This window comes from Eubalaena glacialis, chromosome 14, assembly GCF_028564815.1.
Source record: "Eubalaena glacialis isolate mEubGla1 chromosome 14, mEubGla1.1.hap2.+ XY, whole genome shotgun sequence".
Lineage (NCBI taxonomy): Eukaryota > Metazoa > Chordata > Mammalia > Artiodactyla > Balaenidae > Eubalaena > Eubalaena glacialis.
The window spans coordinates 64448799-64512800 of record NC_083729.1 but is presented as its reverse complement, the minus strand read 5'-3'; the positions used below and the strand labels follow the sequence as shown (position 1 = coordinate 64512800).

Below are 64002 nucleotides of genomic sequence, written 5' to 3'. Positions count from 1 at the left end.
AAAGCAATCCCGTGTGCCCTCCTCACCTGCTGCCCCCCACCCCCCACAAGCTCCTAACCCCTGGGCTGAGTCACCTGGGGGCCCAGGACAGCGTAAGCCTCCTCTGGAACCTCACTGTCTCCTTCCTTTCTCCTTTCCTTCCTGGATTCCCTCTACCAGTCCCTGAACATTGGGAATACAGCCCAAGGTAGCTGCTTCAGTGTGGAGGCACACCTAATAAGACTCGCAAGCTTGTAGGCTTGTCCACAGTCCTGAGGTTCCTGTTCTTCTTCTTATGTCCTCTTCCTGAGTAGCTGCTTCATTTCCCAAGCTAGCCGCTACCAGCTCTATGGCAATTACTCTCACCTCCACATTCCCACAGTCCCAATGCCTCATGCCTGATCCAGACTAAAATTACGGATTGCCTATTGGACATCCCCACCCAGATGACCCTCCAAAACAGAATACTTGTCCCCTACCCTCGATGCTGCTGTGCCTCCTGGGTTCCCTACTTCAGGGTCCTTCCCCTCGGTCCTTCAAGCTAGAAACCTGAGTTGTCTAGACCCCTCGCTCTCCCTCGTGCCCACACCCACCTGGACACCTTTCTGGTGCCTTTCCCCTCAGAAATGCTTTGCATCCTCCCTGCCATCCCTGCTGGCCCTGCTCTGCTTCTGGCTCTGGTCTGTCCAGCACAGCTTCCTGACTGGTCTTCCTGACTCCACCCCATCTTCAAACCCAGCAGTTCCCAAAGTATGGTCCCCAGGCCAACTGGAAGGCAGCGACTGTATGATCTGGAACGTGTTAGAAATGCAGATCCTCAGGTTTCACCCAGATGGATTGAATCAGAAACCCTGGGGGTAGGACTCAGCCATCTGTGTTTTACAAACCTCTCCCCTCCCACCCAGGTGTCCAGGATACCTACCCTTCACCAGAAGAATTGTGCATTGAATACCTGCTTACGCTGTCCTGGGCCCCCAGGGGACTCAGCCCAGGGGTTAGGAGCTTGTGTGAGGGGAAACAGGTGAGGAGGGCACATGGGATTGCTTTCCCAGGTATGGATGGCATTTCCCTTCGGCTTTTAGCTGTCCTGGGCTTGCACCAGACCAGGCGCAATTGCACCCACTTTGGAGACACTGCGTGGAGTTCTCAGTGGGCTTGGATGTCAGGACACAATGGCTTGGTGTAGGTCTGTCTTGCCCATTAACTAAGGACTGAGTCAGGCAAAGGTATGGGTAAGGAGAGGCCGCTGCTTAGAGAACCCAGAGGAAAGAAGTAGGGAAGGCTTTTCATGGAGGCTTGTGATTGCCCCTGTAGAGAAGGGACACTGTAGCCATCGTGAGGTATACTTACTAATATTTTGACCACTGGCCTGAGTGCTTAGTACCAAGTCTAAATTCCAGGCCCCCTGGGAAGCTTCCCTGAGTCTTTCTGGTCCCTAAAAAAGCCCTCACTGTGGATGGTGGGGGGCATGCAGGGCAGCAGATGAGGTGGGAAATGTCCAGCAGGGACACAGCGCTGTCAGTCCCGACTGGGCGGGGCAGCTAAGAGCCAGTGCCCAGGTCGTGTGCTACCCGCTAGTCCCCCTCCTTGGGAGACTCCATTCTCTTCTAATCATTCTGCACTGTGGCCAGGGTGAATGTGCATACCTTGGTTGGCACAATCAGCTTATAAACAATAAAGAGCCTATAATCAAAGGGAACTGGTTGTGGTTCAGGGTCCAAACAGTCCAGAGATCACAGAGGAAGGCTATCTGAATAAACTGAAGCCCTTAGGAAATGCTTAGGGAGGTGGAGTCTGCCTTGACTTTGATAGAGAGAAAGAGGTGGAGGAGGCCGGAGACTAAACCAGGTGCCAGAGGTACTCAGTTTTTTATAGTATGAGGAATCCCACCCTTAAACAGTTATTTCTTTGTTATTTTTCCTGGTTTCAAAAATAATGCAAAAAATTCAAAGAATACAAAATTGTGTATTGTTTCCAACAATTTCATACAGACCTGAGTCAGAGATGGCTCAGATATGCTTTCAGTATGATGTGTATTCTTTCAGATTTTTCCCAGATTTTTTGAAGTAATTTTTATATTATTTTATAAAAACAGGATTATAACATATGTTTTTACAACTGTTCTGAAACTTCCCATGTTCTCTTAATAATACTCTTGGATGGCTGTCCAAATAAGTTCGTATAATTTTTTAAACCCTAACATAATTTTCCATAGTAGGGATATACCATAAAATTTTTAACCAATATTCTATTGATGGGCTCTTGAGTCATTTCCAATTTTTCACTTATGCAAACATTGCTGCAGTTAATAAAACTTTGTATATTGTGCCTTTCTGTGTGTGTGTGAGTATATCTACATGGTAACTTTCCTAAAGTGGACTTGTCTGATCAAGCCCGAACATTTGAAATATTGATGGAAATGGCCAAATTGTCCTCCAAAAAGGTTGTACTAGTTTATACTCTTGCCAATAGTGTATGAGACCACTTCCTTCTTCACACTCTTTCAGACCCTGAGGGTCAATGGTTTTTTTTGGTCCATTACATTTGTTTATTACCTTTGGAAACATGCTAATTTTCATGTGACTCACCACATAAGAATTGGTTTAGTTTTTTCCTCCCGATTATAAAAGAAATGCATTCAATGGTTTTGTTTTTTTTTTAAAAGGAAAATGTGGAAACAGGTGTTTGCATCTTAAGATGTTTGTTTCGGTGGACAGTTGGTGAACTGAGCATCTTTGCTTCTCTGGCTCTCTTTGTGCCCAAAAGAACCATGTGGCAATTAGCCATCTTTTAAACATTTCCTAATCCAAAAGGGGAAACTTAGCATCTTCTTGTTTTAAAATTAAAAATTTAAATTATTTGGTAACTCATGAGAATGAATATGTTTGGCACTTATTAAACGTTTTTGGGGTGGGGTCCTTCTCTGAGAATGGCTGGCTCATGTCTTTATCTATTTTTCTATTGGATGGTTTGCCTTTATCTTCTTGAGTTTTAAGAGTTCTTGGTATATTTCATTAGTGATACCATTAACCTTTTGTTTATCATAAGGGTTGCAATTATTTTCCCACCAGTTTAACATTTATTTGACTTTTGGTTTTGTCTGGTAGCATTTGCCTTATTGGAGTTTAATCAAATATTTTCCCTTTTTGGTGTCTGTGTTTCATAACATCCTTAGTTCTTTTATTTTCTATTTTATTTTTAATTGTGGTAAAATACACATAACATAAAATTTACCATCTTAACACTTTTAAGTGTTCATTTCAGTATTAATAAGTATATTCACTTTGTTGTGCAAACAATCTTCAGAATGATTTCATCTTGCAAAACTGAAACTCTGTACCCATTAAACTACAACTCCCTATTCCTCTTTACAGCCACCATTCTGCCTTCTGTCTGGATTTGACAATCCTGGGTACCTCATATAAGTGGAATCATACAGTATATGTCTTTTTGTGACTGGCTTATTTCACTTAGCATAATGTCCTCAAGGTTCATCCATGGTGTAGTAGCATGTGTCAGAATGTCCTTTCTTTTTAAGGCTGAGTAATATTCCATTGTATGTATGTACCACATTTTGTTTATCCAGTCATCCGTTGAAAGACAGTTGGGTTTTTTCCACTTCTTGGCTACTGTGAATAATGCTGCCATAAATATGCATGTACGAACACCTCTTCAAGACCCTGCTTTCAATTCTTTTGGGTATATACTCAGAAGTGAAATTGCTGGACCACATGGTAATTCTATTTTTAACTTTTTCAGGAACTGCCACACTGTTTTCCACAGCGGCTGCACCATTTTATATTCCCACCAACTGCTCACAAGTGTTCCAATTTCTCCACTTCCTTCACCAACACTTTTTGATAGTGGCCGTCCTAATGGATGTGAAGTGGCATATCACTGTGTGTGTGTTTTTTAAACTAAACAGACTTTATTTTTTAGAGTAGTTTAGGTTTACAGAAAAATTGAGCAGAATGTACAGAGAGTTCCGTATATCCCCTACACCTACTCATGCATAGCCTTCCCCGCTAGCACACTCCCAACTAGAGTGGCACATGTGTTAAAACTGATGAACCTATTGATACAATGACATATCATTAACCCCCAAAGTCCATAGTTTACATTAGAGTTCACTTTTGGTGTTGTACGTTCTCTAAGTTTAGACAAATATATAATGTCGTGTATCCATCATTATAGTATCATACAGGACAGAATCACTGTCCTAAAAATCCTCTGTGCTCCACTTATTCATCCCTCGCCACCCTCCAATCCCTGGCAATCACTGATCTTTTTATTGCCCCCGTAGTTTTGCCTTTTCCAGAATGTCATATAGTTTACATTGTATAGTATGTAACCTTTTAAGACTGGCTTCTTTCACTTAGTCACATGTATTTAAGGTTCCTTCATGTCTTTTTATGGTTTGATAGCTGATTTCTTCTTTTTAAAATTAATTAATTAATTAATTTTTGGCTGCATTGGGTCTTCGTTGCTGTGCACGGGCTTTTCTCTAGTTGCGTCGAGCGGGGTCTACTCTTTGCTGCGGTGTGCAGGCTTCTCATTGCGGTGGCTTCTCTTGTTGTGAAGCACAGGCTCTAGGCACGTGGGCTTCAGCAGTTGTGGCACATGGACTCAGTAGTTGTGGCTTGCGGGCTCTAGAGTGCAGGCTTAGTAGTTGTGGCACACGGGCTTAGTTGCTCCAGGGCATGTGGGATCTTCCCGGACCAGGGCTCGAACCTGTGTCCCCTGCACTGGCAGGCGGATTCTTAACCACTGTGCCACCAGGGAAGCCCCTGCTTTCTTTTTAGTAGTGAATAATATTCCTGTGTCTGGATGTACCACAGTTTATTTATCCATTCACCTACTGAAGGACATCTTGATGCTTCCAAGTTTTGTTAATTATGAATAAAGCTGCTCTAAACATCCTCGAGGAGGTTTTTGTGTGGACATAACATTTTCAACTCATTGGAGTAGATCCCAGGAGTGTGATTGCTGGATCATATGGTGAGAGTATATTTAGTTTCGTAAGAAACTTCAAACTGCCTTCCAAAGTGGCTGTACCATTTTGCATTCTCACCAGCAATGAATGAGAGTTCCTATTGCTCCACATCATTGTGGTTTTGATTTACATTTGAGCACTTACTTTTAATGTCAAAAAATTTCTCCCATTTCACAGTTGTTGATGTTTCAATTTCTCTGAGGGAAGGAAACAGCAAATATCATTTATCCAGACACTCTTTAAAATAAAATTTTGTCATTTTATGTTTTGTCAAAATAGAAATTCATTGATGTCTTCTGATTTAAAAGGAATTCAAAACATTTCAAGAAAAAAAAAAGAAAACGTATGAAATGGAAGATAAAAATCCCCACCATCCAGACAACCATTATGAACAGATATTTTGCAATACAAATACACATTTATAGTACTGTACACACTGCTTTATATGCTACATAATTTATTTCACTTTTTATTATCTTTCATTTGCCACTAGAATATCAGCTCTAGAAAGGCAACAATTTCTTTTCTTTTTTGCTCATTGCTGTATCCCCCATGACTACAGGAGGGCCTGACACATGTGGGCCCTCAAGAAACATCTGTTAAATGAAGAAATAAATAAATCCCACTTTTAATCACTTAACAAAATGTCTTGGAATTTCTTTTTTTCTGTGTCCATAGACATAGATTTTCATCATTATCTATTTTATTGGCTGCATATATTTCAATGTATTTATCAAACTAGTCCTTTACTGATTGACTGTAATAAGTAGTTTCCACTTTGTCACTATTATAAACAATACTGTGATGAATATGCTTTTACTTATGTGTGTGTACCTATGGGATTATCTCCTTAGATCATTCCAAAAGGAGAAATTTCTTGGTTAAGTAGAATACACATTTAAAAAATATACATATATTTATTTATTTGGTTGCGCCGGGTCTTAGTTGCAGCATGCAGGCTCTTTTAGTTGTGGCATGTGGGATTTAGTTCCCTGACCAAAGATTGAACCCGGGCCCCCTGCATTGGGAGTGGAGTCTTAACCACTGGACCACCAGGGAAGTCCCTAGAATACATATTTTAATTAGAAATCATTTTGCTAAGCCAGACCTCCAGAAAGTCATTGCAATTTATTGTCCCACTAAGGTATGAGAGTGCTCATTTTCCTGGAACCTAACTGGAGAGCATCAAACCTTTTTTTTTTTTTTTAAATGCTTTACCCAGTTTAAATTATGTCAGAGATTGCATCTTCTGCTTGTTTACAACTAAGAGCTTCTATGAGCCAAACCACCAAGGGGAGCCAAACAGCTTTTACTCCTATTCTTAGAGCATACTCTTTACTGTAATTATTACCCAATGTATTTCTTTTTTTAAAATTAATTAATTAATTAATTTATTTATTTATTTATTTTTGGCTGTGTTGGGTCTTCATCACTGAGCGCGGGCTTTCTCTAGTTGTGGCGAGCGGGGGCTACTCTTTGTTGTGGTGTGCGGGTTTCTCATTGCGGTGGCTTCTCTTGTTGCAGAGCACGGGCTCTAGGCGTGCAGGCTTCAGTAGTTGTGGCACACGGGCTCAGTAGTTGTGGCACATAGGCTTAGTAGTTGTGGCTCGCGGGCTCTAGAGCGCAAGCTCAGTAGCTGTGGCGCACAGGCTTAGTTGCTCCATGGCATGTGGGATCTTCCCGGACCAGGGCTCGAACCCATGTCCCCTGCAGGCGGAATCTTAACCACCGCACCATGAGGGAAGTCCAGCCAATGTACTCCTTTAAGTTTAATTTTTTTAAAACCCCATTTTTACTTTTGTTTTTACATATAAACATTCATTTTTAAATACTGAACCTCAAATCCAAGCATTTTTTAGCACCCTAATTACATACTCCTACCATATCTAGTCCACATCCTGGAAGTATTATTTTCTGTTAACTATTCACTTTGTACAGTTAGAAAGAGGAAGGACAAGTAAAGAGATGGTCTAGAAAGGCCAGTCAATCCAGTTGCTATTTTCCCTGGTCTTTAAATTTATAGTAGAGGCTTAGAGAAGTCCTAGAGTACAGTAAACACTCAGAATTTCCCAACTGATTTGCCCATAGAACATTTTGCAGAATAGAGTTCTACAGATGATCCGCTTGAAAACACAATTAGTTGTAGAGTCCTGGTCTGGGTTTGAATTACAGCTCTGCCCCCTACTACTAACTTTAGGCAAGTTAACATCTCTAAGCTTTAATTTTCTCATCCATAAATAATATTTCTTCATATGCCTATTGGGAGGAATAAATGAAATCATGTGTGTAAAGCTTCTGGCATGTAGTAAGTGTTCTGTAGCAAGTAAATGGAAGCTGCACTCTTACCATATCAGGGCTCTCACCTAATCAGGTCATTTTATCAGTCTCTACAATTGATTTCATCAAGAACTATGTCCTACACCCTGAGAAAACCATAACTCAAAAAGAATCATGTACCACAATGTTCATTGCAGCTCTATTTACAATAGCCAGGACATGGGAGCAACCTAAGTGTCCATTGACAGATGAATAGATAAAGAAGATGTGGCACATATATACAATGGAATATTACTCAGCCATAAAAAGAAACGAAATTGAGTTATTTCCAGTGAGGTGGATGGACCTAGAGTCTGTCATACAGAGTGAAGTAAGTCAGAAAGAGAAAAACAAATACCGTATGCTAACACATATATATGGAATCTAAAGTAAATAAATAAATAAAAAGGTTCTGAAGAACCTAGAGGCAGGACAGGAATAAAGACGCAGACGTAGAAAATGGACTTGAGGACAGGGGGAGGGGGAAGGGTAAGCTGAGACGAAGTGAGAGAGTGGCATGGACTTATATATACTACCAAATGTAAAATAGATAGCTGGTGGGAAGCAGCCGAATAGCACAGGGAGAGCAGCTTGGTACTTTGTGACCACCTAGAGGGGTGGGAGGGAGACGCAGGAGGGAGGAGATATGGTGATATATGTATATGTATAGCTGATTCACTTTGTTATGAAGCAGAAACTAACACACCATTGTAAAGCAATTATACTCCAATAAAGATGTTTAAAAAAAAAAAAAAGAGTTATGTCCCACTCACTGTCTAGATCACCTAGGTTAGATTTGGATTATTCCTAAAACTGATACCATACATTTCTTGGTTTGTATCATTTCTGCAGATGGCTGATCTAATTAATGTTATGATTCTTAACTGCACTTTGGGAGTTAGCTTGCAGTTATCCTTTTGTGACTATCAATACCTTCCATACCTTTCATTAAACTGAGGGACAAATTATACTAATGCCCTCACATTTTGTTTCACCATTTTATTTTAATCATTGGTTTCTAGAATTAGTATTAAGGCCTCTTTGGGGACCAGAATTTGGTTTGCCACTTATACTTGATATCATTCTTCTCCAAACATGTTATTGAATTTTTGTCACCACCCATTAGAGGATTTTACTGATTGTCGGGATGATTTTGTACTGACTGACATTCCCTCAATTTTTATTCCAAACTCTGCCATTTTTTTAGTGGTGCCAATATGGTGACTTCTGGGTTCTGAGAGCTCATTCTTACATCTACTCAGTTGTAGCCATAGGATCTCATAGATAGGGTGGTTTACAGGCTGCCCACCTTGGGCCTCTTGTAGGTGCTGTGAGGATCAAAATCCAGAATTCTGTCTACTCACACTGAATTGACTGGTTTGCTGATCACATTAGCAGTTGGGTGATTGATGTTCTGTTCCATGTATTACTTGGCAATAAGTATAAACTACTGTTGATATTGTTGATAAACCCAAATTCTCTTTAAAACGAAAGTAATATTGTTCCCTATCTAAACCAGAGGTTGACAAACTGCAGCCCTCAGGCTGGCCACCTGTTTTTGCAAATAACATCTTCTTGGAATTCTGCCATTCCCATGTTTATGCACTGTCTCTGGCTGTTTTGTGCTACAACAGCAGAGTTGATTGGCTGTGACAGAGACCAAGTGGCCTGCAAGCCTTGAATATTTACTATCTGGCCCTTTAAGAAACAGTTTGCCAACCAACCCTTGATCCAGACTATCAGAAGTTGCCAGATAATCATTGTTTCACAGCAAGGGGAGTTGGATGTGTTTAAGGGGTAGTTTAATCAGACTATGCCTGAAACCTCCTTCACCACTCTAGAATTATACCTGAATTCATTAGAATTCTTGAGTCCTGTTAGATCTTGGTTTGGAGCTCTCTCTTTTTTTTTTTTTAAATTTATTTATTTATTTTTAGCTGTGTTGGGTCTTCGTTTCTGTGCGAGGGCTTTCTCTAGTTGTGGTGAGCGGGAGCCACTCTTCATCGTGGTGCGCGGGCCTCTCACTATCGCGGCCTCTCTTGTTGCGGAGCACAGGCTCCAGACCCGCAGGCTCAGTAGTTGTGGCTCACGGGCCCAGTTGCTCCGTGGCATGTGGGATCGTCCCAGACCAGGGCTCGAACCCGTGTCCCCTGCATTGGCAGGCAGACTCTCAACCACTGCGCCACCAGGGAAGCCCTGGAGCTCTCTTTTTAAAAATCTTTTTATGGCCTTTGTTTTAAAGTCTGTTTTGTCTGATATGAGTATTGTGACCTCTGCTTCCTTGTCATTTCCACTTGCATGAAATATCTTTTTCCATCCCCTCACTTTCAATCTATGTGTGTCCTTTGCCCTAAAGTGGGTTTCTTGTAGGCAGCATATTGTAGGCTCTTGTTTTTTAATCCAGTCTGCCACTCTGTGTCTTTTGATTGGAGTATTTAGTCCATTGACATTTAAGGTAATTATTGATAGATATGTATTTATTGTCATTTTAAACCTTGTTTTCCAGTTGATTTTTTATATCTTCTTTGCTCCTTTCGTTATCTTTTTGTTTTTCCCTTTGGTTTGGTTTGATTTGGTTTCGGTTTGATGATTTTCTTTTGTATTATGCTTGTGTTCTCTTCTTTTTGTTTTTTGTGAATCTATTGTGTGTTTTTGATTTGTGATTACCCTATTTTTCAAGTATGTTAACCCACTACTATATCTACTTGCTTTAGACTGATAGTCATATAGGCTCAAACATATTCTAAAAAAAAAATCATCTACATTTTCTCACTCTCATCCCTTACATTTTATGATTTTGATGTCCTCTTTTACATTTTCATGTTTATCCTTTTGCTATTCATTTTGGTTATCGCTTTCACAAAAATTTATTTTATTTTATTTTTTTAATCTGTATACTGGCTTATTTAAGTGATTTACTTTCCAATTGTGATTTTCTCTATCCTATAGATTCTTGCTTCTTTTTTATTTTTTTTAATAGATCTTTATTGGAGTATAATTGCTTCACAATACTGTGTTAGTTTCTGTTGCACAACAAAGCGAATCAGCCATGTGCATACACATGTCCCCATATCCCCTCCCCCTTGAGCCTCCCTCCCATCCTCCCTATCCCACCCCTCTAGAAGACTTTTCATTATTTCTTTTATGATAGGTTTAGTATTGCTGTATTCTTTTAGTTTTTGTTTGTCTTAGAAATTCTTTATCTCTCCTTCTATTCTAAATGATAATCTTGCTGGGTAGAGTATCCTAGGTTGTAGATTTTTCCCTTTCAGGACTTTGAATATATCTTGCCACTCCCTTCTGGTCTGCCACATTTCTGTAGATAAATCAGCTGATAGCCTTATGGGGGTTCCCCTGTAATTAACTCTTTGTTTTTCTCTTGCAGCCTTTAGAATCCTCTCTTTAACTTTGGCCATTTTAATTATAATATATCTTGGTGTAGGTCTGTTTAGGTTCATCTTGTTTGGGACCCTCTGTGCTTCCTGTACCTGAATATCTGTTTCCTTCTTTAGGTTTGGGAAGTTTTCAGCCATAATTTCTTCAAATACATTTTTGATCCCTTTTCTCTTTGTTCTCCTTTTGGGATCCCTATTATGCATAGATTGTCACACTTTGTATTATCCCATAGGTCTCTTAGACTGTTTTCATTTTTTTCTTTTGTCTTTGTTTGTGTTCTGATTGGTTGATTTCCATAGTTCTATCTTCCAGATCACTTATTCATTCTTCTGCATTATTCAATCTGCTATTTATTGCCTTTAGCTCAGGTTTTGTCTTGGCAAATGAGTTTTCTACTTTTTTTGGCTCCTCTTTACAGTTTCTAGTTCCTTTTTTTACAGCAATCTGCATTTCTGTCAATAGCTTTTCTTAATTCCTTCAGTATTTTTATTATCTCCTTTTTGAACTCATGTCTATTAGACTGAAGAGGTCTGTTTCATTTTTTATTCTTTCAGGGGAATTCTCTTGATTTTTTAATTGGGAGCGGTTCCTCTGCTTCTTCATTTTGCTTATATTTCTCTTATTCTATGAGTTTAGGAGAAACAATTATCTCCTGCGGTCTTGGAGGGCTATTTTTATGTGGGAGCATCCCTGTGTAGCCTGCATGGGTTTAATATTTTTGGTGAGAGGGCTGTTTTTAGTATGGATGGCTGCTGCCTCTTTCTTCAGTGTGGAGCATCAAACCTTTTAATCTTCACAATCTAATAGGTGAAAAATAGTGCTGTACTGGGTTTAAATTTGCATTTATTTGGTTATTAGTGAGTTATACATATTTTCTTGTTTATTGTCAATTTGTATTTCTTCTTTCGTAAATTGCCTGTTAGAGTTTTTTTGCATTTTTATTAGCGTGCCTAATCCTTTCTTATTGATTTATAATAATTCTTTATATACTTAAGATATTAATTAACATTTTGTATGCTGTGAATGTTGCAAATAGTTATTCCTAGTTTGTCATTTCTTTTAAAATTATTTTCATGGTATCTTTTTAAAAAAGGAAGTTTTACTTAAAGTTTTTTTAAATTGAAGGATAACATACATTTAGAAAAGCACACAAATTTTAAGTGCTCAATAAGTCTTTATACCCGTATAATCATTACCCACATCAGGTTTCCGTGTAACCTCTCCCAGTTGATAATCCTCCCAAGGTAAACACTACTCTGATAAAGCTTTAACTTTTGATGTAATAATATCTGTTTATCCTTCATCTTATGTATCTTGGGGCCATGTCTAAAAAAAAAATTTCTCTACTCATAATTATATAACTATTCACCTACATTTTATTCTGGCACTTTCATTATTTCATTATTATATTGAAATCTTTATTTAATCCAGCTGAAATCTATTCTAATGTAAACAAGAGATATGGATCAAACTCCCCTGTCTTCTCTCTTCCTTCAAGGCTATTACCAGCATTATTTGTTAACTAGGCAACATCATTTATAAACTAGTCAACACCATCTCAATGATTTAAAATTTTCTCTCTTTCTATATTCTACTGTCTTCCTTTATTTGCCCATTTCTGTACCAGTATCTCAGCATTTTAAATATAGCTCTAGGTTTTAACATCTGCTGAAGTAAATATTGCACTGTTATTCTCTTTCAAATATTTCTGTTATTATTGCTCATTTATTCTCCAGAAAAACTTTAAAATCATTTTGTGAAATTCTCTCACCACATCCCCTGAAAGAGTTGAGATCCTAATTGGTTATATTGAATTTAATATTAATTAATTAATTAGCGTATTTATGTATTTTTGGCTGCACAGCATGTGGGATCTTAATTCCCCGACAAGGGATTGGATTGAACCCATGCCCCCTGCTGTGGAAGCGTGACGCCTAAAGCCCTAACCAATGGACTGCCAGAGAATTCCCTACATATTAATTTAGAAAACATCTATACCTTTACATAATTGTATGTCTTTCCATTTATTCAAAACTTTCTTTATGTCCCTTAATAACATCTCAAGGTTTTCCTCATATAGACCTTGCACAGTTCTGTTTTTCAAACTAGGTTTTTACGTTTTTTGATGCTACTATATTAACATTTTTGTTATATTTTCTATCTGATTACTGACATATAGGAAACATGCATTTTATTATATACATATATATTATTATACACATATATCTAGTCATCTTGCTAAACTATCTCATTAGTTTGACGGGTTTTTTTTTTGAGTAGATAGCATATCATCTGAAACTCATATTTATTTAAACCAATATTTCTACATTTTATTTAGTTTCTTATTTTTATTACACTATTTAGAACTTTCAGAACAATGTTTAATGTTTTGCTCTTACAACTGGCATCCTTGTCTTTAATGAGAATGCCTCTAGTTCAGTGTTCTTAACCATCCCTACAACCCTCACAAGTTCTAATTCATTAAATCTGAGGTGGCACCCAGGCAACTGTGTTCGGTTAATTACACAGATAATACTGAAGCATGTTCCCAATATGTCATTGAGGATCATGATCTAGCATTTCCTCATTAAATATAATTCAATATAATATGCATTATTTTACATATTATGGAAGTATTGTTCCACCAAACGTTTATTAAGAGTTATTAATTGGGAGTTGGATTTAGTAAAATGTCTTCTCAGCATCTCAGTGATCCTCCCTCTAGGATAAAACCTGAAAACACCTGTTTGAAGGCACCAGCGAACTACCAAAATAGGACATAAGAGGCCAGGTTTCTGGAGAGAGAAAACTCATTCTGGTGAACTTGATATTCTATGCCATTTTCCTCTTGAGACATCTTTCAGTGTTTAAGCAGCATAGGGCAGAGACCAAGAAGTTGAGCAAGAAGCAGTAACTGAGAGAATGGGAAGCTTATCAGTACTTTTGGCAGACTTATGAGGCTAGGGAGAAAAACACTGGAGTTCAGAGCCCGCTGTGGAGGAGGGGCACTGTCAAACACTCCAGGCTTTCCACTGGGACCTGTGATGGTTAACTTTATGTATTAACTAGGCTAGGCCACAGTACCCAGATAATTGGTCAAATATTAATTGAGGTATTTCCGTGAAGGTATTTTTTTAGATGAGATATTAACATTTAAATCAGTAGACTTTGAGTAATGCAGATTATCCTCCACAATGTGGGTGGGTCTCATCCAATCAGTAGATGACCTTAATAGAAGAAGACTGATCTTCCTGGAAGAAGAAATTCTGCCAGCAGACCACCTTTGGACTCAAACTGCAATTCTTCCCTGGATCTTCAGTCGCTCTCTCTCTCTCTCTCTCTCTCTCTCTTTGGTTCTATTTCTTTGGACAACCCTAACTAATCCTAGTCCCATAAAAAACTATGCTCTAGAGAATAAGGGCAAGCCAGAAATAGACCAGGCCTTACAAAGACTGAACCCAGCTTAAAATAAGTTCAATTACAGATTGGAATAAGGTGATTTCTAACTACCTGTGAAAATTTAGAGTAAATTCTCTCTAGAGGAAAATAATACTATTAAGAGCCTGTACAAATATTTGTCCACAGTATCTGGCATTCAGTTGAAAAATTATCAGGAATACCAGGAAGTAGGACTGAAACAGAAAAAGCAAACAACAGAAACAGATCACAGATGATCTATATTTTGGAAAAATAGGAAAAATACAAAAAAGAGAAATTTGGAATATGGTGAAAAGGTTTAACATGTGTAATTGCAGTCCTAGAAGGAGAAGAGAGAAAGAATGAGACAAAAAGAATATTTGAAAAATAATGGACAAGAAATTTCCAACACAGGTGAAATACATTAAGCCACAGATTCAAGAAGTACTGTGTATCCCAAGTAGGATAAATACAAAGAAAATAATTCCTAGACACATCATAGTGGAACCATGGTATGCCAGGGTGGGGGGAGGGAGGCGGGGAGGGGCGGGGTGTGGAATATTAAGATAAAGAGAACAATTTAAAAGCAATTGGGTGGGGACTTCCCTGGTGGCGCAGTGGTTAAGAATCCGCCTGCCAATGCAGGGGACACAGGTTCGAGCCCTGGTTGGGGAAGATCCCACATGCCAGGGAGCAACTAAGCCTGTGAGCCACAACTACTGAAGCCTGGGTGCCTAGAGCCCGAGCTCCGCAACGAGAAGCCACTGCAATTAGAAGGTCGCGCACTGCAATGAAGAGTAACCCCGCTTTGCTGCCACCAGAGAAAGCCCACATGCAGCAACAAAGACCCAACGCAGCCAAAAATAAATAAATACAATAAAAATAAAAAAATTTTGACTGCATATTTGATGATATTAAATCAACAATAATCAACACTGCTTATAAGAGATACGCCTTAAATGCAAGGATTCAGTAAAACTGAAAGAAGCACTAATCAAAAGAAAGTTGTACTAACATCAAAGGTTTTAAGGCAAGGAACAGTCCTAAAGATAAAGAAATGTTTTATAATAAAAAAGAGTCCACCAGAGGATATAGCAATTCCACATTTATATGCACCTAACACACACACACACACACACACACACACACACACACACAGAGCAAGGGCAAAAACTGACCAAACAAAAAAGAGAAAGACACAAATTTGCAATCACGTTGATAGATTTTTAACACTGAGAAAATTCTCAGTAACTGATAGGACAAGGAGGCAAAAAAATCAGGAAGGATTTAGAGGATCTGAACAACAGGATTAACTCCTATCTGTGTACAGAATGTTGAGTGAACATTTTTGTTTCCCTGAATCATCGCTATGGTCCCAACTGCAAACAACAAGCTACAGGAGACGGCCAAAAAAAGGAGCCTAATGCCTCCCCCAAGGCTTACTGAGAGGCTCAACCACCCTACTTTCTGGGAGCAGCGTCCCTGCCCCCCACTCGGAGTCCCAGACACCTATGTGAGAAAGCTAGAGAGAGAAGGAGACTGAGTCTTCCCAGTTGGAGCCCTCAGCCTTGGAAGGAGAGCAGTGCTATGGTGAGAGGGAATTTTCTCCTTTCTCTGTGGGGAGGGGAGGGCTGCTAATAAGTAACCCCTGCCGAGTGAGTGGGGATTCCAAGAGGACCTTTGGAAGATCCAGGTGCAATAGTTCTCATTCTCCTTTTGGGTGTCTGACAGTGCAGAGGCTGTATTGATCTGCCCTGAGCCCACCTGAGGGGGTTTGGAGGAAGGCAATGAGACAGGGCAGACAGTGGGGAAGTCTGTGGAGCAGACTGGACACCCCCATTTGGGATGTCCTCACAGGTCCAATGGGCACAGGGAAGGTGGTTGGGCTTCAGCCTTCTTGCCAATATCTAAGCCAAGAGAAAGTCTGTGGGTGCACCCATGGAGGGTGTATCCCTAGAGTGGGGCTAAGGGAGGGTAAAAGCGTTTGAACTAGACCAGATTTCCCATATCAAGGAAGTGTGCAGTTTAGGTGGGGCACTGTTTGCACAGAATATACCAAAAACCCCACGTGTGATCGCTATGAGATAGCCAGCACTTGGACAGTCAGTGCTAAATGGAGAAGTGACAGCCAAAGGAAGAACTCTGAAACCTATCAGCCAGCTAAGTAAAAAGACACATGCCCTTTTCCTGCCTGCCCTCAGGGATGACCCCAACTCTGGAGGAGCTAGAAATGGACCACACACCCCTCTCCACTTTCTAGGAGTCCTGAGCCTTGGGTGTCATGGATCCCCGTTCCTTCCCTTACTTATTATCAGGCAGTTCCCTCCCCCATTCCTGCCTGCATCCTTCCTGGCAAGCCTTTGTGGTGTGGTGCCCCAGGTGGCTATTTTCAGCCTGGGAGACAGGAGAAGCTAGAGGGGAAGGATGGGGGAAGGGGGACTGGAGGGCTTTAAAAGTAGGGTTGGTAGCCTCCCTGCTGGATGGTTCTTTTTTTTTTTTATAAATTATATTTTTATGTATTATTTTTGGCTGTGTTGGGTCTTCGTTGCTGTGCGCAGGCTTTCTCTAGTTGCAGTGAGCAGGGGCTACTCTTCTTCGCTGGGGTGCGCGGGCTTCTCATTGCGGTGGCTTCTCTTGTTGCAGAGCTCGGGCTCTAGGCGTGCAGGCTTCAGTAGTTGTGGCGCACAGGCTTAGTTGCTCCGCGGTTATGTGGGATTTTCCCAGACCAGGGCTCGAACCCGTGTCCCCTGCATTGGCAGGCAGATTCTTAACCACTGCACCACCAGGGAAGCCCTGCTGGATGGTTATTTAAAAGTAAAGCTTTATCTGACACTTCAGGCCTACCCACACAGAAGGGTGGCTTTTAAATGAAAGACATTCCCCCCCCTCCCCTTCATTTTGTGATTAAGGGCTCTGGTTTCCCTGGGAAAGGCCTCAGCGTATAGGGACTCAGCTGAGCCTGGACTGTTAGGATCCTCTGTCCATCTCTCTAGAAAGGCAAGGATGTTCCTCTGAAAGACGAGAGCCCGCAAAGGGTTATTTGGAGCAAACTACTGGCTTTGGGCCTTATTATTATTATTATTACTATTATTGATAGCTGCTACTTATTGAGTTGGGTCTATGTGCTACAAACTGTATGCATTCCCTTATCTAAACGTGGTATTTTCCACATTTTAGAGAGTTGAGGACTTTGAAGCTGGGGAGGGTAAGGCACTTATTGAAGTGACATAGTCAGCAAGTGAGGGAGCCAGGAATCCACCCCAGGTCAGTTTAGCTTTGGAGCCGGCTCTTAACCTCAGCGTTACATCCTCCCCTAGTGCTGAGGGAAAAAATATATTTGCAATTTGGTATTAGCTGAGAACTAGTAGTGTTCTGAAAGTGAGGTTCTCCCATAACAACATAATGCAAATAATTTAGAATCAGCCTTAATTTTCAAAATGTTCTTGGGTAGCCAAAATAACCTTTAACAAGTCAAATGAAAAAGTTGTGAAAAACCAAAATAGTAAGAGACCACTCAGGACTTCACAAAAGTTAAGGTTTAGGATACATTTTTTCACTGTCTTAAAAATATTTTACTTTGAAGGGGAGGAGAAAAATAGGTGAGGGAAAGTAGAGGTACAAACTTTCAGTTACAAAATAAATGAGTCAAGGTATGAAATGTACAATGTGGGAAATGTAGTCAATAATTATTTAATATCCTTGTATGGTGCCAGATGACAACTAGACTTATCATGGTGATCATTTTGAAATGTATAGAAATATCGAATCACTATGTTGTATACCAGGAACTAACACAGTGTTGTAGGTCGCTTATTCTTCAAAAGTAAACAAATGAACAAACTCATAGAAAAAGAGATTAGATTTGAGGTTACCAGAGGGTGGGGAGGGGGAGAATCGAATGAAAGCGATCAAAAGGTACAGACTTCCAGTTATAAGATAAATAAGTACTGCAGAAGTAATGTACAACATAATAAAGATAATTAACACTGTTCTATGTTATAAATGAAAGCTGTTAAGAGTAACACTTCTCCAAAGTAACTCCTAAGAATTCTCATGACAAGGAAAAGAATTTTTTTCTATTTCTTCAGTCTAACACTCTCCCAAGTGAGTTATTTCATCTGCCTATATGAGATGATGGATGTTCACTAAACCTACTGTGGTCATCTTTTCACGTACATAAGTCAAACCATTATGTTATACACCTTAAACTTATATTGTGCCATACGTCAATTATATCTCAATAAAGCGAAAACATATATTTTACTTCAATAATATCTTGTGGTGAGAATGGAATCTGGCAACAAGGGCAGACTCCAGAAGAGTTTTTTGAGTGGTTACCCTGGAAAGCGAGTTCGTGTGGGACGAAACGCTGAATAACACCTAGGAAGTTCATGGGCCAGAATGGGGGGAGTTTCCTGAGGGCTGATCCAGGCTGAGTTCTGACACCAGTACTTTTCCACTCATTAAAAACAAAAACAAAAACTGATAGTATCTTTGGACGAGTTAGTTGCATAGCCCCTTGCTATAAAAAAAGAAATGGAGATACCCTTTTTTATTCTGATGATACGGCTTTATATTTTTTTTGGAAAAGGAATGGTCTGTATACACAACAGTCTTTATTAGTAAACTATGGACAGAAAAGGGCTACAGATCAAAATTATTACCTAGGTATAGTCCCATGTTATTTCCAAGTTCATAAATGAGGAGACAACCATACTGTTCAAAATTTGATTCCCCAAATTTGCTGTACAAAATCCCTTTGTGGTTACTGCAAGTCCCTTTTCTGCTGTAAAGTGGGAATCAATGTACTAAGTGGGCCATGGGCTCTCTCACTCCACCTTGGTGAGCTGTGTTAAAAAAAGAGTTTGAAAGTCAACAGCCTCGGATCTTACTTAGCCGCCAATAAAGAATGGCAGCTAAACTCCACGTACTTGCCAAAGATTACAATTCCAAGTTCACTGTCACTAAATATTTATTAAAATGTCACCAAAGAGAAACTTGGAGTTGTTTAAAATCCATGCAGTCCACCTGAGCTCTCAGATATGACAAAATACATCCCTAGGTTAAACCAGATTTACAGACAGCTAGGTATCTGAGCTGAACTATACTGCCTGCCCCCACTCCCTGCATTCCAGTAGAATTACTTTTACTACATATTGTGCTTTAGTGAGATGCCATCTTTTATATGGAAAAACATAACCCTCTATGTGCTGTTTGGCTTTATTATACAAATGTTTATGTTATTTATGACATCACATATCATGTGGCCTATCCATGGTGGGAATGTAAGTGATCATGGTTTACTTTTTTGCTCTATTACTGAATCTGCTTTGTTATATCCTTGTATTCTATATTCCTTTGCCTGTACATTCAATTTATTTTCTCTTTGTAGTATTTTACATATCCTGGAAAACGTTTCTACTAGGTATCCAGAGTCTAGCATACAGTTAATATTTGTTGAGAGAATTAAAAGTGGAATACAAAAAAATTACAGCGTATAAATTAAATTACCTAAGTAGAGTATAAATAAATTAAGATGAAAACATTCATTTCTGCTTAACTTGGGTTCCCTCAGTACTCACGCACAGAGTTGGTGTTCATTCTGTGTACACTCATCAATATGAAGAAATTGCTCTTGTGCTAATTCATGGGAGTATAGTTTCTTTATCTTACTCCATTATTTTCTCCCTGAAGACAGAGAGTATAACATTTACTTCCTGTGTATTTTAAAGAGTGCTCTCTGCACAGTAGGTGTTCAATAAATGCAAATTAAATAAAGGACCCATGGTCTGGATGTGTGACCCACCTTTTGGGAAGTGAAAGGGTTACTACCCCATAGTCCAGCTGCTGTTACCTAAAGCCAATAGCACTTGGTGTTTTCATTTGCGTTTTATTAGCTTGCTCACTTTGGGTCATTGTGCCCACAGTGGGATGGTGCCCTAGCTTTTTCTTCTAGGCACTTATTGTAGGCATCTGTTGCTTTTGCCTGCCCAACATCCATTCCTCCCTTAATGCCATCAAGATTTTTCTTTGGAGAATGAATGTTCCCCCACTCCTAGTGCATATAGTTCAGATGGGGTATAAATATACAACACAGGCCTGGCCAATCAGAGCATTCCATCCCCTTGGCCACAGTGATTGGTCCAAGGATGAAGTCATGACCAAAGTCATGACCCAACGACTCAGTGCCAGGACTTGTTGGAACTGTTGGACATAGAAATTCTCTTTTTCCTGCTGGATTTACCAAGACAATAGGATATAAACCTATAGCTGTCAAAACTACCATATTGGAAAAATGTAATTAAATGAACAAATATTGAGTATGTAAGAGCTAAGAGAAGAACACAAAATGAGCCTTGATGACAATGGGCACTGGATTCAGCTGTGCCTGAACACCAGTTTGAATTGAGTTTTCTGTAGGCACAATGAAAAGAATTCAAACCAACACAGGATTCGGTTCTCATTATATGGTCTCTTCCTAGGCCACGTTGAAGCTCCTAGGGCCATTATCAGAGGCCTTGTGCTTGCAGAACAACATTGGGACTGGGAAGTAAAATATTTGTGTGAACTTATCCTGAGTCTACTATGGTTCAATTAAAAATAATTTAAAACTCCTAAGCCAACGGAAGGGTATAGAAGACTAAGCTGGGTGAAAGAAGTTCTAGGCACAGATGTTTAAGCATGGCAGGCAGGGGTGTTAAGAGCTGTTCAAGGTGGCAAAGGGGTCAATGCTATAGATGGCATGAACCATATCTTAATGGAATTGTGCTTTGGTATGATGCTGTTGGCTTTTTTTAAGGCAAAGGGAGATGAAGAGAGGAGACAGAGGGGTAGGGAAGCTAACTACAGGGAATGACTGAGGAATAGCTAAGAATAGTCTTACTTCCTTTAGTTTAGGTGAGGTTTCCATTTCTTTCACCCATCAATAACCCATTCCTATTTGTCCAGCACAAGTAACATCTTATATTCTCACTCAGGCCCAGGAAAAAAAACCCAGAAATAACCCTTGGGCCACTGTGGGAGTTCTTTTTTGGAGGAGGGCGAGGTGGGGTAAAGTAATCCTTCCTTAGGAACTGAGCACAGAGGAGATCTGCCAGTAAGCCCAGATGGATGCACAGGAGTTCTTCAGGACAAAGCCCGGAGGTTGTCTTCTTTAGGTCAATTCTTTCTTAGCTTTCCATCCTCCAGGTTTTGTCCAAAGATCTCTGCTGCTAGCCCTTGCAGCAAGGTTTATTTTGAATGGGTTCCAGTGGTGAGGTCACCCTCATGGAAGGTTTCCATATATGACATGCCTCTGCTGCTGTGCCCAAGAGCATTCCTAAGGCCCTTTCACTGATGCCGTCCAAGAATAAGGTCTTGGCTTGATTCCCACATTGAAGGGGCAGTGGAGCTTTGGTTTCTGAAAATAGTAGGCATTGTCCTTTCTGTCCAATATAAAAACGATTCATGTTCTCTGTAGAATATTTGGAAAACTCAAAAAAGTATAGAGGGAAAAAAAGAGAGCAATCATGCCATAATTCTATCACCTACAGAAAACTACTATTAATATTTCGGTGTATTTCTTTCCCATAGTTTTAATGAATGCATATATCTATACATATTTTAGGAAGGCAGTATTGCACCGTGGTTGAGTGTGGGTTGGGAAGTCTGACACCACTCATTTGCAGTTCTGTGGCCTTCGGCAACTCCAAAAAAAATCTCCCACAGTGGCCCACGGGTTATTTCTGTTCTTTTTCCTAGGCCTGAGTGAGAATATAGGATGTTACTTGTGTTGGACAAATAGTAATGGGTTATTACTGGGTGAAAGAAGTGAAAACATCACCTAGACTAAAGAAAGTAAGACTATTCTTAGATATTTCTCATTCATTCCCTGTAGTTAGCTTCTCTACCCCTCTGTCTCCTCTCTTCACCTCACTTTGCCTTGAAAAAAGCCACTGGCATCATACCAACACCAAATTCCATCAAGATACGGTCCATGCTATCTACAGCACTGTCTTACCTCCTTGAACAATAAAGTTTGTTAATTCTTAACCTATTCTTCCACCAGTATGCTATCATTTTAACTTATAAGTTTATAATAAGAATTACCTGGTAATAAAATTTCCCCCAACACTCTTCATCTTTCAATTTTGAAAAATGGTTATTTCACTTATTCCAGATTAATTTTATTTTTTTTAATTTTTAAAATCATTTATTTATTTTAATTTTATTTATTTATTTTGGTTGCCCTAGATCTTAGTTGCAGCAGCTGGGCTCCTTAGTTGCGGCTCACAGACTCCTTAGTTGTGGCTTGTTGGCTCCTTAGTTGTGGCATGCAAACTCTTAGTTGCGGCATGCACATGGGATCTAGTTCCCTGACCAGGGATCAATCCCACGTCCCCTGCATTGGAAGGTGGATTCTTAACCACTGCGCCACCAGGAAAGTCCCAGTTCCAGATTAATTTTAGAATAATCTTTTCAAGTTAAAAAATAAAATTTTTGTAGACTTGCATTTAAATTTATGGTTTAATTAAAGAAGAATTAACATCTTTAAAGCATTAAATCTTCCCTTCATGGAATATAGAATATCTGTCTTTCCATTTATTTTCTTCATGTCCCTCTGTACAGCTTAGTTTTCTTTATGTAAGTCCTGAACATTTCCTTTTAATTTTGTTCCAAGTTATTTCATAGTTTTGGTTGCTAGGGTGAATGAGAATTTTTTTTTCCCAATCACAACTGGCTATTGGCTGTACTAGAAAGCTACAAAGAAGTTTTATTGATATATATATATATATATCTTTTAGTGGACAACTTTGCTGCTCTTATTAGGTCTAACCATTTTTAATGATTGATTATCCTTAGGTTTTTAGGTACTTAGTTTGCAGCCAAAAACTGTGTCTCTTTTCCAGTAGTATACTCTTTATTCTGCTTCAGTATGTTGGCTAGATTATCCTTTCAGAACACTGTTAGATAACAGTAGTTAGAAAGGGTCTGTCTTGTCCCTAACAACATTATTTCTTTATTAAGAATGATGCTGGGTGTTGTTTCAGAAGATATATTTTATCATGTTAACAAAGCTTCTTTCTTTCCTAATTTATTAGGGGAGTTTGAAAAATAAAGAATAAATGTTGATTCTCATTGTCAAATACTTTATTATTATCTATGAAAGAGTCTTGGGTCTTTATTTTCTTTTGACCTTCTTCTGTGAGGTATTATATTAGTGGATTTCTTTTGTGGGGCCAACGTTACCTTCTCAACAAACTCATCAAATGCATCATGGGCTGCAAGGTTGGGCAGACCTGGGCTGCCATCCTAGCCCACCACTTACTAGCTGGGGTGTCATGTACAAGTTCTAAATGGGGATGCACAACAAATGCTGGCAGTTATGATACATTATTCCTTCACTATATTGATGAATTTATTAATGCTTTTATTTAGGAAATTTGCATCTATATTGTTGAGGTTGATGTGAAATATACGTGTATACGATTTATTAGGTTGTGTTCACAAAAATGAAATATGCTCGTTTTTTTATTTTCCTATGCTCTGCAGCAGTTAAAAACAGCAAGAGATATTTATATACCCATGTTCACAGAAGCACTGTTCACATTAGCTAAGAAGTAGAGGCAACCCAAGTGTCAACTGACAGATGAGTGGATAAACAAAATGTGGTATATACATACAATGGAATATTATTCAGCCTTAAAAAGGAAGGAAATTTTGACACATGCTACAACATGGATGAGCCTTGAGGACATTATGCTGAGTAAAATAAGCCAGTCACAAAAAGACAAATACTGTATGATTCCACTTATATAAGGTATCTAAAGAAGGCAAATTCATTGAGACAGAAAACAGAAGGGTGGTTGCCAGGGGCTGGGGGGAGGGGAAAAAGGAAAGTTGTGGTTTAATGGGTACAGAGTTCCAGCTTTGCAAGATGAAAAAGTTCTGGAGATCTGTTTAACAATTTCATTGAGATGCAAATTCATCAGCCTAGTTATACATAGGACTTTCTTAAAATGTGCATTCGTTGTATCCCTTTGTTCACTTCTAATTTTGTATATATTTTTCTTTTTCCTCGTTGTCTACTTTATTTTTTCAAAGAATAACACTGTGAATTTATCTACCAAGATTCCTATTTATAAATTCAGCAATATCTGCTATAATACTCCTTTCCTTCTTCCTGGCTTTCTTAGCATATTTTGTTATTCTTTTTCCTAATTTGAGTCAAATGCTTATTTCATACCTTTTGATTCTTTCTTATTAAATATTAAAGCATTTAAGGTTCTAAATTTCCTTCTCTGTATAATTTGTAGAAAGTTCAGAAGTTTCAATTTGTGATACTGCATTATCACTCATCTCTAAATAAAGACAAATGGCTACATATGTAGTTTTTATTTTCTCATATGCTTTTCTTCTTTTACCTTCTAAGAGGTAACCTTCTATAATCATAAAAGGTTAATTAAACAAATTAACTTTAATTTATTTAAAATAAATTAAATTTGTTAATTTTAAAATTAAATTTTAAATCTTTAAAATCATTATTCAAACTGTGTGCATATTTATTGCTCTGTTCCTTAAAAAACCAAAGCTTTCCCACTTATTAGCTGGGTGACTTTGGATAAGTCTGTGCATTTATTCCTATCTTATTGATTGTCAGGCACTGTCCTGGGAGCTGCGAATACAAGAGTGAACAGGACAAAAGTTGCTGTTTTCACAGCATATACTCTCTCTCTCTCTCTCTCTCTCTATATATATATATATATATATGCTAGAAATAAACAGGATGATTTTAGCTATTGACAGTATGCAGACAGTAAAGAAGATGTGGTAGAGTGATGGGGTGGAGACGGTTTTTTTGTTTTTGTTTTTAGATAGTCTTTTTTTTTTTAATTTGGCTGCATCAGGTCTTAGTTGTGGCATGCGAGATCTTCATTGAGGCATGTGGGATCTTTTGTTGTGGCGCGCGGGCTTCTCTCTAGTTGCGGTCCGTGGGCTCCAGAGCATGTGGGCTGAGTAGTTACGGTGCACGGGCTTAGCTGCCCCGCGGCATGTGGGATATTAGTTCCCCGACCAGGGATCGAACCCGCGTCCCCTGCACTGGAAGGTGGATTCTTAACCACTGGACAACCAGGGAAGTCCCGGGGTGGAAGTGTTTTAGATGGGGTTGTCAGGGAAGACCTCTGCTAACTGCTAGATCCCATAGACTCATCTTGGTCCTTAGCCCAGAAAACCTCTCCTGAGCCATTTTGTACCACTCACCTCCCCCTTTTTTAAACTGCTGCTTTCCTTGGTTTCTGTGACGAGATAGTAGTGACTTTGTCACCACTGTCTCTTGGTTTCCTCCTACGTCTCTGACCTCCGCCTTTCAGACTTTAGTGCAGGCACATCTTCCCCCGCCCACCCTGTTGGGCAGCACGATCATCTGTCCTGGCAGCTGGAAGAAGAGCTCAAATGCTGGCTCCCTCTTCTGAGAGCTCTTGCTTGTAGTCAGACCTTTGGCACAAGGTGACACTGGGGTGGCGGCACAGGCTCAGTATACAATGTCTCAGTCAAGGCAGTAAGATGGTTTCCCACAGGCGGAGGTTAGAGCACAAGTCCACCTGGCTTTCTAACACATGGCTCAACACCAAGGACATTATTTCAAGGAAGGGCTCAGCAAAAGAAAGTAAGGAAGTACTGTGCTGACTGAAAGGCACTCAACACAGCGCTAGAAAGCAAACATGGTCCTATCCTTACATGACATGAGGTTACATGACAGTTCAGTGACCTGACTCACATAAAACAATAAGAAAACACTGCAAAACAGCAAAAAAACACATACCAAATTGTTGGAAACAGGCTATAAGTGCCACTGGAGCTCAAAGAAGGAAGCCCTCAGAGTGAATTTATCAGTTCAAGAAGACACTGACGGTAGAACTTGAACCAAGCCCTCAGGGAAGCAGGTTTAATCACCAAAGGACACAAGAGCCCATGGTTATTCAGTGCGACAGGGCTGGATTCTGGATCCAACAGGCACAATGAATGATGCTGGGCTTATCCTGTAAGAGTAAGGCCCACTTCTAACCCCAAGTAGGCAAAGGTTAACAAAAAATTCAACCCTGGACTAAGGAATAAAGACTTCTGTGAAGAGGATCAAAGTTCTCTTCCTCTTCTTTCACCTCAAGAAATAGTTGGAACAACAGAAGTGGGAGGTTCAAACAAGAGTGGGATGGAACCAAGGGTTAAAAGATATGGTGCAATCTCTTTAGGTCCTGGCTCTGCTCTGGGTCTTAGGGGAAATGAGTAGAAATTTGGAATGTTTCTTCTGATTCTTGAGGTTCTCAGTTTTCCAGTTCAGAACATCAGGGCAGACCAGAAAAGATATTTGGAGCTGAGGCTCAGTTAGTGATAAAGAATGTGATCTATCTGAGGAGTCCTCTAGCTGGAAGTTTGAGGGGGTAGAGGTCTCGCAGGTGGAAGTAATGGCACCTCAACTCTAACACTTCCAGAGATACAAATAACATGTAGCTTAAATCTTTATATTGAATAGCATCTTTACAACTCTCATAGTTGCATATGGAGTTCATTCTATCCTCATTCGAGGTAGGTGTATTAGACTGATCCCACTTTACAGAATTTTAAAGAAGTTTGGGAAGTTAAGTGACTTCCTGGTGAATGAACAGTTGGGCCTAGAAGCAAAGTCTTTAATGTTCAGTCTGGCACTTCCTCTCAAGAGGATAATGTTCCAGTGTTCCAAACAGGCCTTCTCAGTGCCTCAAGCAAAGCTCCTCACAAAAAGAAATGAGCCTTGTCTCTGAAGTTCCACTCTGGGCTCACAGGCTTGAAAGATCCTTGGACAAACTGGTCTCCAAACCCAGGTGGGGTTAATGTACTGAGATATAGTGGGGAGGGGTTGGGAGGCACAATACAAACTGGACTGTTTTCTAGGGAACAACATCTGGTCTGATCCAAAAACTGTTCTCAAAGTCCACTTGAAGCAGACCAAAGTCACAGGATTCACTGGGCCCTCATGTCATTAACGCTTTGCTCCTAGCAGTCTCCAGTCCTGTCAACCCCCACATGAAAAACTCCTTCCACTGGGGTAACTGAAACCCAGAGGTGACCAAAGTCAAAGGGGATAGGCATGATGATTTTAAACTCTGGGGTGCCAAATGGAAGTGGAAACCCTTGCCTCTCAAACAACAAGTATCCACCATGACACTAGGGAATGCTTCCCCCCACTAGTGAATGCTCCCCACCATGCCCTTTAAGGTGTCTGGTACCCAAGAGAGCATTATAAGGCTTAAGTGGTTTTTTTCTTCCTCTTTGGTGGTATTTAATTAGGAGTACGTGGAAGTAATCAGCTGAAAAAACCCAGGCCTGCCCTGACCCCCAGCAGAGTCTTCACCAGCGTCTCTGCACCTGGCCCATGGCACTTTGGAGGGTCTGTGCCTCTGAGGCCAGCTGGGATGCAATCAGATACTGCTTCTTTTTCCCCACTCAGTCCAGACCAGTAAGTATGGCACTTGTGTGGCTTGGGAGAGTGGAAAGGCTTTCAGGAGCCCAGAAGTCAGTCTCTTTACCGAGTAGTTGTTACCCTTTCAATACAAGCTTCTTTCCTCAGGTTTTGTGGTCTGACTCCCTTTTATTCACAATATTCCTTTCCTCCTTTCCCTAAGTTCTGGCTCCTTTTCTCTCACTGCCCTACCCAGTCTCCCTGCTTCCTTGTGAGCTGGCTTGATAGCATGTCTCTTCCACAGATGTAGGGTGAAGTGAGACACTAAAGCTGGCCTGTGCAAAGTACCGCTTTCGTGGCTAGACTGTAGCAGGTCTGAAGAGGACAACTGCAGACTGATTTCCCGCACCCATCCATTTACTGAGATTTCTTGTGCACAGGTGCGGAGGCAAGAAAATGTGACGATCTGGTAAACAGTAAATGATCAATGTGGTTGCAATCTATGATACAGTTCACTTTGGTTCAACAAACATTTGCTGAATGTCTATGATGTGCAGAGATTGATGAATCAGTTCAAAACTCCCCGGTATAAATGACTAGTACAGTGGTTTTCAACCCTGGCTGCACTTGAGAATCCTAGCAGCTTAAAAGACAAAAACAGAAACAAACAATGTCTGGGGTCCCTCTCCAGAGATCTGGATTTCACTGGTTGGGGGTGGTGGAGTGTGAGTATCAGTATTTTTTAAAAAGCTCCCCAGGTGTTTGAATGTGCAGTCAGGGCTAAGAGCTTTATGTGACCATGTGTAGAAAGTTTGGAATAAGGGCTAAATTTAGATTTTAAGCAGTGGAAAGCTATTGTAGGTTTTTGAGCAAGAGAGGAAACATGAGGATGGCTGTAATGTGGGAAACTTCTCCTGACTGTACTGGGCAGAGAAGACTGGAGTCAAGAAACACTAAAAACAAAGAGACCTGGTAAAAAGCCTATTGCAATGGTTCAAGTAAGGGGTAGTAAGATCCTAAACTAAGCAGTAGCCTTGAGAATGGAAAGAAGGGGTGAATTTCCTGGAAAGTGCAGGGCCAGGCAATTGTAGGACTGTTAAGGGCAAGGGAGAGCAGTCCAGGCTGCCTCTGGGGCTACGGCAGGAAAGGAGGGCAGTGACCAGAGAGGTTCTCTTTCCCTTGCCCAGACCCACCTACCTCCACATTCCCACCTACTCTGAAACTGCAGAAGAAAGAACTTCTAGTATCTTTGGAGTTAAGAACTTATGAGAAGAACAAGAATATAGACACTTGGCTTTCAGGGGAAAAGTTCAAGGGTTGCTAACCTAAGCAATAAAGCCTGAATATATTCGGGACACAAAATTTAAAAATGAAGCAAAACTTCATACATTTGCAAATTTTCTTTACCACAGAATTTTGATACAAAAAGAAATCATTCTCCTATCCAAGGCATTTACTCTCCTGCCCTGACCAGAGAGGACACAAACAATACCACTAATTTCTGGGCAGCCTTATAACACTAGGCTCAGCTCATAGAAAAAATACAGAATCAACTGCAGCTTCAAACATCTTCCTAGATGTTGCCTAAGTCAGAAAGGAAGAGCCAACACAATAAAACTAGTAGGGTGGGGTGGCATGGGAATATAATCATTTATTTGGAGTGTAACCTGGTACTCCAAACAAAGGCTCTATTATCCTCAGCTGAAAGCTTTTAGGGCATAAGGAGGAAGTGAATGGGATGACCGACTTGAGACAGCACCAAAAGAACAGAGATGACTTCACAGTCCTGGAAGATGGCAAAAGGCAGAGAGAAAAGACTGAACAATTAAAAGTGAACTGGGACATAACCTTCGATGTTGGTACATCTCAAATTCCATTTTCCCCTCACCTTTCCCCAAATAACCAGACCATTTAGTTAACCTCTCTAGACAATGCTTGATCCAACAGATCATTCTAGAGCACAAAAAATATATATAGTTGTTATTTTATTGTAGAAGAAAAAATATCCCGAAATATTTGTTAAGTAACAGTAACTCCTGACAAAATCATTTTTCAGGGTTCTTGGGCCTCACCATCTGGTCAAACGCAGCGAGCTCTCCCTCAGCCTTATGATAAGCTTCATTAATATTGCCATAAACCACAGAAAAACTCAAAGATTTTCTAAATGGCTTCCAAATTGCTGCATAGATGCCCTTAATTAGTCCAAAGGTAAACAATAAACAAGTTGGCAGAGAAGTTAGAAGGATCTCTGAGAGGGAAAAAATGTTAACAATTGGTGAACCTAGAACAAAGGGTATATAGGTGTTCATTACAACATTTTTTCAACTTAATTTTTTAGTTACAGGCAGACTGAAAAGTTGCTTTAGCATGATCATGCTATTTTCCAGATGTGCCTAAAAAACATTCAATTATTTCTTTTCAAACCAGAAATAGAAAATCAGTTCTCCCCCAGGTGATACGTTCTATTCTGTTTTAAAAAGCTTCCAGAGCTTTCTGGAAAGTTTAAATTAAGGGGCTACAGTACACTGATATGGTTTTATAGTTCTTGGGAAGTGTCTGAGTCAAACTCTCATCGAAGGTCTGTGATGGTCACTGCTCTGTCCACAACAGTCACGTGGTTGCAGCTCTGCAATAGGGAAAAAGAAAGAAAGGGAAAGTCCTGGAAAATTCTGAAAAGTCATCTTTAAAACTCCTTACTTGTTGAAGTCATGGAAGATATCTTTTACTTAACTTCCTGTATGTTTTCTTATCTTTGAAAAGCAAGTTTAAAAGCTATTTACAATAAGCAATTCACTGCCTAACTTCTTATATCTTCTGTATATTGTCATGATACATAAATATATATGTTTTAAAAAAACCCAAACAAACAAACAACACTCCTATTTACAATGCTTATTCTGGCTAGTGGTTCCCAGGCTGGCAGCCAGACTGCTACTTAAATGGCTGTTATGGTAAGGGGTCTGGGAATTATTACTTCCACCAACCCAGAATCAATAGGCTGTAGCCTGAATCAATGTGGGCACATATACCTTCATTTATTTTTCAGATGTATGTATATTCTAGAGTCATTCATAAAATATACACTTATTTAAATAACTGCTGAATTCATTGCAGTTTTTTGGGTTATTATGTCAACCAGATAATAAAGTACACCTACTCTCACATAGGGAATACTCCCTCTTGGCATGCATAAGGGGTCATCCTAACTGAAAGCCCAGGCATTTCTGAGGGATTGTGTAGCCTCTGTTTCAACATCCTGGTACCTAGACATTTATTACATTCCAAGGCAGGCTGACCTATTTGTGAACAAGTCTGTCAGAAAGTTTTTTCCCATACTCAGCTGAAAACTGTCATCCCACAGGGTCTTAAGTTTTAGTTCTGGGAGTCACACCCAATACCTTTTTATACAACAATTCTTCTAACACTTACAGTCAGTTCTCAGATTCTCCCTGGGGTTCTCTCCTAAACATCCCCAGTTTCTTTTATGTGACAAGGGTCTGAGTCCCTTTTCCATGTTGGTCACTTTTCAGGGAACCCAGAAGAAATAATAATACTCCATGGCCAGCATGGAGTGAAGCAATACTATCACATTAGATTTGAGGGGAAAAACTGAAACATACTTATCAGGAACTGAAACTTTTTACTCACAGAATACCACCTGGGGAAAAAAACTTTCTAAGAAGGTCATAAAAATCCCTGTTATCTAAAATCAAATTAAAAGCAAAATTCCAAAATTAAATATACTTTACTTAAGTGGCTTTTTCTTTTGAATTCAAATCTCTTATTGAAGTGCAGGCTTAGCAACTGATGATGATGAAGGAAAAAACCTAACATTTAATAAGCAAGCTACTGCACTTGGTACTTTCTGTGCATCACTTCATTTAATCCTGTCAATAACCCTATTCAAGTATGTATTATTATTATTATCATCTCCATTTACAGATGAGAAAGCTGAGGCCCAGGAAGGTTAAGTAACTTGATCAAAGACACACAGTCCTTAAGTAGCAGAGCTAAGACTCAAACTCCTTCCTATCCCACACCGCTTCCCATGTATGTTTTTATTAGGAAGATTTGGAAAAATAAGTGACAAGGCTGATCTTCTATGTGTGTCACAAAGGACAACGTGCCTCATCAGCTCTGACTGTCTTCCCTGGTTAAAGCACAGCTCCGATTTCTTCTACATAGATACATACACAGAAGAGAGGTGGATCCTTGCTGTGTGGATGAAATCCTTTCTGGCGACAGGAAGAAATCTCCTCTAGTCCGTGGTCAGTTAGTCTAAAGAATCCAGTTCTGAAATAAGAAAAAGCAGGTCTAGAATCAAGCAAAGGTGTCCCCTCAATCACACACACACACACACACACACACACACACACACACACAGAGCAGTGAAGAGCTCACTTTGAGACAGCTTCAAAAGTATGCTGGCTCATAGGTCTCTTCTCTGGTGAATGAATCAGAGTTAGAGAATGACTCATCACCACCACCACGCTAGTTTTACTGGGAGAATTCATAGTAAATAACAGGATTTAAAATGAAAAAGAAGTTAATTTTTGGAGATAATCTGTTGGATTTTGAAATTTTCTAATCTGATATCAATCTCTTGAAATTCCTACTGCTTCAAGTCAAACACTTCAAATTTTTTATGTCCTTTTCTTATAAAAGCACCTAGGTTGTTGCTTGGATACTTTTGTAAACAAGTCGAGTAGGTTTATCAGGATATAGGGCTTAAAAGGAAGCCTTTTAAAAAAGCCAATCAATACCACAATCTATATATTTTATAGAGAACAAGGTCTTAAGAATGGAGAACGTTTCCTCTGAGGCTTTTCCCCAGCTATCTCCTTGCAAAACCCTGAACCGCACCCTAGGTACTTACTCCTGGAACTTGGGGGAACAAACAATGGCTATCGACTCTGGCAACATCATCTGGTAGGAGCAGTGAGTGTGTAGGTCAACACTGGAGAGGAAGGCGGTTTGCGTGGGATGAGTCTGAGAAGAGAAGAAAAGGCAGGGACCCCTTCAGCGAGAATACACAGTCAAGCCTGGCCCATGAGGGAAGGTAGAGCCAAGTGATTCTCAATAACTTGCCACGATCTCCTTACGTACAAAGCCATTAGCAGCCATGAGGAATATGCCTGAAGTTCATAATAAGTAATGAACTTCCTTCCCAGCACTGTAAACGAGTATCGTGTAACATGAGTATGTGAAGAGACTCAATTTCTAATTGACCATCAAGACTTATCTGGCTCCTCACAAGCTCTCTCGACACAATGGAGTCTCCCATACTGGAACAGACAGTACCTGCTGCCCAATACAACAACCTAGTAGAAGTCAAGGACTTAACAAAGCACAGTTAGATGAATGATTCTTCTTCCTGACGGAGGGGTTAAAAGGTCAAGCATGAGTCTGGGGCTCTATAGGCGAAAGTGGCAAAAGCTGTCCTGTGGTTAAAGCATATCTTTCAAGGATATGAGAGGCAGAGGGTTACTGGGATTTCAGAAGGGTAGTTAAATCACACAAAGAACCCTGTCTTATTTGAGAAAAAGACCAAGATATTGAATTTTGAGGGTAATCAGTTAAAGCACCATCTAAATTACATTCAGTTTATCTCATTTGTTTCCAGTTATTTAATGGTTTTTTGTTTGTTTTTTTTTTGGCCGCGCCTCGTGGCCTGCGGGGTCTTAGTTCCCCAACCAGGTATTGAACCTGGGCCACAGCAGTGAAAGCACTGAGTCCTAACCACTGGAATCCCCCAGTTATTAAATGTTTTATTGAGCATACTCTTTGTACACAAATGGACCATATAATGACTTAACGTTCATCTCAGAGGGGGTGTGAGATAACAAGGATGGAAAAAGAAAGACCCAATATGACTCAAAAAGACCACCAATCTTTACTGACAGAAAAGCACGGAAAATAAATATGTGCCCTTGACCAGTGTTTTCAACCCTGTTGTGCAAAAAATGAAGCTTCTGAGGAACCTGTCAAAAGCACAGGCTCCTGCACCCCACCCTGGAAATATCCATCCTGAGAAGGAAATTTTTTTCTTTAAAGCTCATTAAATGATTCTTAGGTGCAGCCTCATCTGAGAAGCACAACTGCATAGAATGCTGTGACCAGCTCATTGTGGAAGAGGTCTGCAATACAGGAACATGTTAGCTGAGTGCTGACAGTAAATCTACACACAGGTCTGCACGGGGAAGGAAAGAACTTTCATGACCACAAGGGAGAAACAGTTTCTACCTAATAAGAATATGATCCTATAGACTGTTAGGGACAAACGGCCTGTGCCAACACCCTACATCCCATGGTTACAGCCTGAAATTTTGACTGAGAACAAATAAGACCTACACAAGCTGATGAAGGCCTCCAATCTAAAGTTGGGTTAGCTAGAAAGATGATATACAGACACATAGCAGGGGCTCAATAAATAATTGTTAAACTAAACCAAAAAATCTCGTTTGAGCCTCTGCTCCCCACTAACTACTGCACCTTCTCTCCTTCCCTTTACAGTCACGTTTCTTGAAAATTCAGTTATGCTCACTGTGCCCACCATGCTGGAGACAGAGGCAGGCATTTTTATGAAGAGAAAACAATACACCAAAGGAGCAGAAATAAGTGAGGAGAGTGAATGCTCAGGGCAGCCTGGGTGCCTGGATGAGTAGAGCAGCCACAGGAGAGCAATGCCAGCTAAGCCAAGGTGAAGGAGTGCCTTGAATACTGAGTTGGGGGTTACACAATAGTTGGTGATAAACATGACCATACAAAGTTTTGGACCAGGGAACCTGATTTATAGCTGGCAAGGTACAGAAGGAAGAATTGACCTTTTGCCTTCTCCTCTTGCCAATTTTAAGATCTGAGCAAACGTTATGGTCTGCTTTTGTTTGCTTTTAATCCCAAGTTAGGAAGGAATGCTACAGAAATATCATGGGGAAAAAAAGCTGGAATACTATCAATTTAGGCTCTAAATTCCTTCCTAGCTAGGCCCTCACTGATATTAAAAATCCTTTTACTCATTTGTGGCTAAGATCTACCTGAAGTCTAAACAGAAATTATTCCAAACTTTCCCCCATCTTCTCCAGTTTTTAAACTTACCTGTCTCCTCCTGCTGGGCAGTGGATCTAGACTTCAACCTTGTTGATAGCAAGATCACTTAATGATCACCTAAAATGAGTTCCCTCAACCCCTCCAATTATAACCTCAAAAATCTCTCTGTATCTTTCTTTCTTCCTTCAATTCTGTCTCAGAGGAGTGAGTGTTTTCTCCCCCATATGAAGATGACTCCCTTTTTGTACTTTTGATTTAATACTTTCCTATCTTCACATTACCTTGTCTCTCCTGACCTCTGACATCTCCTGCACAGGCTCCACTATACTCCACCAACTCACTGGGCTTAAAAACATGTTCAGGGACTTCCCTGGTGGCGCAGTGGTTAAGAATCTGTCTGCCAATGCAGACGACACGGGTTTGAGCCCTGGTCCAGGAAGATCCCACATGCCACGGAGCAACTAGGCCCATGCGCCACAACTACTGAGCCTGCGCATCTAGAGCCCGTGCTCCGCAACAAGAGGAGCCACTGCAATAAGACCATGCACCGCAACGAAGAGTAGCCCCCGCTCGCTGCAACTAGAGAAAGCCTGCGCTCAGCAATGAAGACCCAACGTAGCCAAAAATAAATAAATAAATAAATATATTTTAAAAAAAAAAACAAAACATGTTCAGACAACTATACACAAGAATGCAGATGAACCTTAAAAACTGAGCAAAAGAAGCCAAGCACAAAAGAATACATATTACATAATTCTATTTACATAAAGTTCAAAACCAGGCAAAACTAAACTATTGAGTTTAGGGATACACACATAGGTGGTAAAGCTATAAAGAAAAGCAAAGAATTTCCAGAAATGTCAAGTGAGGGACTATCTATACCAGAGAGGAAGGGTGACTGGGCAGGACACGGAGGTGGGAGTGTGCTTCTGGCGACGCTCTATTTCTTGACCTAGGTAATGTGTGCACACAGATGTTTGTTTAATGATTCATTAAAGTGCACATTTATTTTATGTACTTTCATATATATTTTTCAAATATAAAGGTTTAAAAAAAAAACCAAAATAAAAACAGAACACATTTTCACACTAAACCATAAATCAAGCAAACTCTCTCAACCTGGCTATTCCTTAAGCCACCATTCCATCTCTTTCTTTTCCTTTAGTCAGTGCTAAGCTCTTCAAAAAATCAGTATATATTTCACTATCACCACAACCTCAATACCCATTACTTCTTAAACCTTTTTAATCTGCCTAAAATCCACTAAATTGAGGTCATCAATGACCTCATCAAATCCAAAGGGCTCATACAAGTCTTCATCTCTCTGCAGCATGTGACATAGTTAACATCCTGAAGCTTCTTCTTAAGACGTTCCTCCTCCTTTGGCATCTGTGCCCTAACACTCCCCTCACCTTTCTCTGACATCTCCTCGCTTCATGACTGACTACTCCCTATGCTCGCCTAAGTGGCCTGTCCTTCAAGCTGCCAGTGAATCTCTTCTTGCTCTCCACCCTCCTCCAGTTCCAAGGCTTCCAAGGTCAGCTCTATGCCGAGGTCTCCCGGTTCTCTTTCCCACCTAGACCTTGTTCCCAAGTTCCAACTGCCTGATAATTACCTCCACCAATATCATGTCAAATACTCAGAACTGAAGACACCATTTGCCCCACTTCCAAGTAAGTTCTCCTGCTGAAGCCTGTTTCTGCTTATGAGATGATTAATCATTGCCACCCCCATGAGTCAGGCCTGAAATCTCTAAGTCATCACTTTTACTCATCATCCTCTCTTACTCATTCCCCACATCCTCTGAAATCCTACATTTATCTCTTCCTTCCCAAATGCACTGCCGTCACCGTAGCTCTCATCATTATTAGATTTTATCATCACGTTAACCTCTTAAATGATCTCCCTGCCTCAGCCTCCTCACTGAAAAGCAGAACTATCCTGCCTGTCCACCCAAAACCCTCCAGAACACTGCTCCTAAGGTATCATGTGAAAGCTTACCTACCACTGTTTCCTGATATGAACCATAAGCCCCAGAAAACTGGACCACTCAATGCTCCAGGATCACAGTCTGCCTATTCCAACGTTGTCCCCTCCGTATGGAACTCTCCCTTGGCTCACCTTGTCAAAATTCTAGAAAATCACCCCAGGTGTGATCCTTCCCTCCTCTGAATTCCACAGGGCTGTTTGCACCTCTTTAGGCACTTGGCACATTCTGCCTCACATGAAGAGTTATGACTTGTCTATATGTCAGTCTCCTTTATGAGACTAAAATCATATGTTACTCAAATTTGTATCGCCTGGCGGATAAGGTACAAGTTTTCTACTCCCCATGTACTATAACGGGGGATACACAATAAAAGGCAAATATTTATGAAAGGACAGAGGCACACTGACTGCCTCACAGGTCAGTATTTCCCAAATTCTAACATACAAGTGTGTGCAATCTTCCCAAATCCAGAAATGAGCTGCCTTGTTTGTATGTAACCCTGTCACACAACATGGAAAACAGCTTGGTCTATGAGAATCAGGGGTTGAAAAGGAATAGAAAGAAAAATTAAGAAGAAATCTTTAGGGATGGAATTATATTTTACCTGAATATTACCAGAAGACTGTTAAGACATGCAGACAGTTGAAAATCTCCTATATTGGTGGCCCTTCTGATTTACGTAAAAGTGTAGGCTGCTTTAAGAAAGACCAAATGGAGGCATCTGAATTAACTTCCTTGGCTCATTTAAAATATTTTGATTTATATACCTTTCAGTAACATCATTTGTACGAAGTAAGGCATAGCCTCTACCGTCAAGGTCCACATATACTCTAGGCTAGCATCCTATCACTGTTCATGCTCACAGGGGAATTGGGACTTAAGGGAAACAAGTTCATTTCCATTAAAAAAATTTAAGTTAAAAAGCCCTAAGTAATGCCCAGAAATCAATACTGTGGTGCAAGCAGTTAAGTATGCTAGGGAAGTCAAGTCTGCATCCAACAGAGGGAAATACAACCATCTAAATAGTCTGGATACAATTCACTCTGCTCCAAGAAAAAAAATAAGCAGTGTGTTTATAACATCATGTGAGAAGAGGAGACGAACCCCTGGAGAGCTCGGAATTGCTTACGTGAATCCAGCCCAGTGTGATGAGACCCTGCTGATCCTGTATGAGGAAAAGCTCTTCTTCGTTCTCAGTGTTGCAATAATCAGACCCAGCACTTTGCTTGGGGATGAGGACGTGGGTAACGGTAAACTCATTCCTCATCTGTCAAATGAGAAAACAGCCCGTCACAATTCCCTGGCACTTAGGCAACCCCACTCTGTCACGGCAGTGGAAAGTTAAACATCTGTACAAGCGAAGGCCCTTCCTCCCAGAATGAGCCTTCTTCGTGAGGTGAGTCCCTTATGTCAGTCATGTTCACAACCCTGACTACCCAAGTACATTGCTTGGGGTCCTCTGCAAAGCCACAGATGCCCACAGCCCTGTGGGAATTCCCTGTTGCAGCCAAACAGGTCTACTCATGACTCTTAAGAAGCTCTGGGTATAGTACCATTTCTCTTCCTTTGTTCATGTCTAGAGTAGCTTCCTTTTACTATTTCTCTAAGCCCTTCCCATCCTTTAAAGCTCAGTTTAAGTCTATTCCACCTTATGTGTTTATTTATTCAGCAGTTAGTAATGGGTTCTTTAAGCACCTCCATTTAATGATCCTTCTTTCCTCATAATTCCTAGTGCTTTTATTGTACATAGTAGTCAGCATACTATCTATCTTTTGATGTATATCTCCCATCTCCCCAAAGTGCTTGGGTACTTTTTGCGGACACATGTTCTGTGCCTCAAATATTTCATATTCCCAGGTCCTGCCATAAAGTCGGTGTTCAAAAGCTGATATACAGGATCTTCCTACCAAGTTTAGAATTAGGTATTTCTTACCACTGGCATTAAAATAATCAGTTCAGTTCAAGGGACTTTGAAAATCAATCAAATACAGGGTCACTAAAATCAAGGTGACATTGCATTATGCTGCCCATGGTTCTTTGGCAGAAGGATTGGCACAAAGAGTAACTGACCCTGGATATCTTCTCTGAGAGTCACAGAAGGCCAAGGGGGAAGAAACAGTCTCAGCTCAGGAAAGCATTTGTCTTTTACCAGTTTTCCACAGAGAATTCCACATGTCTCTACTCCCCGGGCAGTGTTGGCAATGGCCAACTGGAGAAACTGTGGGCAGAGCTTCCCAGGCACCACCACGTGGCGCAGTCCATCGATTGTAGGAGCTGTAATGGAGAAAGAAGAAACGTCTGAGATCATGGGGCACAGCCTCCCCAAGCAGACCTCAGAGTTGGCAGCCCTGGGAGAGCAATGCTAAATCACTGGGGTCCCGCAACTGTAGGCAGTGCGTGGGGATCTCATCCTTATGGCAGAAGAAAAAGCGCTGTAAAGTCTCTTCTCCAACCTCTTGCCACAGCCATTGGGAGTATGTTATTTCAAGGAAAGAAAAGAGGCTTTAATCATTCAAGTTAACACAAGGGTAAACTACTGCTTAAAAGAAGTTTCTGAGCTATTCAGGAATAATAGTGAGAGACAATCCTGCCGAGTACATGGGGAGAAACCCTGAAGGCCAGGCTTCAAGAGTCCAGCACCCCTTGCCCACTCTTACCTTGTCCTTTTAAGTGGATCTTCTGCGAAGCTGAATTCCTTACATGACTACTTGAAAGACAATTCCTAACAAAAAGATCTATTCTAATAATCAAGGCATACTCATCATTTTGCCGCTATTGTTATTTTCTCAGATAGCCATACATTGGTGAGAGGAGGAAAGACTCAATAGTTTTTATGGCTAGACTGAATTATCACTGAGTACATACAATATTTACCTTGACTAAACTCCTTACCAATTAGGAACATTTGCAGGGCAAGCACAATTCAGTAGCTCTTTTTTATTATTTAAAGGTCAGTAGTTGAATTGTAAGGTGGTACTATAAGTCTCAAATTTCCTTTACAAAAGGTCAACAGTGGTCTCTAGTTCACTGAACATTTCAAATCTCTGCACAACCCTTAAAAGCTGAGGGTCTGACTTTCAAGGATGTTATTAGCTCTTCAGAAAATCGACCTGGCCCAGGTAAACTATATGTCTTAAGCAAAGTCCACTTTATAATATAGCTGTGATAGAACACAGTATGGTAATACTAATCAAATGGATTTCTGTGACCAGAGCCTAATGAGTGGGATCATGGAGGGAGTCGTAGCTGAATCTCCTGGAATGACACCCTGTTTGGCTGCAGCTGAGATAGAAGAGGACGCAAGCAAATGAATTCACTACCTTCCGAGTTGCTCAATGCTCCAGGTTTCAAGGATCTATCCACTACAGGTGGCTTGGCAGGCCTTACAGTTGTATTACAGTCCGAAGGCTGTGTGTATATAACAGGCGCCGTGGGGAACACATCTAGGGAGGGCTTCTCTAAGTCAGGTACCAGTGGGCCGTCCAGGCCAGGGTCCACTTTCCCAAACTCCTGTACAATTTTCAGTCGTTCTTTTTCTAGTTCCTGGTTCCGGATCATCTCCTCAAAGGCATGGAACTGTTCCTGCTCCAACTGTTGCTGCTTCTGTTGTGCCACCCTCTGTCTTTCCTTTTCCAGCTCTTGCTGGATGGCTACGTTTCGGGCAAATTCTTCCTCTTCCTTCTTCTACAAAGAATGAATAGGAGTTAGGCTAACACTTTACACTCAAGTGACTTCACATCTTAGGAGGACAAGGCTTTTCAGCAGGGAGATTGCCCCAAACGTACTTCTGCTCTAGCGTGAGTTCCCAACACAGAATTCATGCTTCCCTTAGTACCTCTACACCCGTGGAACAGCTGCTGCTCCTGTCTATCTAACCACCATGCACCTATTCTTCAAAAACAGTTAAAGTCCTGATCCTCTCGGTACCCTTTCCCAAGGACTTTAACTAATGCATTTTCTTTTTTACCAAAATCTCAAGGCAACTTATTGTCTGCACCTCATAATCTGTATCATACAATGTTAGCCTCTGGTGTGCCATGTATACATTCTATATCCCAAGTAAGGCTGTGAAACAGAACCAAATCCAAACTTACAACTGCCATGTTGGGGGTCTCTATTGAATTTTAACCCTGAATGAAGCCTCTGAAATTTTTCTGGTGATTGGTCCAATATAGAGTGACATTTTAAACTGCTAAGAAACATCAAGTAACAATCTCCTTCATGAAGGTTTTCACTCACTGGGTACCTTAGAAATACATAGCTGTTCACCTCTCCGCTGATTTTCAACATCAGAGTCCAGAACAGAATTCAGTAGAGTGTACAAAAGAATGTGGAAGTGCTTGCAGTGTGTGTTCTCACCTGACACAGACCAATGACACTGTCACAGACCTTCTCATGTGTTTTAACTGACTCTTCCTAACAAGAATCATTTGAAAATAGCTTGAAAAAAAACCCCAATTATTATATACAGGTATATCCTATGTTGGATATAATCAAATGTGTATCAAATACCCCAAATTCTCTGATCTAAAAACCCTATACTTTAGTGCGATTTTCATTGTTCTTAGGTTCTAGCTCTAGACATAGCAGACAAGCAATAGATATTCTGTCCCTCAAGTCATCCTCTTAGATAAGCAGGCTAAATCTGTATTAGAATCCTCAGCCTAAACACCTTTTTTGAGTTGCTGGTCTTTGCCAATAAAGTAAAATATCACATTAAAATCACAAGATCTGCTGAAATATCTATCAGAATCCTAGGTCACAGCCTAAGAAACCAAAATAATTTCTTTTTTTTTTTTTTTTGCTATTACATACTCACTTTTTCTTCATTATAGTCTATATATTCTTTGGTATATCGTTTTAACAGTTCTGCTTTCAGCTCTTCTGCTTTGGGAAATGCAATCTCCTTTAATTTCTGAGACACAAAATCAAAAACTGGGAGTTAGAACAATTGCCAGCTAATTAAGGTGAGAAGTAAAAAGACTGAAGTCAAGTTGGCAATGGCAACAATGTTTCTAAAAACATTTAATAATAATATAAATTTAAATAATTTAATTTAAAATACCCCCTACCATACCATACCTGCTATTTCGTAACTGATCTAGTGAAATGGCCTTATCTCCTATTTGCAGGATATGATGCTCAGATGCAGATACTGCTACTTATATTTTGGAGTTAGTCTGTGCTTCTCTGAAGCTTTTAGATGGGCAACAGTTAAAGTGAAGACCCACCTTTACTGTGTCTTTCTTTTCAGGAATGACAGCCGATTTGTAATCTCGATGCTTTGGTAGTTTCTCAATAAAGAGCCTAAGGGAACAGATCAGATTGACTATGATGCAAAGAAGATGTCCAAATGTCCAAAAGACTCTGAAGCAATGCAACTCCCTTATTCTGCAGAGACTACCTGATGGGTTTCCAGGCATGCAGGGGTAACAGGCACACCCTGACAGGCCATGTTCCCCACTCATCTCTAGCCCTGTAAAGAGCAACAGAGTGCTTCCCTCTTCTCCCAAATCAGATGTGCAGCAGCACCAGACTCCTACAACAAAAACGATGGGGAGGAAAAAGCCTATCCTGTGCCCCGAAATACACCTCCAAAGAGATTCTCTTCTTGTTGTGACAGTAACAGGCTTCCAAAGGAAAAGGTCTCTCACAAATCATTCTTCAGAGAACAGTTTGGCAGCCAAGGGCAGGAGGCTAAGAGAAAACCCACATTCTATTACTACTTCTAACTCTGTGTGACCTTTAATGCTGGCTTTTCTTCTTTGGGATTCATGTTCCTTCAAAGAAGAATATTCCTTGCACCAGATTAAGCACTGAGATGCTTAGACAGTTCATGTGTTATATGCGTGTAATATGTGCACGTTACATGTGTAACGTGCATTATGATCTCTGATGAAAAGTGCTTAGAGAAACATAAGTTTCTAGACTTCCTCTATCAGTTCTTGTCCTTGGCTGTAAAGCTCAGTGGGAAAAATAAACTGAATCAATTCATAGACCTCTAACACTTATGATGTCTACTTGGGGACGGTGAAAATAAACAGAAGTTCAGTAACTTGTCATAGCCAAAATGGAGGGTTCAGAATTCAATGCCAGCAGGCCGGTTCCAGAGTCTACTCTTTCAACCACTATATCGTACTGCCTCCTCATGGCTCCTGGAATGTCCAGAACTGTTGGAGGGGTTCTGAACAAAGATGTCTTTCAAATGAATTAGGTTGTAATAAACACAAGCTGAGACCCAAAACAAATAAATTGAGGGTAGCTTGCCCACAGCCACAAAACACTGTTATGTATTTGGGATTAACTGGCTCTTTTTCACTTTCTGCCCATGGGTAGGAGGAAACAAAGGAGGAAGACTCAGTAAAGGGAAAAGAAGAAGATCCCCACCAAAACACACCCTCTATAGATGAGTCGTCCTCCTTCTGTTCTAATTAGGCACATGAAAATTTCATTTCAATCCAATTTCACAAGACCCCTCAGGCAGGGATGAATTCCAAAATCAAAACAATTCTAAAAATTGTCCTTTGGGTTCATGAAAAATGAATTAAAAGTTTCCTTGAAGTCTATACTTAAAACAAGCACAGATTCATTTTTCAACCATAAAGTCCTGAAGAAGATATTAGGATAAATAAGGCATAGATCTTGTGCTCAAGAGACCTATTATTCAGTAACTTGAAAGACCAAGGTACATGTTCACTACCTTCAGCAGGCTGAGTGTGCTTTGTATTGAGGCCTCAATCAGTCAAGAAAGTAACATGTCATATAAACACCACACTTTATTTTCATTTATGCTCTCAGCCTGAAGGACTGTAAAGTCCCTGAGGCCAGAGATTTCTGTGTTTCATGCTTCTTTGTATATTCCTCTAAAGCCAGCACAGTGCCTTGTATAAAGAGGCACTGAAAAAATATCTGATGAATAAAATTGTCTTAAAACCTTTGGATGAGCTGAGTGAAAAAACAAAGTGCAAAAAAGTATATATAACATGCTACCTTATATGTAAGAAAGGGGAAAATTATATATAGGCACACCTCAGAGATATTGTGGGTTCGGTTCCAGACTACCACAATAAAGCAAATGTTGCAATAAAGCGAATCACATAAGTTTTTTCATTTCTCAGTGCATAAAAAAGTTATGTTTACACTATAGTGTACTCTATTAAGTGTGCAATAGCATTAGGTCTAAAAACATATACACTTTAATTTAAAATACTTTATTGCTAAAAAATGCTAAGAATCATCTGACAATGCAGGGTTGCCACAAACCTTCAATTTGTAAAAAATGCAGTATCTGCAAAGTGTAATAAAACAAGGTATGCCTGTGTGCATGTATACATATTCATTTATTTTGTTTATAAGTATATAAAGTAACACAGGAAGTATATACAGAAACTAGCAAAAATAGAGGACAGGGGAAATAGAGTGGATGAGACAAGAGTGGGAGCGAAAATTTTCACTATATACCTTTTGTTTTATTATTTCGATTTTGAACCATGTAATAAAAACTAGCTTATAAGATAAAACTCCCAGACCTGAACATGAATACCTTTCTCTTGTTTCAGTTACTGTAGTCAATTTTCTGAATGGGGACATATGGGCAGAAGCATTTCCTGAAAACAGAATGGGCAGCATAACCCACTGCCCAAACTGGAGGCAACAGAGCTTGGTGGTTAGGAGGGCAGGCTCTGGAGCCACCCTGCTTAGGTTCAAATCCTGGCTTTAAGCACTTACTAGCTGTGTGACCTCCAGCACCATCCCTCAGTTTCTATATAAATTATATATACAGAGACAAACTAGTACTACCTGATAGGGCTGCTATGACATTAAAATAGATTTTTAAAAATAAATAAAATGCTGAGCACAGTGCCTAGCACATAGCCAACATCTGCTATATGTTTATATGCTTGTTTTTACTAATAAATAAAAATGTGAGCAAGAAGAAGAGATGAAGATGTTAACACCAGGGTTAGAAATTTTCTAGGCAGAGAATAGCTGTGGCCCAGATGTATACTGTTCTCTGGGTTATATCTGGTTGCAGCCTACAGACAGGAAATGTACCAAAGCAAACAAAGATGCATTGGCAAAACACAAGCAAAACAACCTAATGGAACAACAGAAAAAAAGAGATACACAGAAAAGTAAATAAAAAGGTAAATAATTATATAAAATGGTACTCAACTTTACTTATATATGAAAGAAATTCAAATTAAGATGAGATATCATTTCCATCTATCAGATTGGCAAAGGCTTAAAAGTTGATTACAATCAGTGTAGGCAAGGGCATAGAGAAATGGGTATCCTTACCCACTCTTAGCAGGACTGTAATTTGATAATACCTTTTTCCTTAGGGGAGGAAGGGGAGTGGGAGACAAGTATTCGAAATTTAGAATGTGTATATCCTTTAAACTCACAGTTCCACGTCTATGAATTTATCCTATAATAATACAAAAATATATGTATAAGACTGTTCAATACAGCATTGTTCATAAAAGTAGGGCAACCTGAAAACCTAAATGACCATCAGTAGGGGATTATTTAATAAATTATGGTGTACCCAAATGTGGAAAAACAACATAACCATTCACTCTTTCCTTCAACAAATATTTACTGAGCATCTACTATGGGGTCAGGAATTATTATAAAGGCTGGCGATTTGGCAGTGAATGTCGCAGTCACAAATTCCTCCCCACCATAGAGTGTACATTACAGTGGGGGAACAGACAATAGACAAAATATAAAGTATTACAGATAATCAGTGCTAGGAAAAAGTCATTAATAGGGAAGGGGAATAGAAGTGACAGGGAAGGGATTGAGGTTTTAGATAGGGCAGCTAAGGAAGGCATCACTGAGAAAGTAGCAGTTAAGTAAGGACTGGAAGAGTAAGCCATGACGATATCTGGGATAAGACTGTTCCAGGCAGAAGAAATAGCCCTAAGGCAGAATGAGATGCTGGATCAATGTGTCCTGATACGGAAAGATATGACTGTTAAGAAAGCAAATTGTAGAAAAGAATATATTGTATGATCTCGTTCAGGCTTTAAGAAAAAAGGATAAAGACATGAGCCCATGTGTTTGCATGGGCATATTTTCTTAACAAACACATAAACACACAAGAAACATAACAGTGATTACCTCTGGCGGATGGGAATTTTCTTTTCACTTTAATATTTCCCTTGCTGTATGGCTTGAAAAAAATTTGTTTTAATCATGAACAAATATTACTTTTGTGTAAAAATAATTTAAAAAGTCAAGCAGAAATTCCATAACATGGATGTATTAAGGGCTCTAATTTCTTCCAATCTTAAAAGTTAGTCAGCAAAGTGAGCATGAGCACAAATGAAAACCCTCTTCAGTCCATAAGCCCCAATCCTGGTGGTAAACATTTTCAACACAGGTGACAGGCCATTTTCAGAAAGCAGGTCTGTGTTGTAGGGGGCTCACACAGCAGACAGGAATTGCCTAAGTCCTCTGTAACTCTCTTCTATGCAGCCTAGTCGATGACCATAAAAAGCTGCGAAAGAATCCACCGCCTGGATTACTGTCTGTGCTCACCATGAAAATATGTACTGATTTAATATGTTGAAGATCCTTCTTCTATACTGGGGTCTGCAAAAGGCAAAGCATTCCTACAGTAGGGGAAACCTCTGAGGGGGGAGAAATGTGCTTGAGATCATTAAGACGCCTGAACTGCTCAAGAGAAAAGAACAAACATGCCCTTTAAAATCCTGAGTTAAAGTATGCAAAAAGGTCTAGAACAATGACTCAATAGTGGGGGGGAGGCAGAAGAGTGGTGAGGTAGAGGCCTACCCTCTTCCCTCCTCTCTCCTCAGTGTAATAACTGCCAAAGTGAGCCATTGTTAACTGACAGGAATATACCAAGTAAACTGCGGTAGAAAAACTGACCAAGAATACTGAGCTAGAAGTTTTTTTGCAACTCCTAGGGCTTGTCAGTTCACAGAATCAGAGTTAGGGCCTTGAAGATATCTGCAGGAAAAATGAAGGTAGCTACATTTATTGATCCAGGTCTAGCCAATCCAACAAAGTCCCAAATTAAACCCCAAATCTAACAAGTTAAGTAACACATTCTACCCTCCTCTCACTCACCTCTCCTCTAGGCCTCGTTCCTCATGTTAAATGGTCCTATAAGCAGAACACCACATACAGGAACAGACTCCCCGAATCGGTCTTGCTGTTAACACTGATATTCATATCACTCAAAGTAACACCAAATCACAGAAAAAAAAATCAACTTCTTAAGCATCCGTGTACCGTTAATCCTACTCCCTCTTGCTTATATAAGAGTTTATTTCTACACTGAAACTCTCTTTTCTGTACCGTTAGCCTCTCCTTCTCCACAGTATCCTTTCCATCAGCAAAAAATAAGCTCTAGAATCTCCCATCTTAAAACACACGCGGGGCTTCCCTGGTGGCACAGTGGTTAAGAATCCGCCTGCCAATGCAGGGGACACGGGTTCGAGCCCTGGTCTGGGAAGATCCCACGTGCCGCGGAGCAACTAAGCCCGTGTGCCACAACTACTGAGCCTGCGCTCTAGAGCCTGCGAGCCACAACTACTGAGCCCACGTGCCACAACTACTGAAGCCCGCACGCCTAGAGCCCGTGCTCCACAACAAGAGAAGCCACTGCAATGAGAAGCCAGCGCACCGCAACAAAGAGTAGCCCCCGCGCAATGCAACTAGAGAAAGCCTGCGCACAGCAATGAAGACCCAATGCAGCCAATAAATTAATTAAAAAACAAACAAAAAGATCAATAAATAAAATTGCCTTAAAAAAAAACAACACACACACACATTCATGTACTCCTTGTCCCCTTCAATTACTTCCTCAGTTTTCCACTTTACTTCCTATCCAACTTCTCCAAAGAGCTGTCTATGCCAGGGCTTGGCAAACTACGTCTAGCGGGTCAAATCTAGCTCGCCATCTGTTTTTATAAACAAAGTTTCATTGGAACACAGCCTCACCCATTCATTCGTGTATTATCTATGGCTTGCTTTCACACTACAAAGCAGAGGCTGCAACAGAGATCAAATTGCCTGCAAAGCCAAAAATATTTACTGGTGTTGGGTGCAGCCACTTTGCCCTAGGAACTCTGGTCTGAAGTGCTGGGGGCAAGACCTCTGCACGGGGCACCCTGTGAGCAAATGAAACTAGATTAAGCACGAAGGAAAAGAAAAAAAAGGATCGCTGACTGAAAAACTACTGACAGGGAGGACCTTCAAGATGGCGGAGGAGTAAGACGTGGAGATCACCTTCTTCCCCACAAATACATCAAAAATACATCTACATGTGGAACAACTCCTACAGAACACCTACTGAACGCTGGCAGAAGACCTCAGACCTCCCAAAAGGCAAGAAACTCCCCACGTACCTGGTTAGGGCAAAAGAGAAAAGAAAAAACAGAGACAAGAATAGGGACGGGACGTGCACCTCTGGGAGGGAGCTGTGAAGGAGGAAAGGTTTCTACACACTAGGAAGCCCCTTCGCGGATGGAGACTGCGGGTGGCGGAGGGGGGAAGCTTTGGAGCCACGGAGGAGAGCGCAGCAACAGGGGTGTGGAGGGCAAAGCGGAGAGATTCCCGCACAGAGGATCGGTGCTGACCAGCACTCACCAGCCTGAGAGGCTTGTTTGCTCACCCGCCGGGGCGGGCGGGGGCTGGAAGCTGAGGCTCCGGGTTCGGAGGTCGGATCGCAGGAAGAGGACTGGGGTTGGCGGCATGAACACAGCCTGAAGGGGGCTAGTGCACCACAGCTAGCCGGGAGAGAGTCCAGGAAAAAGTCTGGAACTGCCTAAGAGTCAAGAGACCATTGTTTCGGGGTGCGCGAGGAGAGGGGATTCAGAGCACCGCCTAAACAAGCTCCAGAGATGGGCGCGAGCCGCCGCTATCAGCGCAGACCCCAGAGACAGGCATGAAACGCTAAGGCTGCTACTGGCGCCACCAAGAAGCCTGTGTGTGAGCACAGGTCACTGTCCACACCTCCCCTCCTGGGAGCCGGTGCAGCCTGCCACTGCCAGGGTCCCGTGATCCAGGGACAACATCCCCGGGAGAACGCACGGCACGCCTCAGGCTGCTGCAACATCACGCCAGCCTCTGCCGCCGCAGGCTCGCCCCGCATCCGTACCCCTCCCTCCCCCTAGCCTGAGTGAGCCAGAACCCCCTAATCAGCCGCTCCTTTAACCCCCTCCTGTCTGGGTGAAGAACAGACGCCAGAGGGCGACCTACACGCAGAGGCGGGGCCAAATCCAAAGCTGAACCCTGGGAGGGAGCTGTGCGAACAAAGAAGGGAAAGGGAAATCACTCCATGTAGCCTCAGGAGCAGCAGACTAAATCTCCACAATCAACTTGATGTACCCTGCATCTGTGGAATACCTGAATAGACAACAAATCATCCTAAAACTGAGGCCGTGGACTTTGGGAGCAACTGTAGACTTTGGGGTTTGCTGTATGCGACAGACTAGTTTCTGATTTTTATGTTTATCTTAGTATAGTTTTTAGCCCTTGTTATCATTGGTGGATTTGTTTATTGGTTTGGTTGCTCTCTTTTATTACTTATTAAATTTTTTTATTTTAATAATATTTTTAAAAATTATTTTTTATTTTATTTTTTTATTTTTTTCCTCTCTTTTCTTCTGAGCCGTGTGGCTGACAGGGTCTTGGTGCTCCAGCCGGGTGTCAGACCTGAGCCTCTGAGGTGGGAGAGCTGAGTTCAGGACATTGGACTACCAGAGACCTCCCTGCCCTATGTAATATCAATCAGCGAGAGCTCTCTCAGAGATCTCCATCTCAACGCTAAGACCCAGCTCCACTCAATGACCAGCAAGCTCCAGTTCTGGACACCCCATGCCAAACAACTAGCAAGACAGGAACACAACCCCACCCATTAGCAGAGAGGCTGCCTAAAATCATAATAAGTTCACAGACACCCCAAAACACACCACCGGACGCAGTCCTGCCCACCAGAAAGACAAGATCCAGCCTCATCCACCAGAACACAGGCACTAGTCCCCTCCACCAGGAAGCCTACACAACCCACTGAACCAACCTTACCCACTGGGGGCAGATACCAAAAACAGTGGGAACTACGAACCTGCACCCTGCGAAAAGGAGACCCCAAACACAGTAAGTTAGGCAAAATGAAAAGACAGAGAAACACACAGCAGATGAAGGAGCAAGGCAAAAACCCACCAGACCAAACAAATGAAGAGGAAATACACAGTCTACCTGAAAGAGAATTCAGAGTAACGATAGTAAAGATGATCCAAAATCTTGGAAATAGAATGGAGAAAATACAAGAAACGTTTAACAAGGACCTAGAAGAACTAAAGAGCAAACAAACAATGATGAACAACACAATAAACGAAATTTAAAATTCTCTAGAAGGAATCAATAGCAGAATAGCTGAGGCAGAAGAACAGATAAGTGACCTGGAAGATAAAATAGTGGAAATAACTACCACAGAGCAGAATAAAGAAAAAAGAATGAAAAGAATTGAGGACAGTCTCAGAGACCTCTGGGACAACATTAAACACGCCAACATTCGAATTATAGGGGTCCCAGAAGAAGAAGAGAAAAATAAAGGGACTGAGAAAATATTTGAAGAGATTATACTTGAAAACTTCCCTAATATGGGAAAGGAAATAGTCAATCAAGTCCAGGAAGCACAGAGAGTCCCATTCAGGATAAATCCAAGGAGAAACATGCCAAGACACATATTAATCAAACTATCAAAAATTAAATACAAAGAAAAAATATTAAAAGCAGCAAGGGAAAAGCAACAAATAACATACAAGGAAATCCCCATAACGTTAACAGCTGATCTTTCAGCAGAATCTCTGCAAACCAGAAGGGAGCAGCAGGACATATTTAAAGTGATGAAAGGGAAAAACCTACAACCAAGATTACTCTACCCAGCAAGGATCTCATTCAGATTTGATGGAGAAATTAAAACCTTTACAGACAAGCAAAAGTCAAGAGAATTCAGCACCACCAAACCAGCTTTACAACAAATGCTAAAGGAACTTCTCTAGGCAGGAAACACAAGAGAAGGAAAAGACCTACAATAACAAACCCAAAACAATTAAGAAAATGGTAATAGGAACATACATATCGATAACTACCTTAAATGTAAATGGACTAAATTCTCCAACCAAAGGCCAGGTAATGTTAACAAAGATCCTGGGAGTCTCTGCTTCTGACAGGATCACTGTATTCCCGTGTAGGGAGCACCAGAAGCCTGGGAGCCACCAGGGCCTGCACTGCTCAGTGCACCTCTCAGGGCAGCAATGCCAGGCTCCCACCTCACTGCTCCATTCAGCTGCAACCCTCCCCACTGGGTCCCATCATGCCTTTTTAAAAAGATTCTGTATAATGAGTGGAGAGCAGAGAGGTATATTTAGTGGCCTCACTCAGCACTCCAGAATCATCAATATGGAGCCTCTGGATCTCTCCCAGATGCCAGCTCCCCCCAACACCTGCACTCGTTCTTCTGTTACAGTTAGAATTAGGGTCAGGATGGGGGGGTGTTAGGAGGGAGAGCATTCTGACAGAGCGTGGGTAAGGTCCCATAGTGAGATGCAATATGTATAGAACTGAAGGAAGGCCCAAGTGGCTAGAGCACAGAAAGCAAAGAGGTGAGTGCACAAGCTGAGGCTAAAGAGCCTGGTAGGGGCTACCCTACAGAGAACGCTATGCACCAGAAAAAAAGAGGTTCACATTCTTAACCTAAAATCAGTAGGAAGATCTGCAAAGATTTTTCAGCTGACTGTTGACATGATTGCATTTGAAAAAGACCTCTGGCTACTTGGTGAAAAAAAGATTGCAGGGTTTCTCAACCTCAGCACTATTGACACTTTGCGATGGGTAATTCTTTGTTGTGGGGGGCTGTCCTATACATTACAGGATGTTTAGCAGCATCCTTGGCATCTCCACGTTAGATGTATCCACACATGGAGTTGAGACAACCAAAGTCTCCAGACATTGCCAAATGTCCCCAAGGGGCAAAATCAACCCTCATTGAGAATCACTGAATTAAGGAAGAGCAAGAGAGAATGACGGAGACAATTGGCAGTTTCACCGTAGCCCAGGTAGCAATTATGGTAGCTTAGAATTGAGGAGGTGGAAAAGGAAGGAAGAGAACTGATTAGGGTTAGGATTAGGGATTAGGGAGACATTTAGGAAGTAAAGTCAATGATATAGGTTGCTTGGTTGAAATGGAAGGAGAAAGTGAGAGGAATTAAGGAGAATGAGTGATTCTGGCCTAAGCATACAGGGAGGTGCTTAGTACCATGAGCTAAGATTCCAGGTAGATCCTAGATTTTGAGCCAATGTAAAAGTGGAACAAGACTTTTGGAAGTATTGGGATATGTGAGTATAATTGTACATGAAGGAGGAACATAAATCATTAGAGACCAAAGGGCAAACTGTAGTATTCAATTACATTGGTAGCCCCCAGTGAATCATGCCTCCTGGCATTCATGATCCTGAGTAGCCCCTCCTCTTGAATCTAGGCTGGCTCTGTGACCTTTAACTATTGGAATATGGCAAGAAAAACATTCTGAGACTTCTGAGCCCAGGTATTAAGAAGGCCTGGCAGCTCCCACATTTGTGCCCTAGGGCGGCCATTTAAGAAGTTAGTGGCCATTTAAGAAGTCTAAGTACACTGAGACCACCATGCTGTGAGAGGCCCAACCTTGCTATTTGGAGAGGCCACGTGGAAGATAAGTGAAGCCCCTTGCCAGTGGTCCCAGCTAAGCTTCCAGTTTACAGCACCAACTTGCCAACCATATTTATGAGGCCACCTTGGAAGTGCATCCTTCAGCTCCAGTCAAGCCATCCATGTGAGCCGATGTGCTGGCCCCATCAAGCCCTGACCAAATTTCAGAATTATGAGCAAATAAGTTGTTGTTTTAGGTCGGTAACTTTGAGATGCTTTGTTACACAGCAATAGATAACTGAAACAGCCTCTCTAAGGCTCACTTTTGCCTACTGTAAATCAGAAATAATAATAATACCTACCTCAGATTTGTTGTAAGGGTAAGTTAAATAATGCCTGGCACTAGAAGTACTCAAATATTGCTATTTTTATTCTTGTAGGCACCAAAAAGAGTGCTTAATAGTTGATAATTTTATTGCACAATATTGATTAATACTGTTAATATTAACAGAGCAATTGTCACCTTCTCTGACTGCCCTATATTGAACAAAATCTCTCAGTCACTCTGCTCCCTTCTTTGCTTCACAGCACTTATCACCACTTGAAAAATATATTTTTATTATCTGTCTTCAACACTAGAATAAAATCTCCATGAGAGTTAAGACTTCGTTTTGTTCACTGTGATATCCCAAGTGACCTGTCGCATATATGGTCAAAAAATATTTGTTGAATGAGTAAAAAAAAAAAATCTCCAACCAAAAGACATAGACTGGCTGAATGGATACAAAAACAAGACCCGTATATATGCTGTCTACAAGAGACCCACTTCAGACCTAGGGACACATACAGACTGAAAGTGAGGAAAAAGATATTCCATGCAAATGGAAATCAAAAGAAAGCTGGAGTAGCAATTCTCATATCAGACAAAATAGACTTTAAAATAAAGACTACTACAAGAAACAAAGAAGGACACTACATAATGATCAAGGGATCAATCCAAGAAGAAGATATAACAATTGTAAATATTTATGAACCCAACATAGGAGCACCTCAGTACATAAGGCAAAGGCTAACAGCCATAAAAGGGGAAAATCGACAGTAACACAATAATAGTAGGGGACTTTAACACCCCACTTTCACCAATGGACAGATCATCCAAAATGAAAATAAATGAGGAAACACAAGCTTTAAATGATATATCAAACAAGATGGACTTAATTGATATTTATAGGATATTCCATCCAAAAACAATAGAATACACTTTCTTCTCAAGTGCTAATGGAACATTCTCCAGGATACATCATATATTGGGTCACAAATCAAGCCTTCGTAAATTTAAGAAAATTGAAATCGTATCAAGTATCTTTTCTGACCACAATGCTATGAGACTAGGTATCAATTACAGGAAAAAAAACTGTAAAAAATACAAACATATGGAGGCTAAACAATACTAAAAACCAAGAGATCACTGAAGAAATCAAAGAGGAATTCAAAAAATACCTAGAAACAAATGACAATGATAACACGATGACCCAAAACCTATGGTATGCAGCAAAAGCAGTTCTAAGAGGGAAGTTTATAGCAATACAATCCTACCTCAAGAAACAAGAAAAATCTCAAACGAACAACCTAACCTTACACCTAGAGCAATTAGAGAAAGAAGAACAAAAAAACCCCAAAGTTAGCAGAAGGAAAGAAATCATAAAGATCAGAGCAGAAATAAATGAAAAAGAAATGAAGGAAACAACAGCAAAGATCAATAAAACTAAAAGCTGGCTCTTGGAGAAGATAAACAAAATTGATACACCATTAGCCAGACTCATCAAGAAAAAAAGGGAGAAAACTCAAATCAATAGAATTAGAAAGGAAAAAGGAGAAGTAACAACTAACACTGCAGAAATACAAAGGATCATGAGAGATTATTACAAGCAACTATATATGCGAATAAAATGGACAACCTGGAAGAAATGGACAAATTCTTAGAAAAGAACAACCTTCCAAGACTGAACCAGGAAGAAATAGAAAATATGAACAGACCAATCACAAGCACTGAAATTGAAACTGTGATTAAAAATCTTCCAACAAACAAAAGCCCAGGACCAGATGGCTTCACAGGAGAATTCTATCAAACATTTAGAGAAGAGCTAACACCTATCCTTCTCAAACTCTTCCAAAATATTGCAGAGAGAGGAACACTTCCCAAATCATTCTACGAGGCCACCATCACCCTGATACCAAAACCAGACAAAGATGTCACAAAGAAAGAAAACTACAGGCCAATATCACTGATGAACATAAATGCAAAAACGCTCAACAGAATACTAGCAAACAGAATCCAACAGCACATTAAAAGGATCATACACCATGATCAAGTGGGGTTTATCCCAGGAATGCAAGGATTCTTCAATATATGCAAATCAATCAACGTGATACACCATATTAACAAACTGAAGGAGAAAAACCATATGATCATCTCAATAGATGCAGAAAAAACTTCTGACAAAATTCAACACCCATTTATGATAAAAACTCTCCAGAAAGTAGGCACAGAGGGAACTTACCTCAACATAATAAAGGCCATATGCGACAAACCCACAGCCAACATCGTTCTCAATTGTGAAAAAAGTGAAACCATTTCCACTAAGATCAGGAATAAGACAAGGTTGACCACTCTCACCACTATTATTCAACATAGTTTTGGAAGTTTTAGCGACAGCAATTAGAGAAGAAAAAGAAATAAAAGGAATCCAAATAGGAAAAGAAGAAGTAAAACTGTCACTGTTGGCAGATGACATGATACTATACATAGAGAATCCTAAAGATGCTACCAGAAAACTACTAGAGCTAATCAATGAATTTGGTAAAGTAGCAGGATACAAAATTAATGTACAGAAATCTCTTGCATTCCTATACACTAGTGATGAAACATCTGAAAGAGAAATTAAGGAAACACTCCCATTTACCATTGCAACAAAAAGAATAAAATACCTAGGAATAAACCTATCTAAGGAGACAAAAGACCTGTATGCAGAAAACTATAAGACACTGATGAAAGAAATTAAAGATGATACAAACAGATGGAGAGATATTCTATGTTCTTGGATTGGAAGAATCAACACTGTGAAAATGACTCTACTACCCAAAGCAATCTACAGATTCAGTGCAATCCCTATCAAACTACCAATGGCATTTTTCACAGAACTAGAACAAAAATTTCACAATTTGTATGGAAACACAAATGACCCCAAATAGCCAAAGCAATCTTGAGAAAGAAAAACGGAGCTGGAGGAATCAGGCTCCTTGACTTCAGACTATACTAGAAAGCTACAGTAATCAAGACAGTATGGTACTGGCACAAAAACAGAAATATAAATCAATGGAACAGGATAGAAAGCCCAGAGATAAACCCACGCACATATGGTCACCTTATTTTTGATAAAGGAGGCAAGCATATACAGTGGAGAAAAGACAGCCTCTTCAATAAGTGGTGCTGGGAAAACTGGACAGCTACATGTAAAAGAATGAAATCAGAACACTCCCTAACACCATACACAAAAATAAACTCAAAATGGATTAAAGACATAAATGTAAGGCCAGACACTATCAAAGTCTTAGAGGAAAACATAGGCAGAACACTCCTTGACACAAATCACAGCAAGATCCTTTTTGACCCAACTCCTAGAGAAATGGAAATAAAAACAAAAATAAACAAATGGGACCTAATGAAGCTTAAAAGCTTTTGCACAGCAAAGGAAACCACAAACAAGACAAAAAGACAACCCTCAGAATGGGAGAAAATATTTGCAAACGAAACAACTGACAAAGGATTAATCTCAAAAATATACAAGCAGCTCATGCAGCTCAATATCAAAAAAACAAACAACCCAATCCAAAAATGGGCAGAAGACCTAAATAGACATTTCTCCAAAGAAGATATACAGATTGCCAACAGACACATGAAAGGATGCTCAACATCGATAATCATTAGAGAAATGCAAATCAAAACTACAGTGAGGTATCACCTCACACCAGTTAGAATGGCCATCATCAAAAAACCTACAAACAATAAATGCTGGAGAAGGTGTGCAGAAAAGGGAACCCTCTTGCACTGTTGGTGGGAATGTAAATTGATACAGCCACTATGGAGAACAGTATGGCGGTTCCTTAAAAAACTAAAAATAGAATTACCATATGACCCAGCAATCCCACTACAGGGCATATACCCTGAGAAAACCATAATTCAAAGAGTCATGTACCACAATGTTCATTGCAGCTCTATTTACAATAGCCAGGAAATGGAAGCAACCTAAGTGTACACCGACAGATGAATGGATAAAGAAGATGTGGCACATGTATACAATGGAATATTACTCAGCCATAAAAAGAAACGAAATTGAGTTATTTGTAGTGAGGTGGATCTACCTAGAGTCTGTCATACAGAGTGAAGTAAGTCAGAAAGAGAAAAACAAATACAGTATGCTAACACATATATATGGAATCTTAAAAAAAAAATGGTTCTGAAGAACTAGGGGCAGGACATGAATAAAAAAGTTTGAACTTTTTTTTTATTGATAAACATTTTTATTCTAATATTATAGTAATAATTCAAGTGCAATTCTCTTTGAAAAGTCAACTCTGTTAAAACAAAACTTGTTAAATACCTTTAATCAAACATAAGCATATTCTTTTCAATCCCCCACAGCAGTCAGAGCCATGTAGCAGAGGTAAGATTTTTTTTTTTTAAAGCCTACTACATTTTGTTATTGCTAAAAAATCTGAATCAGTTGTCAAGGTCTCAGAAGCAGTGATTAATTGACTTTTGAAAGCTCTACCAGATATTCTGACATAAAATCATGAATCCAGACATCTGTGTCTGGCAGCGATGTGTCCACTAAATAGACCACTACTCTCCGGTCCCAAGGGTTAGTCTCTACGTAGACGTAAAGAATAGACTTGAGGACACGGGGAGGGGGAAGGGTAAGCTGGGACGAAGTGAGAGAGTGGCATGAACATATATACACTACCAAATGTAAAATAGATAGCTAGTGGGAAGCAGTTGGAGATCAGCTCGGTGCTTTGTGACCACCTAGAGGGGTGGGATAAGGAGAGTGGGAGGGAGACGCAAGAGGGAGGCGATATGGGGATATATGTATATGTATAGCTGATTCACCTTGTTATACAGCAGAAACTAACACAACATTGTAAAGCAATTATACTCCAATAAAGATGATAAAAAAAAAATTTAGTATCTGGCCCTTTTACAGAAAAAGTTCTCTGATCTCTGGACTATACTCACAGTCTCTACTCTCTTACTGTCCATTCACCTTTCAACCCACTCCAATCTTTAATCCTTCCAGTGAAATTGCTTACCAAGATTACTGATCACGTCATGACATCAAACCCAAATCCTTGCCCATCTGACACAGCTGGCCACTGTCCTGCAAATACTGACCTCTTTTGGCTCCCATGACAAAGTGATGGATTTCCTAAATTTCCTCCTACCTCTCGAACCTTCCTTCAAGGAAAGGTTTCTTGATACTTTAATACGCCATGGATCCTTCTGGCATCTAATGAAGCCTATGGACCCTTCTCAGAATAATTTTTTAAAGATACAATATAAATTATGAAACATTACAAAAAGCCCAATTCTACTGTAATGCAGTTTTCAAAACATTAAAAATTTGTGATATGTGCTTACTTATTAATGTATTGTTAATACATTAAAAAACAGGATGTAGTTGTGGGTTTAATAACTCTGTACTGTAATTCTGAAGTAGTGATAAGTATAAATGTTATTTTGAGATATCAGCAATAATCATAATTTAATACGAAAATATCTTGATTTCTACTGGTGACAAAACTACAAATATTAATAATACTGTGGTTTGACGCCTATATTCAAAATTAAAGGAAGTGCTAAATTTTAGTTAGAGATTAGTAAAAACAAGAAAAGTTTTTTCCAACCAAGTTCATGGACCCTGAATTTTATCAATGAATCCCTGTGGGTTCCTGGACCCCAGATTAAGAACCACTGCACTACAAGGTCTCAGCAGTTTTCATGGCTTCAGAACCAACTATATGTTGAGTACTCCTGGGCTTGAATCTGCAACCCAGACCTCTCCTCTGAGTTCAGACTGCTACATCCAACCTACTACTGGACATCTCTACTTGGATATCTCACAGATAACTTAAACTTTACACCTTAACACGTCAAAAAACTAGGCCTGAACTCTTGAATCTTCCCACTACCCAACCCCTTTTCAACACCACTCTCCCCACCTCAATAAATGGACCAGCAAATCCTAAGTTACTCAAGGCAGAAACTGAGGTCACTCTTGATACCACCTTCTTTCCCAGATTATCAGTATGTTCCATGGACTCTATCTCCAGAACACCAAATCCACCTGCTCCTTTCCAGTCCACCATGTTCCTTCAACCTACCAGCCGCTCTCTTGACACTCCCTCCACCAGTTACCGCATCGCAGCCAAAATTTATATTTTTAAAATATAAGTAAGATTAGGTCACAACCTCACTTAAAACTTTTCAATGGCTTTCTATTGCTCTCAAGATAAAATGTAAACTCCTCACTGGGGCCTATAAGATCCTGCGTGATTTGGCCCCGCCTGCCTCTCCAACTTCATCTGCGGTCATTCTCCCTCTTCACTTGCTACACTCCAAACACAATGATCTTTCAATCCTCAGAACGCACTAAGGTCTTTCTTACCTGAGAGCTTCTGAATACACAGCTGTATCTGTTTTAAATGCTCTGCTTTATGCTTTTGGAATGACCAACTCTATGGCATCCTTCCAGTCTCAAGTGTAAATCTTACCTTCTCAGATAGATGTTACTCTATTTAATTAGATACCCTTGGTTATTCCCTGTCCCAGCACTCTCTGTTGCTTCCACAGCATTTTCCCTATTTTGTGAACTGTATATTTATTTGCTTACCTGTATACTGTCTTCTTCCATAAGTAGAATAAGGGCAGGGGCCATTTTACTTACTACGTATTCAGGACCTACTGCAGTGTCAAGTAGACAGTAGGTATATGCAATATATATTTGTTGAATGAATATGGTCCTCACCCTCAAAGCACTTTCTATGTGGGACAAGAAGACCCAGAGGGCCCTTCAGAAAATACCTGGTAGAGTGATTCCATGATTCTACTGAACTTTCTCAACTATGATTTCCCAAAAGAATTGTGCCCCTCATTCTGAGAAAACTACCTACAAGATTACTGGAAATATACAAGAATACTAATTCTACCAGCAGCAGAGTATATGAAGAGAGGGACAATAGCCAAAGAAACTTCTCAGGAAAATAAATTTTGTGCCCATTGTGCCTAGGAATGAAAAACCATAAAAGCAAAGAGAGGCAGAAATATAATTATAATTCTACGAAACTTTATCAACATTGAGGTCACATAACAGGACATTATGGTATGGATGGACGCAAGATCTCTGAGGAAACAGACACTATTTCTAAACTTAAAAAAAAAACAATAGCAGTCCCTTTTCTCCATTCTAAAATTACAATATGAATTCTAGGCAATCCACTCTTACACCTACTCTTCTTTAGAGTACTGGTTCTCAACTGGGTCAGTTTTGCCTCTTAAAAAGCATTAGTTGATGTCTGGAGACATTTTGGGTTGTCACAACTTGGGGGTAAAGGGTTCTACTGGCATCTAGTGAGCAGAGAGACCAAAGATGCTGCTAAATATGCTACAATGCACAGAACACTCCCCACAACAAAGAATTATTCAACCCCAAATGTCATTAACACCAAAGTTGACAGACTCTGCTTTAGAGTAGCATGTGATCAAAAACTTAGTATCATATAATTGATAGGCATACATCATCTCTGGAAGAACATATAAGAAACTAATAAGAGTGATTGTCTCTGGGGAGGGGAGCTAAAGGTTTGGGGGAAAAGAGGAGTGGTAGGGAGATTTAGTTTTTAAATATACACACTTTTGTGCCTTCTGAATTCTGTACTACACGTACATGTTACCTATTCAAAAACAATAAAAAATAACCAAAACTTAGTGTGGCTCAAGACTATGATCTCAAAAGACTACCTTCAATTCATGAAACATTACCAAAAAGAAAACAAAAAGAACAGGACCTATGTTGTAGAATGAATCCTGAATTAAGAGTTAAGAAAATCCAGGTTTTGTCACTCCAAACTGTGGAACAAAGTCTACTACTAAACCCGGAGGGTGTTTCCTCATATGCAGAACGGGAGGATGATGCGCCTTACTCAATGTACGCAGAACTGTGAAGATCAAGTGAAATAATGCAGGTGAAATATTCTATAAACTATTTAAGAGCCATACAAATACACTGTAATTATTATTATTTTAAGATCCTGGTATCATGAAAGAACAAAACTAGAAATTATAAATGAGACCCTTTAACATTATTCCCTTCCTAAATTAGACATCTTTTCCAATATCACTGGGGATTTAGCAATTGTTCCTGTTAACTGAACTGAAATCTTCAATTTATGCTGCAAGAGGCTAAGCAACTCAAGGGAAAGGTCTTATGATGAGCTATACAAACTGTAGGTGATCAATACTTATTTGATGATTTTTATGCTTATGATTAAGGTTAAGAAAAAAACTTTTTCCTGAGTCATTCAATTTGCTACAAAATAAGTAGAGGTGAGGAATTTTGGCTCTGTTAAACCTCAACAATAATTCTCTGATTGGCTCTCTTAATAGAGAAAGGACAGCGAAAAACATTCATCAATACAAAACATGTATAGTTTAAACACCAACTCTCTTGCCTAACAGCTGGGCCATGTGGGCACAAGCCAAAGAGCTAGGTCTCTTACTCATGAAATTACTGAGTCATGAAAACAACACTTTCAGTACTCATGTCTTTGAATGTCAAGGACAGCCAATATGTAGGAGCTGCTAGCAAAAATGATTAATGATAATGATGCTGTAAAGTTCTCTAGTTTTAGCAATTCTGAGCTGAAATAAACGAGCACAAGGACAGAATGAGTGAGGCATCAGTCACCGGAAAAGAAAAAGGAAACTGGAGGCGTCTTACGTGATATACTTGTTATAGAGGATGAACGCATGTTCAATGTTGCCTTCCTCAGAGTAAATAGATGCCATTCGGATAATCTCCATTCCAGAGCGGAAGTACCGACGGGGTGGAATGTCTTCGTTTATCTCCACTGCGCTACCCATCTGGGAGAGAGCCCTCACCCGGTCTTCGGGTGGGAGGCTCACATCTCCATGGTCAGACATCAGGACCAAGAAGTTCTGAAACAGAAAAAAAAAAAGATGGCATCAACACCACGGCCCCCATCAGCCGAGCACAGCCTAGTACACTGTGTTTTTCCCACAAACCTCTACCTTACAAAGAAATTAAGAGAAAAATACCACATGCTGTAGCTTATATCAAATAAGGTCTCTTTCCCACAAGAAGCCTGAGACCCTCAAGGAAGCCTATATCACAAGGACGAACGGATTGGCAGCCTCAAAACTCCATAATCCCTGCACCATAATTAGGTGGTACAAAGAGTATAACTATAATGAGCCACGAGGGGTTCAATTCTCTCTTCATGCCAATCATTCCATGTCATTAGGTAGCCCTGCCCTTGGCATCATAAAAACAGGGACAGTATCTTATAGTTTTTCCATTATCTGTCCTCCCAGCTACCCACTTCCATCCACCCCAGTACCTGGCAGAGTACACTCAATCAACTTTCATGATGATAACTGACTTCAAGCTGATCATTTAACCTGAGGGTAACTGACTTGAGCACACGGTTAGTTAGAGGAAATGGTGTGGGAATGAATGCTCATAATCCTAACTCTCCTCATGAAACCACTATTCCAGTCAATCTACAACATCATTCACCACTTCAGGGCAAGGAATTTAGATCTAGAAAACAATTTATTCAAATCTATCTTCAAAGACTAAGTACTCTTTGAATAACAAAAGGACACAAAGGTAACTTGAAATGCAAAAAACAAACCAACAAAAAACCCTGGAAGTTTTCCCTCCTTGGGTCTCAGACTGCAGTCATTCTATAATCTTTCTTGATATTGTTGCTGTTAGAATCAGACTCCAACTTCCAATCAGATGTCACTCTACGATCATTTCCAAAAAGATTCTGGTAATTGGATACATACTGAATTACAGCACATCCTAACCAGCATGCTGTAAAATATACAAGCTACAGTAGCTTTTGGAATTCAAGGCCCTGTGTCAACTGGCCTCATTTTGTCCTTTCAATCTTAAACCTTACTCATTCCCAACAGAGATCTTTTGCTTCAGTCAGGATTCTTATCTGCCCAGAAATCCTGACATTTCAGTTTCATTTGTCTATCCACTGTTTTTGTTTTCCATTCCAACCCCTCCCTCAGAGATGGTCTTCTCCGGGCCAATTCTAACTCTAGGTCACGCTTCCTCCACCAACCTTCTTCTCAAACACCCTAATAGTACAAAAGTTGTGGGGACTACCAGGGATGCAGAGGCATTCCATCTCCTGTGCGAGCTTTTTTAGGGGCTCAGAAAGCTACTAGCAAATCTAAAAACTCCCCAAGTTGTCTAATTAGTAAACTCAGGGCAAAGCCCATCAAAGCTAACTGAAGCAGAGCAAGCTTGTTGCTCTTCAGTCCCTCTGGGTAGAGGATCTTTTGGTATTGAATGGAACCCCCTCCCGAGGCCAGGAAGTGGTGCCCAGAGCTACAAGGCTCAGCAACACTCCAGGGAGGAGATGCAGTATCCGTAAATAAGTGGGGAAGGTGGCGTAAAGAACCGAGGGGGAAAAATGAGGAGGCGAAAGGAAGTAGCAGGAATGAGCGAAGGGGGCGTATACAGTGGAGAGGGACCTCCTGACAACTGCGTGAGGCCCCCTTCTCGAAGGCACTCAAGCCCAAGTTGTCAACACCCGCCAAAATCAGCCAAGGTTTTCGGGTCTTTTGCGTGCGGTAGGAGGGGACGCGCTGGGCCCGGCTGGGGACCAGAGCCGTCAGGGGCCTCGCGCGCGGCAGGCCGGGCAGGGGGCGCGGGGAGAAGGCTGCAGGCCCCACACTCACGGTGGCCGCTCCCCGCCAGAGTCCGACCACGCTCAGCGGCCCGCCCCCACCATACTCCCGGGACCCTTCCCCACCTGTCCCCGCGGTCGACACTCGGCGCTTCCGGAAACGTCACATCCGGCGCCCACCCCGCCCCCTCCCTCTGGTCTATCGGTTAATTCTCAAGAACTTAGGGCAAGGGGCGGTGACTGGTGGGCGGGGCTAGAGCTGCCACCTGCGGAAAAACCCACCAATGAGGAGAGAGCGGGGCGGCGGCCACTTTGGTAAAACAAAACCAACGGGGAAGAAAGGGGAAACAAATAGTTAAAGGACCCAATGACCAAGCTAACTTTTATTTTTAGGTTAGCGCAGTAGATGTCTGCGCTAACCTAAAATGTCTGCACTAACCACCGATGCATTCCACCATGTGAAAGGCTACACAAGTTGTAATACAACATCCCTTAGAAAAGCTTAGAAAGTATGGAATCAGATAAAATCTATTACATAAATCATACATTTATTGGAATTAGACTGGCAACTTTCATGCTTACCCCATGCCTTCATATCCTTCACATTTGTGAGATATGTTAAATGATTATGTCAGTCCTAAAAAGCTACCTTGTCCCAGTTCTCTGGAGAAAACTGTATGAGCTTTATCAGAATTGATTGGGTGTTGAACACTATCCCACCAGCCTATCAATGCCCTATATATACTACTAAGTCATTGGAAAACCAGGAGATG

At 40.5% G+C, this 64002-nt stretch overlaps 1 protein-coding gene across 3 annotated transcripts; it reads right to left on the bottom strand.

Moving 5' to 3' along the window:
- Positions 1-5105: 5105 nt before the first annotated feature.
- On the bottom strand, positions 5106-63390 carry STAMBP (STAM binding protein). Of its 3 annotated transcripts, none has more exons than XM_061210797.1 (10): positions 63356-63390; positions 61279-61496; positions 41787-41862; positions 41375-41470; positions 39876-40239; positions 38705-38829; positions 37685-37822; positions 32395-32507; positions 31712-31811; positions 29487-30144 (listed from the first exon to the last, which is right to left on the bottom strand). In XM_061210797.1, exons 2-10 carry the CDS (start codon positions 61479-61481, stop codon positions 30088-30090), a joined length of 1272 nt encoding a protein of 423 aa, XP_061066780.1. In that variant the 5' UTR covers positions 61482-61496; positions 63356-63390; the 3' UTR covers positions 29487-30087. The 3 variants fall into 3 exon arrangements, with proteins under 3 accessions (XP_061066782.1, XP_061066780.1, XP_061066781.1); XM_061210798.1 differs by lacking the exon at positions 63356-63390 and adding an exon at positions 63282-63303; XM_061210799.1 differs by lacking the exons at positions 29487-30144; positions 31712-31811; positions 32395-32507 and adding an exon at positions 5106-5169.
- Positions 63391-64002: the final 612 nt, after the last annotated feature.

Excerpts from the sequence above, each read along its gene's own strand:
- STAMBP (XM_061210797.1), bottom strand. The coding sequence starts at position 61,481 with ATGTCTGACCATGGAGATGTGAGCCTCCCACCCGAAGACCGGGTGAGG. Across the intron at positions 41,471-41,786 it reads AAAAGAAAGACACAGTAAAG|AAATTAAAGGAGATTGCATT; the intron begins GTGGGTCTTCAC and ends TTTGTGTCTCAG. Across the intron at positions 32,508-37,684 it reads TCACACTGGGCTGGATTCAC|ACTCATCCCACGCAAACCGC; the intron begins GTAAGCAATTCC and ends TTCTCTTCTCAG.